At 43.0% G+C, this 72,089-nt stretch overlaps 5 protein-coding genes across 5 annotated transcripts; 4 read left to right on the forward strand and 1 right to left on the reverse strand.

Moving 5' to 3' along the window:
- The first annotated feature begins 21,552 nt into the window (after positions 1–21,552).
- Positions 21,553–22,972, forward strand: LOC120601079 (olfactory receptor 10AC1-like). The gene has a single exon (XM_039860708.1). It carries the CDS (start codon positions 21,715–21,717, stop codon positions 22,690–22,692), a length of 978 nt encoding a protein of 325 aa, XP_039716642.1. The 5' UTR covers positions 21,553–21,714; the 3' UTR covers positions 22,693–22,972.
- A 9,620-nt stretch (positions 22,973–32,592) lies between these two features.
- Positions 32,593–33,712, forward strand: LOC120601084 (olfactory receptor 2F1-like). The gene has a single exon (XM_039860714.1). The coding sequence runs from the start codon at positions 32,664–32,666 to the stop codon at positions 33,603–33,605; it is 942 nt and encodes a 313-aa protein (XP_039716648.1). The 5' UTR covers positions 32,593–32,663; the 3' UTR covers positions 33,606–33,712.
- A 6,314-nt stretch (positions 33,713–40,026) lies between these two features.
- On the forward strand, positions 40,027–41,043 carry LOC120601085 (olfactory receptor 2F1-like). The gene is given in 2 exon segments (XM_039860716.1): positions 40,027–40,342; positions 40,345–41,043. Coding segments are annotated over 2 exon segments (939 nt in total). The 3' UTR covers positions 40,968–41,043.
- Positions 41,044–47,371: 6,328 nt separating this feature from the next.
- Positions 47,372–48,324, forward strand: LOC120601083 (olfactory receptor 2F1-like). Its single transcript, XM_039860713.1, has one exon. It carries the CDS (start codon positions 47,383–47,385, stop codon positions 48,322–48,324), a length of 942 nt encoding a protein of 313 aa, XP_039716647.1. The 5' UTR covers positions 47,372–47,382.
- A 103-nt stretch (positions 48,325–48,427) lies between these two features.
- LOC120601094 (taste receptor type 2 member 41-like) lies at positions 48,428–55,324 on the reverse strand. Its single transcript, XM_039860736.1, has one exon. The coding sequence runs from the start codon at positions 54,139–54,141 to the stop codon at positions 53,215–53,217; it is 927 nt and encodes a 308-aa protein (XP_039716670.1). The 5' UTR covers positions 54,142–55,324; the 3' UTR covers positions 48,428–53,214.
- Between the last annotated feature and the right edge of the window lie 16,765 nt (positions 55,325–72,089).

The following is a 72,089-nucleotide window of genomic DNA, read 5'->3' on the forward strand; positions in this document are numbered from 1 at the left end:
AAGAATGGAAATGTAATAATTGGTGATAATAGTATATTCTGTGGCTCATCTGTGAATAATATTAGCATAATCACAATCACATACATAGTGAATCTCATTCTATACCAGAACTATGATGTCGTTATTACATGGAGAAGAGATGTATGTGTTTGTCTTATATGTGTTTGTGTTGGGGAAAAGGAGTGTAACAAAGCCAAATTTTCGTCTTCCATAGTAGAAAGTTGAGAAATCATATATAAAACTAAAAAAAAAAAAAAAAAGGTTAGATTTTTTTAAAGTACCTTGCCAGACCAAGTAATTAAAAGAGTTGACATTGAGGAGAAGTCAGAGGCAACAGAATTAAAAAAGCAAGCCATCATCTGTTGTAGGATTAACACGCACAGTGATTGTGAATAGACTGGTCGGCTGGTCAGCGGAATAAAAGGGTACGAAGAGCACAGGGGTGTAATAAAGTAAGAATGGCCGACCCCTGGGAATGTGGGTGGGGCGGGGGTTACTGCCCTCTAGAGAACCCTCACTTTCCTTCTAACGCCAGCGGCACAGGTAGAGGCAGGACTCGAAGGCCAGTCGCACAGCACACGAATCCCGACTCTACTACTTCCTAGCCACGTGCACGTGGGCAAGTCGCTTCACTCCTGAGGGCCTCAGTTTCCTCATCTGCAAAATGCTGATAATAATGGGATTGTCTGAGGATGAAGTGATGCAGTCTAAGTGAAGAGCTCGTGATAGTGCCTGGCCCACAGTAAGTAGTGGCGTCTCGATGATTGTTATTGTACTTTTATTAATTAAGGACCTCCTCGAGGCTCTGCTCCCAACTCTGAGACTAACTCTTGCTGTTTCTTACCTGCTTGGCATTGCCAGACTTGCTTTGTTTCTGTTCTGCTCTTGGCTTTCCGAGGAGCTGGCATCCTTACCTTCTGCTCTAGGCCTGCTGCTTGGATTTCTTCCATCATTTAGAGCACCCTGTGGCCTGCCCGCTCCTGCCTCAGATTCCCAATGAGGAGATCTCTAACAAGCGCTATGAGAACTGCCTGTTACAACCAATTTGGCCCCTTGCCTCCTCCATACCAGTTCCGTTCCATATATCCTGGCATTTGTGCAGACATGAACATACTGGTTTTTACTCAGTGCCCACTTACTCTGGGACAGATCTCTAGATCCAGGGTTGATATTTCAGGTTCCTGCTTCCCTAGACTTATCGCTCACAGTAGTAACTAAAATTGGTACAGCCCTTTACAGTTTATGCTACACAAATATTACCTAATTAAACCTTCGCAACGAGCCTTTGAGATAGGCATTTTTAGTACATAATAGATAGATAGATAGATAGATAGATAGATAGATAGATAGATAGATAGATAGATAGATAGATAGATATTCAGGCAAGATAAATAAATTGTCCAAAGCTGCAAAGAATTAGTGGCGGAAATAGAACTAGAAGCCAGGTTTCCTGTCTCCAGATACTGTATTCTTTGCAGAATAGCACACCACCTATAACGTCTGCATAGACCTACACCACTCAGAACCCAGCCGTAAACATGGCCAAGCCTCCACGTCCAGCCCATCCTCTCTCCCCTGGACTTCCACGCTCACGTCGGCAGCTGTTATGCAGCATCTCCTGAAGGGTCACACACAGTTCAGAGCGCACGGTTCTGACCTCAGCATCCTTTCCAGCTCACTAGCTCTGTGCTTACGCCTCTGCTTCTGTCAACGGCCTCAATTTTTTCCTACACAGAAAACCTGGGAATAACACTGGACTTATCCCTCACCCTCACCTGTCCCATTGGGTTATCTTTTGAAAGTGAACGTTCTTTCTTTGCGTCATCTCCTGTATGGGAACTGTCCTGCCCATTCGTACACCCGCTGCTGGAATCCAGGCCCTCAGCATTCCCCTTTCAGCTACACTATAATCTCTTCGCTTCTCATTTGTTCCTAAAACCACACCGGATTAATCTTGGTTCCATGTCACACTGTCTCCTGCAGAAAAGCGTTCGGTGGCTCTCTATATCTTTTAAGATAAGTTTCTTAACGCGGTGTTTCCTAAACCACGAGTTGAGAAAATCCATGTTCTTTGGTATTCATAGATGCTTCATTTAGAAAAGGAAGGAGAAATGTTACCCTCTATCACCTCTTCTCCATGTACATGCCCATTGGTTCAGAGCTTGAATATGTGATCGAGAGACCTAAAACTTTCTTTTCAAACTAGTATTTTCAAAATGCACTTCATCCCAGAGTTTTTCATGAAAACAGTAACATCTGATTGGCACTGATGTTCCAAGAAACACAGTTTAGGGCATTCGCCACCTCACCTCCATGTCCCTTTTTGAAATTACCTTCTACCACTACCCTATGCAAATCCTTCCTGGTCTTCAACTTGGCTCCTGACCAAGTCAAACCAAGTCCCGCCTTTGAGTCTGACACCATCCTCTCTGACCACCCGAGGCCTGTCGAGTGCTCCAGACCCAGCTCATTGCACTGCGAATCACAGTCTCAGGTTTTCTACATGGCCCTAGTTTTGTATGATTTATCCTTCTTAACAAACATAATTCAAATACAGTATGAGATGTGATTATTTGAGGGATTCTTATTATAAGTAAATTCGCATTCAAAAAAATATTAAATTACATATCCTAACTTCCGATTTCTACAGTTGGTTCACTATAATTATTAAGCACATCTATTTTTGTAGTTTATCAGAAGCACTGTATACACTTCTGTATTGTTAATTATGCTTTTAACCCTTCATACCTCTCCAACAAGGTTGGTCTATTTATTTACAGTACTTATTTATCTCCCAGAATGAGATGCTCAAAAACTCAGGTTGATTATAATGATAATTCTAAGGCTGTCTATCAGACTAGCTCAGGGGCTTTCAAATGCAAAGTCTTTTTTACCCGAAATACAGATCTGGGCTTTAAAGACCAAGCCGACTGCCCATACGCTGCTTTAATTCATGGAATAAGGTCTGGCCCTCAGCGGGGCCTCTTAAAGCCACAAAACTTAAGGAAGCAGAAGGCACTAGTATTGGAGTCTTTATGACATCCATCTGCAGAAGGAGCTGAGTTTTTAGGCTACTGATCTTTTTTAAGACTCGCCTGGTACTCAAACATCATAACTGAGGAACCAAATGAAGAACTGTACAAAAGCAGAAAATGAGCCAGTGTAGACAGGTGCTTAGGCACAAAACAAGTGAATGCACTAAGTTATCTGTGGGTGAAATAATAGGATGTTTTGGATTTGCATTAAAATGTTGCAACAAAAAGAAATAAGCCAAAGAGTGTGGGGGAAGATAGATTCGACAAGATTGGCAAAATGTTGAGAATTGCTAAATTGGATAACAGATGCATGAGGGCTCATTATACTGCTCTGTTTTATGTATATATGAGAATTCCTATTATAAAAAGCTACAAAATGTGTGAATCTGTACCTCTACCAGGTTCTACTCATTTTACTCGCCTCTCTCTCCCAATCACCCAGCCTGTTGCCATCATTACCTCCGGCCTCTGAGCAAGGCCAACCCGGAATTAACTTCCATCACTAGGACATAAGCAAATGGAGCCCAGACTCCTCTTTTTCCATCTTTTCTTCTGCCCACCGACTGACCTACTTACCTATTATCCTGCCCAACTGCCACCTACACACCTCTGCCCTTTCTTGCTCCAGCTCCATCAGTTTTCTATAAACACTTTGACCAAGTGTGCCCAGACATTCACAATTTTTCACCTACATCTGAAGCTACGTCAGCTGTCAACTGATGCCAGGTATATGCCTTTCTCTGCTTTTGGTGTCCTCGTGCTTTCTCTGTGACAACGTGAATGCTGACCCTACTACTGCCCCAACCCTGACCTTCTGTGCATGCTCTGCTTCCAAGTTCCCCTAGATGGTGCCTTCACATGATGCTCACCATCCGGCCTTAAAGAGGCACAAAAAGGCAGAGGATTGTATGTAGAAAGTTGCAAGAGAATCAAGATGTGCCCTATCATAAAAACCAAAGAAGAAAGAGTTTCAAGGATACAGTGGTTATGGCAGCAAAATGCACTAGAAAAATCTATGGAGATTTTAGTTAGAAGAGGGTTTTGGTAACTAAGAAATCAGGACCGAATGTGATTATTTCAGAATCAATAGAGATGGATTCCAGGAACATAGAATTCAGGCAAGAAAAAGGCAGAAGATAGACTGAAAACTTACCTGAGAATATGTACAATGATGAGAAGGAGGAAAATATAGAATCTTATGCAGAAAGAAGTTCAAACCTGGGAGTTTTCAAGACAAGTTAGGCAGACCTGGGCATGCTTTGAAGGCCAGGAAAGGAGCCAGTGGAAAGAGGAAGACTGAAGAACTGAGGGAATCAAGGACCAAGCACACATGGTCTTGGACGTGACAGAAAGGATTGAAGATGAAAATACGTATTGAACTGCTGGCCTTGGAGAGGAAGAACACACCTCCTTTCTGACATTAGAAAGATAAGTGGAATACATTGATCAATGGAACAGAATAGAGAGCCCAGAAATAAATCTACGTCTATACACTCACTTAATATGTGACAAAGGAGGCAAGAATATACAATGGGGTAAAGACGGTCTCTTCAATAAATGGTGTTGGGAAAATTGGACAGATACATGCAAAAAAAAAGAACCTCGACCACCTTCTTATACCATATACAAGAACAGACTCAAAATGGATTAAAGACTTAAATGGAAGACCTGAAACCATAAAACTTCGAGAAGAAAACATAGGCAGTAAACAATCTGATATTGCTAACAGCAATTTCCTTTCAGACATAACTCCTCGGGCAAGGGAAACAAAAGAAAAAATAAATGGGACTACATCAAACTAAAATTTTTTGCACAGCAAAGGAAACCATCAACAAAACGAAAAGACAACCAACTGAATGGGAAAAGATATTCGCTTATGATACATCTGATAAGAGGTTAATATCCAAAATATGTAAGGAACTCATATAACTCAACAACAGCAACAACAATAACAACAACACAAAACAATTCTATTAAAAAATGGGCAGAAGACCTCAATAGATATTTCTCCAAAGAGGAAATACAGATGGTCAATAGACATATGAAAAGATGCTCAAGGTCACTAATCATCAGAGAAACGCAAACTAAAACCACAATGAGGTATCACCTCACACCTGTCAGAATGGCTCTCATCAATAAATCAAAGAACAACAAGTGTTGGGGAGGATGTGGAAAGAAGGGAACCCTCATACACTGTTGGTGGGATTGCAAATTGGTACAGCCACTATGGAACACAGTCTGGAGATTCCTCAAAAAATTAAAAATGGATCTATCTTTTGACACAGCAATTGCACTTCTAGGTATTTATCCAAAGAAAACCAAAACAATAATCCATAAAGATCCATGTACCCCTATGTTTATGGCGGCACAATTTATAATAGCCAAGATATGGAAGCAACCTAAATGCCCATCAACAGACGACTGGATAAAGAAGTCATGGTTCATACATACAATGGACTATTACTCAGCCATTAAAAAAATGAAATCCTACCATTTGCAACAAGGATGGACCTAGAGGTTATTATGCTGAGTGAAATAAGTCAGACAGAGAAAGATAAATACCATATGATTTCATTAATATGTGGAATCTAAGGAACAAAAATAACAAACTAATCAAAACAGACTCACAATGATAGAGGACAATCTGGTGACGGCCAGAGGGAGGAGGGTTGAGGGCTGGGAGAATGGGGTGAAGGCTTAAAGAAGTACAAATTAGTAGTTGATAGTTGGTCAGGGGGATGGGGAACACGGCATAGGGAATTCAGTCGGCATTAATGCAATGGCTAGGTGGGGAGCCAGAGGAGAGAAAGAGCAAATAGGGGGATCATTTTACAAACTATATAAATGTCTAACCAATGTACTGTATACTTGAAACTGATAATAAAATTTTAAAAAAAAGAAAGGTCAGTGGAGAGGTCGAATTTTAAAGAAATCGATTTTGAAAAACCTAAAGGCTTTTCTTGAGTGGTTTCAACATACTCAGTAAAAGCACATTAAATTAAATGAGGTAAGATATGTAAAATACTTGGCACAAGGCTTAACACACAATTGTTGGACATATGATGGTCCTAGGAGACCTAGCAGTACAGGTCTGTTCAGGAACCTTTCTAAGCTGTTGTAGAGGTAGTGGTGGAATCAGAAGAAACATGAACAGCAATAATCGATAAATATCTGTTTAAGAATAAAGTGAGCAAAAGTAAGCTTGAGAAAAACAGAAGCAGGTTGGTTGGCAGAGATGCTTCGGCAATTTTACCAGCAAATGAACAAAGTATGTGTAGGAATCCACTTGAAGTTTGCTCAGGCATTGATCAGGAAATGTCGGTAGCTGTCTGGTCAGGAAGGGAGCTAGTGGAAGGCGTGAAACCGGAATAAGCAGTCATGCTACACACACAAGGGTGCGACTAGCTAAAAGGTTTAGTAGATGACATCTTAGAGGAGGGTTGACACTGAGTCATGAAGCTTAAGCGTCTCCTTGCTCCTAGCCGAGCAAAGGGGTGGAAACAGTCAAGAATGAGAAGTTCAGTTAGTATATCAGAACATAAGGGGTGACGTCACTGGACACGCAGAAGATAAACGGACAGGAAACTCAGGATCGTGACTCTGCGGTGTTGCTTCACTTAAGCAGCTAATCACGTGACTGCAAGGAGGTTGAAAACACCCTCATCTTCACATCGCTCAGTCTATTATGAGAAATCCTCAGAGGTGGTGAAAGTGATCTTAGGAATGTGTTAACAATGGCAGCAAGAATTTCCTATATGAACTGGCGAGACCATAGTGCTCACATGAGAAGCCTGGATAAAGAGGGAAGGATCAATCATTATTTGATATTAATCGGCTTTTACTAACTATATTCTTTCCCATTCCTACTGATTTCGGAGGAGAATGGGAAAAACTAAGTCTCAGGGAGTCAGGCAAAATAACTAATGTGACCGTAATCACTTTGTAGCACAAGAACATTATCACTCATGCAGGCTTCCTCTTTCCATATTCTTATATTTAATAACAGTATGTTAATATTATATTAAGGTGCTCACTCTTGTGTGATTCATTAACATACCCGAAATTATGCTATGTGTTTTTTTACTTTTCCTTATTCATCATTACATTTTGAGATTTATTAATACAGACATACTTAAATCTAGTTCATCACTTCTCACCCCTCCATTATCTGCATATATCACATTCTCCTACCCATTTCTCTACATTCAGTTATTTCCAACTCTTTGCTGGTTCAAACTACACCACAGTAAATTTCTGGAACTCATCTTCCCTGTATCTCCAGTAGAGTATCTGAGGGGCATATATTCAGGAGTGAAACTTCAAAGACACAGAATATGAACATGATACAATTCCACTAATATTCATTAAGTTGTCTCTATAATAAGCGCACTAATTTATACTTCCACTCAAAGACAGGAGGGTTCCTGTTTCTCCGCAAACTCACCAGCACTTTGTATTATCTGTCATTTAAATTTTTGCCATCCTGATGGTTATAAATGGGTTTCTCATTTGCTCTTGCCTTTTTTGTTGTTGTTGGTTATTTCACTGAACAGTTGTTTAGCATCTTGTAAGTGTTATGCTCAATGTGCTAAACCACCTGGCTGAGGTTGAAGGTGTAGCCTCAAAGTCACATTTGGGAACTATGTTGCTTCACAAACTGAGGACTAACAATGGTTAAAAAGGTGTCACATGTCTTTAATATTGAACTTCAGAAAACTGAGAACGAAAACCTCGTTGGGTATGTATTCCAATAAATTCCAGGCAGTTACCATGAGAGGTACTTGACTCAGGAAGGCATGGTAGAGATCATGGAACCAATGCAAGATAAATATGTGAGCCAACACACGCTATCTTCATGTAAGCCCATGTCTTTTCTTGGAGTCATAATTGATCTGATTAGTGGTTTGTTTGTTTGTTTGTTTGTTTTAAATCTCTTAAGAAGTAGGACACTTTTGCCTTTGCTTCTGACAAAAGATAAATGGTTCCTAAAAGGCGAATGCAAAGACATGGTTGAAATAAAGGCTAAGTATCAATGTCACAACGGTGACATTGAAGAAGGGAAAAAGGGAGATTTTATAGTTGCTTAAAGGTTATTATTTCTGACTAAAAATGATGCTGAGAATCTCTTCAATGACTTATTAGCTATTCAAATTCCTCTTCTTGAACAGCTTAAAAACTTTGTTTATATTTCTTCTTGTTGATTTTTTTAATTAGTGGCAGTTCCTTATATAACTAGATATTTTTGTTATTAACCATGCAAGTATCATTTCCTGGACTATTAGTTCTACTTATGTTCTTTGTTAACCAAATATTTATTTTTTAATGTAGTGAAATCTATCCATTTTTCTCTTAAAGGTGTTGTATTTTGCATCTTTAGGCCTATCTGGAGCAACTAATTGATTTCCCCCCAAGTAATGAGCCTACTTTCCTTGAAACATTTACTTTTAAATTATTTTTCACTGATTTATGATGCCATCACCACCATTTACCAAGTTCACATAAAGATGCGGATCTGTTTCTAGACAGTCAATTCTGTACCATATGCCCATTTTTCTTATACAAATGTCAACGTAGTTTACGAATTATTGATTTGCAGTGTATCTTAATATCTAGGAGGGTTACTCGACCTCCTCTCTACCTTAAACCAAAAATTTTTTATTTTCATTAGCTATTTTAGGGCCTTTATTTTCCCATATCTATTTTTAAACCGATATGCCAATTTGCCTCATAATTCTTGTTGTAGTTATTATTGAAAATGCATTTAATATATCTCGAAAATAAAAAAATGACATTTTCGCAAAGAAAAGTCATTTGTGAACACAGTATATTTTTAACATTTATTTGAATTTTCATTCTTGTCCTTTACTAGAGTTTAATAATTTTTTAATAAAGCTCTTATGCATTTTGTTAAGTTAATTGCATGTATTATGGCATGTAACGGTATCTTATTTTTTATTATATTTTCTAACTGGTTATTACTGGTATGCAGGAATCTTATTACTTTTATATGTTAACATATATTGGGAAATCTTGCTGACTAATTTGCTTATTAATTCTCTTGGATTTTTAAATGTAAATGATACTATCACCAGCAAGTAATTACAATACATTCTCCTCCATATCAATTTTTATTTTCTTTCTTTTTATACTGGCTAGACTAGTAAGAACTGTACTTATAAGTATCATTTATACAAAGCATATGTATTTTGTTTCTGACTTTAAAAGAAGTACCTCAGATCTATCCATTAAATATGTGATTTGTTGTAGACCTTTTTTTATATAGGTTTTATTAGGTTACGAAATTCTTCTCAATTTCTAGCTCTCTAAGAATTTTCATTATATTCTCTATATGTATTGAAATGACTCTATTTTCCTTCAGTCGACCAATGTGATAGTGAATTCATAGGTTTTCTGAAATCTCTATATTCCTGGGGAAACTGTCACTTGGTAAAAATCAGATGTTTTTAAAATATATATATATTGAATTTCCTTGGATAACATAAAAAGATGCTTTCATCTATAAAATTAGTGTATACTTCTCTCATAACATGCTTAGGAGAATACCCGACGTTATGTGAACCTCGTAAAATGAGTTGGGCAATTTTTCCTTCTTTTATTTTCTGAAAAAAACACAAAAACTTATTAACATATGGAGATTATGTGTCCCTTGAAACTTTGATAAAATCCACTTGTAAAATTATTTTCCATGGATATGATGAGAAGGTCAGAGAGGTTATCTTTTTAAAAGCAATTCAATGTCACTAATGATTATAATTCTATCCAAGTCTTTTGTTTCTTCTTAGGCCAATTAAACTTTTATTTTTCAGATATGTGTGTCTATGATATCCATAAGAACTTTTTAATAATATTCTTTTATTATTTCTAATCTCTACTGTATCTATTTTAATTTCTACTTTCTCATTTTTTAGTTCATTTGTATCTTTTTCTCATTTTTCCTTGGTGGGAATTCCAGAAATGTACCTATCTCCTTAAAATTTTCAGAGAATCAACTTAATGTTTTGGTTATACTCTGTTTTATTTCTTTTCTACACCCTTGATTTTCTTACATATCATTAGAATTTCATTTATTTTTGATACTTTAGATTTACTCTATTGTTCTTTTCCTATCATCTATATTTCTATGAATTTACCCCCCCAAAAAAACAGGCCAAGCCCCCAAAGAAATTAACTTTTCCTCTTTAGGGCCATAGGTATTCATTAAACTCAATCACTTAACTGAACTCTTCTCTGCTGAAGTCAGAGAGCATCGTTATCTCGCTCCCCTGGAGGCAGGCATTCCACCAGGCCATGTGCAAATGGTTGAGGAATGTGGAGATGATGTAAAAATTTCCAGTCTATGTCCAAACACAGACCCCACAGGATTCCGCATCTGAAAAAACTCACAGCAACCCTCCAAGAGGAGACAGAGGCACCGCCAACATGAGGAATCCCTAAGCCTAAGCAGAGAATTCCCTGCGTTGACACAACTCATCAAATAAAGCTAGACACCAGCCAAGGAAAACATTATGCATAAAACTCCCAACTCCTGTCACTGGTGAATTTTGCTTTAGGTCAGGGCTTATACATCCTGAAATTATGTCCAAGATCCTCTAGGCGCCGTTGCCAAAATTCCGAACCATGACGACACTGCTGTTGTGTGTGGTTATCATCACGTCCGGGAGTCCTGATCACTAGGGAGGCCTGTCCAGACTGAGTGCCCACCTGACTGCTTCTTCCCTTCCAGGAAAACTGTGTGCGTGAAAGGAGCGGGTACTCTATATTCAGGAAGCTCAGAGGCAGGGGAAGCGGGGATAGGGTTCCATATCGGGAAATACGTTGATCATGGCTCTTCAATATAATGACAATTATAAGTGATATTTATTTTGCGCTTTAAAATTTTCGAAATGTTTTCATAAGTAAGAGCTCGTTTAAAATCTCAAAACAGCATTTTACATGTCAATTGTATCTCAATAACGTGAGGAGAGAATAAGAGGAAAGGAAATATAGAAACTACAGACAACTCACTTGAGTTTTTCCGACTGCACGAAAGTAGGAGCTAGATGAAAATATGAGATCAAGAAAGCTTTCCTTTAAGATGGAAGAAACACCTTTGATTTAATTCCACATATATGAGGAATCAAAAATGGTCTACCTCATAGAAGAAGAGAATATAGTCATGGTTGCCAGGGGCTGGGTGGTGGGGGGTTGGGGAGCTTCATTTATGATCGATGAATAAATTCTAGAGATCTGCTGTACGACTTTGTGTCTACAGATAACAATACTGCGTTGTGCACTTCGAAATTTATTAAAGTAGCTCTCATGCTAAGAAAAAATAAGAACGAGAGATCCAAGGAAACTCTGGGAGGCACTGGATAGGGCCATTCCCTTAATGATGGCGACTGCATCATGCGTGTTTGCATATGTCCAAATTAATCGAATCGTGCACATTAAGTGCGTGCAGTTCTTCGATTTCAATTATACCTCAATGAAGCTGTTAACAATAAAATGTTAAAACAAAATCTGCTAATTAAACACAGGTTGTATTATGATTCTTACATTTCAGTCATGTGAACTAGGCTCAGACAAGGTAAATTACTTCCTAAAGTATGCAGAGAGAGAGAGAGAGAGAGAAAGAGGAGAGAGAGAGAGAGAGACAGAGACAGAGACAGAGACAGAGAGAGAAACTTAGCATAAGAACCTAGAATTTTAGAGCCCAGAGTGTTGTTTCCTTCTCCATGGGGATTGGCTTCTGCCCTCACCTCCAGCCTCTGGTGTAGCTCCTGGCACTTTGGAAGAAGGAGACATGGGAAGGATTCCTCTGCTTCCCATATGACCACCATTCAACGCCTTATATTATCTTTAATGGAAGACTTGTATAGGATTAAAATTATTGTTTATTATCAATAGGAGAAATCATCCAACCATGTCATGGAATCATGTTCCTTATAAATATTCTATGATGGTGGACATGTGCAAATTGAGTGGTGGAACACACTATGTGGTTTACTCAGCTGGAAAATGGAGACTGTAGACTCCCCCGCATCCCCGCTTCCCAGACTTCCTTTCTGGTTTCTTCTTATAAATTGAAGTCCTAACTGTGGATACCACTGGGTTCAGTTTGGGGACCCTTATTTTCTCTAACTATATTCATTTCCATAATGACCTCACCATTAATTTCATGACTTTAAACATCACCTATAACTGATAACTTCAAATTACTGCTAACTTGGACATCTCCTGTGAACTGCAGATCATATGCCCAACTGTCAATTAGACAGATCCACCTGGACATCTAACAGAAATCTCAAACTTAATATGCCCCACCCTGAACTTCTGACAACTTCTCCTCCTCAAACTTGCTCTATTTAATGCCTTCTTCACCTCAGGTAATGACACCTCTCTCCTTCCTGTTGCTCAGGCAAAAAAATAAATAAATAAAGTCATTCTAACCCCTCTCTTTCACCCCGTGTACCCAGTCCAACAGGAAATTCTGCTGGCTCTACGTTTAACACATTTTCAGAATCCAAATACATCTCACTTCTACTGCTAACCTCATTCAAGTCGTATTTTCCCTCACTTAGATTATTGTAATGCACCCCGTTCCCCTACAGTCTATTCTCAACACAGCAGGTGGTGATCCTTTTTAGCATTCCAGTCCTCCAAGGAAGGTTCCAGTGGCTCCCCATCTCACAGAGTGCAAGCCAAGTTCTCACAATCACCTGAGCGCCCCCTACTGGCCACACCTACTTTTCTGACCTCATCTGTTGCTATTCTGTCCTCACTCATTCTACCCCAGACACTGGCCTCCTCACTGTCCCTCAAATACCTGAGGCCTGCTCCCCGCTCAGGGTCTCTGGCTGGCTAATTCTTCTGCCTGGAATGTTCGTCCCCCAGATATCCATGACTGACTTCTTTACCTTCTTCAAGTTTTGGATCAAATGTCTTCCTCAAACATCCTATTTCGATGTACATGTCACCCCCTCCCCTGTCCTGTCTGCCTTTATTTTTCTCCACTGGACTTATCCACTTCCAAATATACTATAAAGTTTACCTAATTCAGCTACTGCCTCTCTTTTCTCTCTAGAATGTAAGCTCCATGAGGACAGGCAGTTTTGTCTGTTCTGCTCCCCGATCTATACCCCAGTACCTAGATCCAAGCCTGGCGCATATAATGTACTCAATAAACATGTGCTGAATTGTTGAATCAATGAATAAATAAACAAGCAAATGAATTAGAACAGAATGACCTCGTAGAGTCCTACGATGCTGACACACATATACTCATGGATGTGCAGAATAATAACCGAAAAACCAAAAGCAGGCCCTCAGTTCCCAAACCTGGAAGGACCTGCCAGAGTTGTCTAGTTCATACTTCAAGGTCAGGAGTATCCACGGATGGAGGCTTCCTAGTGCAGTTTCCTGGGTCCTTGCACACATGTGAGAGTTAGAAAGAGGATTGATTCATCCATGCACCTGAACGGCAAGCTCCTGCTCTCACCATTGGACAAACTAACACATCGTAGACCTATCAGGCACCTGACACTTCACTACGGGTTCTGGAGCTGCCACCTGGTCCAGCACACAGAAATGGGAATTGTTACAATGAGAGAGGAGCAAGGAACACTCTAGGGAAAGAGCGTTGCCCCAATGGGACAGGCAGCACCTTGGACAGGTGGGCCACGTGACATAGGAAGAGCTGTTTCTCTTTGGACAGTTGCAGAATCATTGTATGCGTGCCAAGCCCCTCCTGACTCCAGCCTCGAGGAGGGTTTCGCAGTGCATGCTTTAATCACAGAAGCTTTGCCCTTGCCCTCCCTCCCTCTGGAAAGGATGCGTACTCCTCTCCTCTCTCCCCACCTCTCCAGGGATAAATAGCAAGCTAAGGTTAAAGTACCAGCCAGACGCGGCTAACCAGACACTACCGTGGAGATCCCTCCGGGTGCTCTCCACTCCTGCAGCCTCTCCCTCTCTTATTCTTCTATTTCGAGCCCTCCTTCCCCTCTACAGCCGCTCACTGCAACTCTGTAACCTGCTGGTTTTCACTTTCCTGTGATCTCTCTAACCTCCAGTCACCATGGTCTGAGCCTCCTCTCCACTCATCTCCCAGTCATCTCTCTCCGCGTCCAGGTAAGGAGAAGCCCGGCATTTGCAGGGTAGGCACAGGACGGCGTACGGAAACAAGGAAACCCAAACGCTTCCCCAAAGAGGAAACTACTTGCGAGAGAAGCATTTCTTCCCACGCCACGTAGTTCAGACCCCATTCCCCACATCAGTAAATCTTGGGGCACACAGTGCTCAGTGTGCTCTACCTTGTGGAACCCCTCAGTTTTGCAGGTTCTGAAGTGGGGTGGGGTGTGAGGAACAGGAGCTACAGATGCCAGGGTTTTTAGGTTCTGAATATATTTTTATTCAATATCTTTGCCCAAATGCACCTCTTCTGCCTCAGCTTTCCTATCTAAACATGGGAGAGCCCTGTCTTCTTCTCAAGGGAACAGAGGTTCTCATGGTGAGAGGCATTCAACGATATGTTGTTTCTATAGAGCAAGGTGTAAGACTAGAATTGAGGAAAATATTATCTCTTCAACTCTTAGAGGCAGAATAGAGAGTATTCATGAAGGTGATCCATGATTTTTAGCTCCATAGACACAAAGATTTAACCATACAAAAACTTCCTGTCACGGCATCTTCAGTGGCTCCACTTATTCCTTGCTTCCCAGCCAAAGAACTGAACCCCCTAGGCCCCAAATCGCACCAACCATAGTGACCCATCCCCCTTGAAGGAGACCTGGTCCCCCATCAGAGTCCACCCCTGGGCTGTCTGAATCCTGTGCATTCCATCTCATTTCATCTAGGCCTCTGTTGCTTTTTCTCAGCAACCTCAGGAGTCTATCCTGGAAATGTGGGGGTGGGCAGTAGGAGGGCAGGAAGAACGCCACACCCCGTGCATGTAACCTCACAGGCGAAGGGTTCCTGAGGGGCCCGTGGCTTTCCGACAGTGTTCCAAAGACAGCAGCAGTGCTCTCTCCTGGATGGTGGCTTTGTTTCCCTCACCAATGTTTTGTTTTGTTTTTTCATTTTAGTAAATTATGAAAATACCCCGGCCCCATTGAGGTAGCCCTGACTTCCTCATCCAAACAGCTGCCTCACCCTGTTCCTTAGTTCTAGCTGTCAGTCTGTGGCCAACAAGAAACAGAAGGGCATCTTCCAGAAGGAAGATCTTCTTGGATTTTGAGGGAGCCCTCTTGCTGTTTTGTGGCACGAGATGCAGTTTAGAAATTAAAAGTATTTTCAATTAAAACCAACTTCAGGGAAAATGATAGCTGATTTTAAAAATAAATTTAGAAAACAAACTAGTGTCCCTATAGAGCAAAGATGCTAATATTTTTCCAGGTAGGTAAAATAACTGACCCTCAGGCCTAGAATACTTTTCAAAATGTCACAGTACGATGATCACACATTTGTGTGCAATAAAGATGACCTTCACGGAATTGGGACAGTCTCTTAGTCAGACAATTTTGATGCTGAACATTAAAGTGCTCATTTCTGAAGCATAGCCCTCTTCCTCCGGCAGAAGCCTGGGTCAGAGATATCAATTTAAATGGATGCTGCTTTGTTCAAGCAGAGAGTTTCTTTAAAAGCATCAAAGGCAGAGAACAAGCTCTAAAACCAGTAGGACTCCTAGGTTTGTATGGTTCAAAGCTCCTCTTCAGATGAAAATAAAAGAGAGCATGAAGCCTGAAATGACACCTTGCTCAAAGCCCTCTTCCTACAATTGATTTAAGAAAAGAGAACTATGCCAACTGTAATTTTAAACAAAAATTTTTTTAATTATTAAAAAAAGAGAGAGAACAAACAGTAGTAACTGTTTAGGGTGCTCTAAACGCAAGTGCACACGTTGCTATAATTCTGAATTGTCAGGAAACTTGAAGAATAAGTGTTGGACAAAATGCAAAACCCAAGGTAAGGTATTGACCCAGAGCCAGAGAACTAACAGAGTGCCCTGTAACCATCAATTTAAGTAGAGCTCCAGAGGAGACACAGGAAATATCAAAGGCATCTCACTTTTATGACATGTGGGATCACTAAATACTTCAGAAAACACTATTGGAGGGGAAAAAGCAAGGATGTTTTTCTAAGGAAAACATATCCTATTAGATCTATTTAAATGCTTTTAGGGGATAAAGATGCCAACAAGAAAGTAACAATGACTTTCTTTTATTTAGATTTTCAAAAAGGCTTTGACAACCTGTCTTACCAAATTTAGTCATCAAGGACTCAGTAGACTGCTTTATCATGTAAAAGGAACTGGCTCATAAGACAGAAACACCATGCCAGAAAAGAGAAGGGGCATATATCCTGGGAAGAGGGATGGGGTTGAGGCTGAGACCATAAATGGTTGGAAGATGGAGCACGCAGTAAAATTTCTGCCTCCAGAGATGATATTTAGCTCTTCTGAGTAAAAGAATTACCAAACCAATGAAAGAAAAAAAACACAAAAAGATGTTAAGTGTGCATGACAGAGAGAGAAAATAGTGAATGAGTGTTAATTCAGGGATTTTTATTTCAGAAAACAAATCTAAATTTAAAATACATAATAATGAAAATGTATGTAAGTTAATGAGTTTCAAGTTACAACCAAGACAAAGGTTGATGACATAAGGAAAGGAGTCATCCCAGAAGTTATAGTTGTCAGGCTTCCATGATTCTGCAATTGTCAAAGGAGCTCAGAAAGAGTCTGGAGGATTTGGCTAGAAATAAGTGATAAAGATTTATTCAAGATTTATTAGAGTTTGCAAACTAGGCACATGGCTGTGCAAAAACAAAACAAAACAAAACAAAACAAAAGTGTTTCAAAGAAGAAAGAAACGTAGAATTCTTATAGTAAAAAGGGTATTCTTAAGAATTATCAGTCCTATATTTTCAGTCCTAGGATTGGTCCAGGATAGTTATTAGATGCCAGGAGGTCTAGAGGAAGGTGCCAGGCAGTCTAAAGGATGCACGCCAGGTGGTCTAGAGGATGGTGCCAGGTGGTCTAGAGGATGGTGCCAGGTGGTCTAGAGGATGGTGCCAGGTGGTCTAGAGTAAGGTGCCAGGAGGCCCGGTCACGTCCAGTGGTCTAGATAATGGATATGAGGTGGATGTCAAGAGGTCTGGATATGTGAGTCCTTCAGTGGGGAACTCAGAGGGTTATCTGGAGGTCTGCTGTATGCTGTAGGCATTGACCAAGGACTAGAAAGTTCAAAAAGTTTAAGTTCCCAGACTAGTCAGAACAAAAACAGAGTCTTTCCTCAATGCTTCAAACTTCATAATGTTAATCATTTTAGCAGCTCGATTAAAGTGACTCCATTTTGTATATTCCCCATCTTTACTCTTTCCTCACGCAATACGGTTAATAACCACCGACCTTCTGCCTGGTACTGTGTTGTAGGCTCCCTTTGTTGGGTGCCCACTTCTCACAACAACCCTAGGAATTAGAGACCATTATCCCCATTTAGATGTAAGGAGACTGAGGATCAGGGAAATTGAGCGCGTCCATCAAAGATAATGTAAGTAAGCGGTCGAGCCAGGGTTTGAACCCACAGATGTCTTCTTCCAGAGTCCAGAGTCTCACAAAGACAATAGGAGAGCTAGGAGAAAAATAGAAAGACAGAAAGAAAAAGAGAGAGAGAGCTGAGGAGGAGGAGGAGGAGGAAGAGGAGGAGGAGGAGAGGATTATGATGATGACCTTCATAATTATCAAAGAAAGGAAATAAGGAAGGAAAAGGAAGAAAGGAGGAGGAGGGAGGAGAGAGGAGAAAGAGAGAGCGAGAGAGAAAGAGAGAGCGAGAGAGAGAGAGAGAGAGAGAGAGAGAAGTAGGTAGATTTATCTACATCTTTGTCTACTTATCTCTCCCTGAGTTTCCTAAATCCAGAATATTATATATACTTCTGCTTCTTGGACCCTGGAAAGACAGAAATAACACCAGGAAAGCATCTGAAAAGACAATTAAGTGAGAATATTTTCACAGTGGAAAAATAAATACTCAGAGGAAATACAACATAAGCCTGTCAAATCATGGAGGATAAAGCTAAGATGAGAATGCTTTTCAGCCTTTTGCGTGCTTGCTCACTATACATGGGGTCCTGAGCTAGTTTTTGCATGTTTTCTCATGGACTTTTCACAAGTCCCTCCTTTGTTACCCCCACTCAACAGTGAGGAAGCAAGGTTTTTGAAGTGTTAACTAACTTGTTCCCACCTCAAAGCAAGGATCCAGCAAATAACAAAGCAAAAATTTAGACTTCAGGATTCTTTCTACTTCACCAAGGGTAAAGGATAAGAAAAAACCATCTTTTGAATGTACAATGTGTGTTTTCCCTTAAAAAAAAAAAAGCCCCGGATGAAAATAAATTCCAGAACAACTTGTATAAATTCATAGACCAGAGGTCCATGACAGATTATTAAGTCAAGTTAGGGGAATTTAGGCATATTTATCTTTTAAATTTAGCGTCCTGTGGGACAATGATCTGATTTTTCTGTGAGCTCACCGTTGGCGCTTTCGTAAATAATAACACTAATCAATATGCTCAGGAAAACAAAATCTTGTAGAAATGGAACCATCAGCCAGGAGCTGTGAGACCCGGGCCCTTGTTGAGCTCTGCTGCCAACAGGCTGGTCACGTGACCTCTCCGGGCCTTACTAGTTATAACATGAGGGTCTGGACCATTTGACCTTTAAGCTCCATCCCAGTTCAGCATTCAGCGGAATCCTCAAGACCCAGAGAGGCCTGACCTGTCTGCCTCTCGTATCTTTCATTTCATCACCTCTCCCTACAAGTGCTTCCACTGACTATTAAAACAACCAATTAAAAGACATCATTTCAGATAATTTCAATTATTTTACGCAGTGAAAAGCGAACCCCAGCTCTGCAGCCCCTGCCCAGCAAGGCTTCCAGCCATATCCAGATGTCCTGGGCCACCAGCCAGCCATTTCTCTGTGGGTGCTCCATGGAGCCTTACGCAATTAGGAAAGCAGATCTGCCAGAACAATCACAATAGCAGCAATGAATGTCAAAGCTAAAGAGAAATTATTTTTAGATTGGCTATCTTAGATTATCTGTATTTCTGCTCACATCCACATGTCCTCAAGAGAAATGTCATCAAAGGGAAATCTGAGGACAGAAATGCCTAGGAGAGTGTACCTAATTTCTGGGCGGCGGGTAGGTGGGCAGGATGGGGGCAGGCTGTGTCTAACATGGGAAGGATATGGGGGAGAGGTATAAGGAAGACTGAATAGTGGGTGGGACCACAGACTGTCAAGGATGGGTTGCCTGATTTTGCCACTAACTAGCTCACGATATATAATTTCTTTAGGCCTCAATTTCCTCACCTGTAAGATGAGTATTAAGAATCTGCCTACCTCATCGGGTTGTCGCTAGGGTTTATTGAGTTAACTATGCAAAGGCCTTATGAGCATTTGCCTGCCCCTCTCTTAAGCATAGCTATTATCGTTGATGTTATTAACCACCTGGAAGAGTGAGAATATCTGCCCCCCCTGGGGGTCTCAGGCAGGCCTTGTGGCCATTCCCCTTCCCCCTGCAGCTTCTCCCAGGAGGATGGGGCGGGGTTTTGAATAGACGAAACCACTGAAGTTTTGAAAGTGTCTGTACCCCTAACCATCCCAAAGGAAAGACCTGTCTAGCACACATCCTGAGAGCTTACAACAAATCCTCCTAAAACGCTCCTCAAGTAGAAACACTCTTCAGTCTCCCTTTGGTTTAATTGACCTGTCTGGCTGGCTTTGCATAGCAGAGTTTATAAAACATGACGTTCCTTCCGTGTACAGTCATCGGTGCCCCCACCTGGCCGTTCTTGTCACCTCCATTTCTGTGCAGTACGAACATGAGGGCAAAAAACCTGGATCGTTTCTGTGTCTTGGCCCCCCAGCCCCTGCACCTCCAAGGGGACAAAAAGGAAGAAGTAAAGGGGGAGTGAGCGGGGGCTGAGTGAAGAGAGCTGCCAGGGGTCCTCCAGCGGTGTCCCCCTGCCCCAGCCTCCAGGACAGCCAGGCTTCTCTTATTCACACCTGCAGCTTACAACACCTGGCAAGGAAGGGGGCCACTCAGCAAAAAGAGCTTTGTTAAATTTGTTCAATAGACTGAGTATCGGCCAAAAAAAAAAAAAAAGCAAGAATTGTAAAAGAGATATGAAATAACTGTACCTCCCTCAGACCTACCCTCCCCAAAAAAACTCACCTTAGTCATCCTCCTTGAGACTGCAAGCATCTATTTGAAGATGCTCCCCTCGGGTGACAAGAAAAAGCACTGGGTGACACCGATATATATAAATCCTCAGAATTCTCTTCTCAAGAAGGAGCATTAGCCAAGCTCCCAGCATTCCTTTCAGTTCTTTCATCCGATTCTACCTGGTGCCCTTGACCCAGCTTGATCGCTATCGAGCTCTATGGTATACCAACAACTACGCACAAAATCAGCTTCCAACGTCACTTGTAAACCGTGACTCAGAGTCACGAGGAAATAATAGTCAAGTTTACAATTAAAATTAATAAAAAGAGGTAAGGAAAGAAAAGATACCATGAATAACTACTTGGAAACTCACACATCCTCCGGTTTTCATGACCTTGAATTTCTTACCAGCTCATGTTCCTTCACTCCAGAGGCTGATAACAAGCACAGTCGACCTACGCGCTATCAATGTTTTCCAAATGTTGGCTGCAAATGAGTCACAATAATGCTTAGAAAGAAACCGTGTTCAGTCAGCAATTTTGGAGTGTACTGCTAACTGGGAAAGGCGAGTTAGAACAGATACACATCTTTTCTCATGCCGAGGGCGCTAATAAAAACGTGAGGGACCTACTGGTCCTGATGTGCCCAGCGAGCCCCTCCCACTAACATCCCCAGCTGCCTAAGTACCCGCCTCAGCACCTGGCACAAACCAGGGTCTCCATTTAAAGCTCAATCAAAATGGGTTCACTGATCCCAGTGACCTTTTTATTTTACAACTTCGCTTGTCACAGGAAGTTCCGGATTCAGCCTCAGGAATGCGGATCCTGTTTATAATTTTCTATGGGCAGTTAAGTCCTTCACCACCCTCTAGCTTTATTTTTCTCTTTAAAATTATGAGGTTGTAGGAGGTGATCTCCAAGGTCTTCATCTACATTATGTTTTTCTGATCCTGTGACACACCACAGAAAGCAGCTCAGACGTAACAGAGGAGGGCAGGGAGGAGGAAACAGAAGCAGAGACTAAAGACACATTTCCTCCTTGGGGAGCTAAGGCTGAAGCGACAAAAACCTTGTGGCTAGACAGGCCCTTCAGAATAGTAACTGGAGTCTGAGGGCAGGGAATTCTTGGTAGGTGGTCAGGATGATGCATTATAAGGAAAGGGCCCAAATTCCAGGCTTCCTTGGGAAAAGCATGTTGAAAAAGCTTCTACGGGAATTCTAGTCCAGCAGGGAGGAAAACCTGCACCACTTTTCTGAACAAGTTAATGAAACGTCCTTCATGGGGAGCGGGGCTGGGAATGGACTGGGCGAACACTCCACCCGTCTCTGCAGCCCTTACTCCCTCCCACCCTCTAACTTCTGCCAGCACTTTCTCCGCCAGCACTGCTGGATGGTGGTACCCACAAGCTGGCCCTTCCCTCATTTCTGTCCCACAGGAGCCTCTGAGTGGGCCCGCGCATGGACAGCCTCAGCAATGCCACCATGCCCTGGGGCTTTCTCCTTCAGGGATTCTCTGAGTTCCCGCACCTGAGGCCCGCTCTCTTCCTGCTGTTGCTGGCAGTGCACCTGGCCACCTTAAGCGGGAACCTGCTCATCCTGGTGGCGGTGGCCTCGGTGCCCAGCCGGCCGCCCATGCTGCTTTTCCTGTGCCAGCTGTCATCCATTGAGCTCTGCTACACACTAGTGGTGGTGCCCCGCTCCCTGGCCGACCTGGCCTCTCCCAGCCTCGGCAGGGGCAGCCCCATCTCTTTCCTGGGCTGCGCCGTCCAGATGCAGCTGTTCGTGGCACTGGGCGGAGCCGAGTGCTTCCTGCTGGCCGCCATGGCTTATGACCGCTATGTGGCCATCTGCCACCCCCTGCGCTATGCGGCCGTGGTGACCCCCGGGCTGTGCGCGCGACTGGCCCTGGCCTGCTGCCTCGGAGGCCTGATGGTGTCTGTGGGGCTCACGGTGGCGGTCTTCCACCTGCCTTTCTGCGGCTCCCGCCTGCTGGTGCATTTCTTTTGCGACATCACGGCTCTACTGCACCTGGCCTGCACGCGGAGCTACACGGACGAGCTGCCGCTGCTGGGCGCCTGCCTGGTGCTGCTGCTGCTGCCCTCGATGCTCATCTTGGCCTCCTACGGGGCCATCGCTGCCGTCCTACGCCGCCTGCGCTCCCCCGAGGGCCGACGCAAGGCCGCCTCCACCTGCGCCTCGCACCTGGTCGTCACCTTCCTGCACTATGGCTGCGCCACCTTCATGTACGTGCGGCCCAAAGCCAGCTACTCCCCGCTGCGTGATCGAACGCTGGCACTCGTCTACACCAACATCACCCCGCTGCTCTACCCACTCATCTACAGTCTGCGCAACCGTGAGATCACTGCCGCCATCCGCAGGGTGCTGGGGCGGTGGCGGCCTAGCCACCCCCAGGGTCAGAGTCTGTGTGAACACTGACAGCAGGCCAGAGTGGGCAGCTCTGCCACCTAAAGTTTCATCTCTCAGGAGGTGTCTGCATCGGGAGCGCCACCAGGGGGGACTCAAGGACCAGATTCAGGAAAGAGAACCTCGAAGTGGTCACATAGGGCCCCGACCCAACAGTCGCCCCCTCCTCCACCGCTCCCTGGCTGCTTCCATCACCTCCTTCTCCACATGGGATGCCTACTTCTTCACACCGCTCTGTCTTGAAAAAAAATCATGCACAGGCACCTGACTGAGGAAGTCTAGGTTACCAGGAAAGAGGCAGCTGTGGCTGGAAAAGGGATTTCAGGGGAAGGTCAAAGCCGCATGTGATTTTCAGGAAGGCCTGCTGTGTGCTGTGGGAGGTAGCCCTCCTTCCCTCAACCCATCCAGCTCCACGGTGACATCAGTTACCTGTCAGGGCTTCGGGATTTGTGGTTTCTGTGGAAGGTGCAGTTCCGTCCTGGCCATGGGCAAGGGAAGGGGCTCCAAGGAGGTTCAGGATGGCGTGGTCACGTTAGCAAATATGAGCCTATTTCAGCTTTGTCCAGTGTCACTACTGAACCCAAAAGTGGCTTATCACTGACAAAATATTTTGCTGCATGAGTAGTCGAAATGAGAAAATTCAGCAGAAGAAATTCACTCCTATTTTTTTAAGACCATTTTACCCACAATATTCTTGGAAATTTACTTTTAAAAAGTATGACATGATAGAAATCATATTTTCCTATAAGAACAATACTGTGACTATAGTTAATACAGTACTGCAGATTAGAAAGTAGCTAGGATCTTGAATATTATTATCATCATGAGAAAGAAAATTTATAACTACGTATGGTGATGGGAATTAGCTGAGCTTATAGTGGTGATCATTTTGCAATATATACAAATATCAAATCATTACATTATACACCTGCCTGAAATTAATATAATGTTAGGTCAATTATACCTCGATAGAAAAAATATAAAAAAGAACAATATTATAAATAAAGGGCTAGTTCTCCAAACTAAAAACTGTTATTAAATTAATCCTCTACCTGGCCAAAATGCATCATAAAATAAAAGTATTATAAACTTTTAAATTAATTTAAAATAGTGAAATAAATACTCGATTTCCTTATAAAATGTGCAAAAGCAGTACCTATTTTTAATGCACAGGTCCCAACCATAAAAGGCGCATGTAGATCATAACAAATATAACTTCATATTATAAACTTAATTTTTTAAAAGTAATATGCTAGTTTTACTAATATTTAATAATTCATTGTTTTCCTTAGAACTTTAGAGTAAATATTTGGACAATCTAGACATCTTAAAGTCATTTTTCAAGGATATGTGAAACAGATATTTTTTTTCTCTGAATAAACATCTCTTTTATAAGCAGAAGCCTTCAAAATTATTCTACTGATCTTATTGCTACCTCAAATTGGTGGAGTAGGATTCTAAATATATATTTGCTGGTTGTGATATCGGTAAAGATTATAGTGCTTCCTTCACTAGAATTTTTAAAAGTAAAAGAGCCGACCTACTCTGCGCCTTGGCGTCAGACCGCCTGGAATCGGTTTTGGGGAATACGTGAGATCACGCAAACCTTATGGAACCTAACCCAGCCTCAATGTTCTCCTTTCTAAAATGAGATAGTGACTATGAAATTCCCTGAAAGAAGAACGAAGTTGGAGGTATCACACTACCTGATATCGAATTATACTACAAAGGTACAGTAATCAAAACAGCACGGTGCTAGCATAAAAACAGATACTTTGATCAATGGAACAGAATAGAGAACCCAGATATAAATCCACACATATTCACTCACTTAATATATGACAAAGGAGGCAAGAATATACAGTAGAGGAAACACGGTCTTTTCCATAAATGATGTTGGGAAAATTGGACAGATACGTGCAAAAAAGAAAAAAGAAACTGGACCACCTAAAAAAAAAGAAAAGAAAAGAAAACTAAGGAAATTCCCTGAAAGTAATTCAGCACAATAAGAATGCAAAAGGGTTTTTTTTTTCCCCCTTTCTCAGGATAAGGAGAAGTGGAACCCTCATCTAGCAAGGTCTGAACTGGAGAGTCATCTTTCTTATGGGAGCCGGGGAATTTCTTTGGGTTTTTTTCCACTGGGCTTAGAGACAGATGGAGAGAGGGGGGACGGCTGCGCAGCGGTTCCTCAGGGCAGCACCCGTCTTCCCCCGCTCCCACTTTTCAGGAGACTGGCAGCAAGCTCACTGTTCACGGGGACGCAGGCAAGACGAGAAAGGGTTCTGGCTGCCTCAGTGAATAGCTTCTGGACCCAGATTTGCACTTAGGTGACCAATCCCAGCCCTAACACTCACTTTCCTTTTTGGCCTCCCTTCTAGCTTCAGTGTCCCTATGCCCACCCTACTGGCCAGAGGAAGGCTTCCTGGGGCGGGGGGAATCTATCCTCTGCATCGGGGTGACCCCCAGCTGCCTCCTACATCTCCACAGCCTGGGAGCTCTGAAGCTTTCTATACTTAACTCAAAGTTTGAGGAGCAATCTCAACCAGTGAAGCTTCTAAAAAGATATTTCCAAAACATCTCTCACAAAATCCCAAGGGTGACATAAAGCGCTTTGGGTTTGATGCAGAGAACTGTTGGAACAGCTTGTATTTTGCAAAAGAGAAAAAAAAAAAAAACCAAGAAAATGTTGCGTTTACAAGTCTCGACAGAAGTAAAAGTGTGAGGGGGAAAAATTAGTTTCTATTTGTAGATAGGTTTGTCTAATTCCTTTCTTCTAAAGTGTTGAAAGTATTTCAAACATAAAAATCCCTAAATTCATTAAGGGTTCACCAAAGATTGGACACCCAGCTAAGTGCTTTCCATGGATTATCCCATTTCTTCTTCACAAGAGCCTCATGTGACGAATATCATCATTCTCCCCATTTTACAATTGAAGAAACTGAGGCAACAGAGACTTTAACTTGCCCAGTGTCAAAACTGTGCAGAGTGGGAGCCAAGATTCAGATGCAGGCATTTAGCTTCCCTTAGCTACCAGGCCTTGCTGCTTCCAGCCAGGCCGTGGTCTGCTAGGTGGATGAAACAGCTTCTGCTACACAGAGTGCATCTGAGACTGGAAAAGGCTTGACAGTCTGGGGGATAGGTCACAGCCAGGATGGGATTTCCAGGCTCCAGGCCACCAGATCTCAATTCTACCATGTTCTGGAAACTAAGAGGAACTGGCTCATTGGACATGCTGAATTCTCAGAGTATAAGTGGAAAATGACTTTATTCCTCTGACCATCATACCCTCAAACCTGCTCGGTGGGGACAGTCCTTCCCTGAGCCTTGGATTAAACCCATAACACGTAGCAAAATGTCCAGGCTCCTGTGGAAATAAAAAGGTTTCCAGCCACTTTCAGTCCCCAAAACATTCTCCTTTCAATAGTAAAAGGAGCCAGCCCAATGTAAAATAAAACTCCTAAACCTCGCTCTCCTTCCTCTCTCCTCCGCTGACCACACGCAGTTTCCCCCTCACCTTCTGGGTACCTGTGGGTCCACTCCCTCTGTTAGAGTCACATTTCCCCTCCAAGTCATCTCTTGGGAGAGAGTTGAAGTGACATTGGCCAGCTCACTTCCATGGAACCCACCTCTGTTCTATAAGAAACCCTTGAGCATCTCGGCTGTACCATCAAGACAAATGCCACCTGCTGCCTATGCGGCACTTTTCCTGCTCTCTGCTCTGCCCTCTCAAGCCCTTTGAGCCACAGCTCTTCTCCCAGTCCTCAGGCCCCCTAAACTTCAAAGGATGCATCTTAACTAATGCGAGAGAACGGAAGACTGAAGGTGGAGGGAACCCCTCTCATCCTTCACGCATGTAGGTAAAGGAAGACAAACACCAAAGAACACCAACTCTCTCCCCAAAATTTTTCTCTCCAATCCCAACCCTTTCATACTAGGCTGAGGGAATGGGACAAGAGTCACCGATTGATGTTAGAAACCTTCTCTGAAAACTCTGCGGAAGTAAGCAAGCACTTTACTTAGAAGATTTGGGGATGAGGCATGGATCTGATTGTTCTCACGCAAAGACAAAACTGAGATGGAAGCCATTTTAATATCTTTTTATCAAGTTGTAGAACCTTTGGAGAAACAGAAGAGAGCAATTAGGGGTAACGATCTGGTATCCAGTGACAGATATTTAAGTAGCCATCGTGATGCAGAATGCCACTGGGACCTGGACAGTGAGCAAGTCATAGGGCTGTTGTGACTTGTGTCCTGAGACAGCGCAGGCTGTGGTCAAGGGAGTCAAGAGACTCAGACACAGATAGTCCCACACCCACCACATGAGCGGCCCCTCTAAACCGAGCTGGCAAGAGGCATCCCTCATCATGGAACTCAAGGCTGGCAGAGGAATCACCTACTCCTAGAAAAGGTAGGGTTTCTCATTCACACGCATGACTGGGAGAACTGATGATCAGGCAATTTCAAAAACAGAGTCCACGGGCGGAGGGACAGAGATGGAGAGGGAGAAGGGGGTCAGATGCAAGAAGACGAGGCAAGGTACGGAGAAGAAAGCAGGAGCATCACTAATTGCAGACAGTGCCCAGGGAACCTGGGGATGGAGAGTAAGGGCAGAGATCAGAGTCTGTATCAGCATCCTATTGCTGCTGTAACAAATTATCGCAGATGTGGTGGCTTAAAACAACACGCATTTATATTCATATAATTCTGGAGGCCAGAAGTCCAAAATCAATTGTACCAGGCTCAGGTCAAGGTGTTGGCAGCGCTCGTTCCTTCTGGAGGCTTCAGAGGTGAACCCTTTCCTTGCCTTTTCAGTTTTTAGAGGTCACCTGCATTCCTTGGCTTGTGACCCCCTTCCTCACATCACTCCATACACTTGCTTCTGTCATCCCATTTCCTTTTCGACTCTGATCTTGTCTCCCTCTAACAAGGATCCATGTGACTACATTGGGTTTACCTGAATCATCCAAGATAATCTCCCCATTCCAAAATCCTTAATGGAATCACATCGGCAAAGTCTCTTTGTCCTACAAGGTGAAATTCACAGATTCCAGGCATTAGGATGTGGACATGTGGAGGAGAGGATTATTCGGCCTGCCAGAGATCTAAAATATTAGGGCAGAACTGAGGCAAATGTGTAGGCCTGGAAGTGAGCCAGAGGACTCTAGGGAGAAAAGCAAGTCAGCTTCCTTATCTGAAGGCCAGGAAGCCAGTTGTATCTAAAAGCAGCAGGAAACACCCGGCCAGAACTCTTTTTCTCTGCTTTTTTGAAGGTATTAAGAAACATCGTTTTGCCTAATTGGGGCAGGGAAAAGATCCTGAAGCAGAGAGATACTGCTTCTCCTTCTGCCAAGAAAATTTCAGAACGTCAGAGCATGAAGAGACCTCCACATCAGACATATCTCCATTTTCATCGCAGCTGGCTCTTTACCAATCATCTAGCTCTGGCCAAGTCTGTGCCTACCTCACAGCATTGTTCCGAGTTTGACAAATAATGTTTTCCCCTTCTCACTCCCTGGGACATGGCACGCACCCAGGTCCTAGCTCACACCAAGCTAGAGGAACTGCGAAGGGCCTCTCAAAAAGAATCAAACAGGCTCTCTTAGCAAAATATTTCACGTGCCTTATGCTTAGTGATCACAGTCTCATCACCAGGTGGCAACTCGGTCTTATGGTCAGGTCTATCGTGGCCACACTCCTTCATTTCCTTTCTTTCCATGAAAGAAAGGAATGGAACAGAATGACGAGCAACCCGGGCCAAAACCCAAGAAGAAGAAGCTGAATGCATTTGTATCAGATGATCACACACTGCGTTGTCTGGGAAATGGCATCCAACAGCTCTTTTCCCTTCCCTTTGACTCGCCTACATCAGTTCATACTAACTCGACCTTATTTGCATCTGGAATCCCACCTCGTGGGTGCCACTTCCTCTCTCTTCTCCCTCACGGTGCCTTCGGATTTCTTTATACCCCTACTGTGTCCCCTCAGCTCTGGGCTCCAACTCTCGGTCTGAAGGTTCCATCGGTTTTTGCTTTTAAGGGACTTGAGGTTGGAAGAGCTCCAGGCCCTTTGGGTTCTGGGCTTAACTGGATGGTGGACGGAGCAGAGGTAAACCTGAAATCCTACATGTCCTGCGCGAAAAGAAGACCATAAACTGAAATTGCCATCCCCCAACCTATTGTCTCAAAGGGAGACAAATCTTCAAGGTAATTAAACCTGTATCTTGCTAATACTGGACAGTTATTAGCAAAAATATTCTAGAGAGTTAGTGGCTAATGACGTGTCTGTTTTTTTTTCTTCTCATATTATCAAAGATCCATGTTCTATTACATAGAAACAGATAGGTAAATATTGGGAGTAAATCCTCATCCTGACTCATTGTTTTCTCTGTTCCTTCAAGTGATTCCAGTGAAGACATTAAAACTTTGTGGAAGAGGATCAAAAACTGGGAGATCAAGCTTAGTGAAAGCTAGAAATCTTCTGGTGGTAGGAGAATATGCCAAACACATACACACACACACACACACACACACACACACACACACACACACACACACAAACTCAACAGCAATGTGATATGGAGGACCGCCAAGGGGCCTGTAGAAATGTTTTAATGACTGTGAACTTGGGACTTCTCGATAGCTTCCAGGCCATGGACAGGATGACTCTACCATGAGATGCTTACTCACCGCTCCCTGGTTACTGAAACTCGATACGTGGAAGGAAGGGAGAAGATGCATCCATCTTCTTCCCTGAGGAAGGAGATCAGGCTCTGAGACTTTCTTCCTGCCTCCTGACACCTGCCAAAAGTCCCCAGCAATGCCATAGGCTTGAAGGGCAGTGAGATACCCCAAAGAGTCATGGAAGGGCTCAGAGCCTGGTAACTAAAAGAACAATTAAAAGTTGAAATAAAACATTTCCAGAATGTTTATCCCATCGGGAACTTATAAGAGCAAGGAGGTGTGTTTGCCTGGGGTGGGGTGGGAGGGTGAGAAAGAAACACACCAAGAGCAAGTAATTGCCCTCTGGGGATTCTCAGGTTCTGAAAAGTTATCAGCTAAGGCCGACAAAGTAAAACCTCCCTTCCCAGGAAGAGGACAGACAGCTGCTTCAAGGACTTCCTGAGAGATGGGCTTCCTCCCCACCCCAAATGAGCTCCGTGCACAAGAGGAGCCCTGAGCCTCGTGAGTCTGCCACGGGGAAGGTCGGGAGGGGCGGCCACGTTGCCCTGAGGTCCTCCACTGCGCTTTCCTCACCTCTGGCTTTCGAGTCAGCCTGGTCTCGTTTGTTGACACCTCCCCAAACAGCTTTGTGTGATATGAATGCTCTGATTCCCAAACCTGGTGACCCATAACATGTTAATGCCTCTAGTCCCACTAGCTATACATACTTAGAGGGATCAAAGACTGAAGAATTTCTTTTTCTCTCTTTATACTGCTTGAAACTATAGTTTATGCACATTTATTTCTTACAGACCTTTAGAGCTGAGAGAAATCCTGGTGTTTACCTAACTTGCTCATTGTGCAGATGAAGAAACTATGGTTCAGAAAGGTAGGAGTTTATAGTGATACCTAGATGGTTTATTGATACAAGTTGGAACGCAGGTCTCCTAATTACCGATCCGTATACACCTTAAACCTCATCTACTTTTTTTAAGAAGCAAATGGACTAGTTGTTCCTTTACTTTTACTTTATTGTTTACTGTCTGGCTATTTACATATTCTAACTCTATGTCTCTATATTTACACACTCTAACTCTTTGTCTCCAGTTACCAGACTTGATACTTCAGCTACCTCTGAAAACTCTGATAAGATCATAGCTCATTCTCTCTGTCCTCCTACTAGGCTGAGTTCCTGGACGGAGAGACGAGGCTCTATTGATCCCTGGTATCCCAGTGCCTGCCACTGGACCAGGCACTACTCAGTGCCCAGTAATATTCATTAAGTCAGGCAAAGTGGAATGAAATTTGCTAATCACCTCCAAAATCGGAGGACACGGCTACTTATTAATAAAAATAGTTTATCATCATCTAAAAACAGCATCAAAAGTTTATTGAGAAAAAAGGTACCGGGACAAAAAGTCCTTGGTTTCTTCAGCTATAAAATGAAATGGATGGGAAACATGATCTCTATGACTCCTTTCATTTCTAACACGTTTTAAATTTTCTGTATAGTACCAGAGCTCTTCTGGAGGGACCCTTGACCCATAACAGTGACTCTGAAGGTGAAATCTCTGCACGCTGTAGCAGCAGTATCTGGGCCATAGCAGATCAGAGCTGAATTACTTCCTATGCCGAGACAAGGACCAGGCTCTGTGGGCAACCACAGGCTCTCTGGGGCCGTGCTCAGAACCCCAGCCATCCACCAGCTACCACACTCTGGCCCTAGAACCCAGTCTCCAACCCTGAGAACACAAAGCCAGTTTCTAGTGTTAGCAGTTTTTATGGTGACACCTTCCAGCTACTGCAAGGCCAGGGCTGAATAGAAGGCAAGAGATGCCTGCTCCATCCAGCTTCTCTGCTCCTTCCTTCCACTAAGAGTCCAGGCCACCCCTCGCACCAGAAGAAATCTGCCTTGGAGTATGCTTTTCAACTCTATTGTGTTTGATTCTGGGGCTCCCCTCTGGTTTTCTGATGCACTGCATGCATCCTCTGTATGGCTGTCTCATTTCATTCTCAAATATTTCACAAAGATCCAATTAAAAATTTTTTAAATTTAATTCTGTGGCACTGCCGATTTCCTTAACACAAATTCCTAGTGTCAAAAGCCAGCATTTCCTAGACCCTGGTTGAAAACACAGTGCCTCATATACTCGATAATATTTTTAATAAATGAGTTAATTAATTTACTAATTATTTTCAGAGCAGGAACTACGCCTTGAGCTTCCATTTGTATTAAGAAAAACTGATGGCTGGTTGACACTTTGGAATGGAGATCATCACCCAGAGCAATCTTAACTGAGAAAGGAGAATTCACTCCCTCTGAAAAAAATTCAGTGGATTTCAATTACTTCACACTCAGTAGTAATATGTGAGTATCGTTGGCTTCCAAATGCTCTCATTACATTATTTTGTTAATCGTTTATTTAAACACCAAAATAAATGCCTGCAACTTACTATATACATTGAACATTATTAAGAGAGAAGGCACAACTTCAGTGGTAATGTAATTACAGCTGCAAATTTAACTAACTACTAACCTGTTCTTCATAGCACTTAGCACGATTATATTTAATTAATTTTGTCATTATTAATTTAATCTCCGTGTTTCTGATTAAATCATGAGAATCAAGAAAGCGGGATTGTGCTTTCTTCCTCTCTTGTTCACCGTCAGGTGTCTACCACAGTGCCTGGCACATGCAGGGTCTGAACAGGTATTGGTTTTAAGGACTTAAACTTCGTCTGGACCGATGGACCCAATGAGAATGATATGAGGGGATCCCTTTCCGGGCAGTAACCTAGACTGGACCCTAGAAGAAACACGAAGAGCAACTGAATCCAGCCTTTTAGGAACACCTCACCCACTGCGCCCCCACACTGAAGAATCCTTTCTTTCTTTCCTGTCTTCCACTTTCCTTCCCTCCTTATCCACTTCCTATCTCCCTTCCGTCATTTCTCCTTCTCTTTTACTTTTTCCCCTTCTGTCTATCGCTCTTTCTGTCTTTCCTCCAGCACTGTTTTTCCCTATCTTCCCTCCTGCGCTGACAGAGTATCTCCTATATAACCAGCTGTGCTGGATCCTAGAACTACGAAGATGACCGGGACGGGGACTTTATCCTTGAGAATCTCACGGTTTAGTGTGAGGACCCAGCTGCCCCTTTCTCCAGCACCTTCCTTGCCATCTCCCCTACGCACCTAGGTTAAGGGACTTGCGAGAAGGCAGCCAGGTTCCAGCTACAGTCCGCCTAATCCAAACTTCGAAAGTGCGACCTGTTCTTGCCCGTCTCTGACTCTGCTCCTCCCCCTGCAGCCTGGTCCACCTGCCCCATGGGGAGGGACAACCTGACCTGGGTGGATGAGTTTGTCCTACTGGGGCTCTCCAATGACAGGCAGACCCAGGCGGGACTCTTCGTCCTGTTTGGGGCCGCGTATCTGCTGATTCTGCTGGGCAACGGGCTCATCATCGTCCTGATCCGACTGGACACTCGCCTGCACCTGCCCATGTACTTCTTCCTCTGCAACCTGTCGGTGGTGGACATCTGCTACACCTCCAGCGGGGTCCCGCAGATGCTGGTGCACTTCCTCTTGGAGAAGAAGACCATCTCCTTTGCCCGGTGTGGGACCCAGCATTTCTTCTCGCTGGCCCTGGGGGGGATCGAGTTCCTGCTGCTGGCCGCTATGGCTTATGACCGCTACGTGGCAGTCTGTGACCCCTTACGCTACGTGGCAGTCATGGGCCCAAGGCGCTGTGCGGTGCTGGCAGCGGTCTCTTGGTTCGTGGGCATAGCTAATTCTGCAGTGGAGACAGCGGTCACCATACGCCTGCCCACCTGCGGGCACAACGTGCTGAACCATGTGGCCTGTGAGACACTGGCACTCGTCAGGTTGGCCTGCGTGGACATCACTCTCAACCAGGCAGCCATCGTGGCCTCCAGCGTGGTGGTGCTGCTCGTGCCCTGCTGCCTGGTCTCACTGTCCTACGCCCGCATCGTGGCCGCCATCCTGCAGATCCGCTCCACGGGGGGACGCCGCAAAGCCTTCGGGACCTGCGCCTCCCACCTCACCGTGGTCTCCATGTCTTACGGGATGGCCCTGGTTACCTACATACAGCCCCGCTCCACAGCCTCCGCCAACCAGGACAAGGTGGTGGTGCTCTTTTATACCGTGGTGACCCCCATGTTGAATCCGCTCATCTACAGTCTGCGGAACAAGGAGATGCAGGCTGCTCTGAGCCGGGTTCTGACGGGCAGCTCTGAATCAAAGCGTTAGAATGTGACTTTGTCAACAGAGGGTCTCACTCTGAAGACAGTGGGCACTGGGGCGTGCCTTCCATATAGTGTGTGTGTGTGTGTGTGTGTGTGTGTGTGTGTGTGTGTGAGTGATATTGGAAAACCCTGAAGTGGGACAATTTCAACAAAAAGACCCTGATGAAGCCAAGACAATGAGTCCTGCAGCCACAGATGTCATCCGTGGATGCTATAGCTAGATCTAGATCAATGGCACCTCGGTAGGAACCAGCCATGTGCACACACACAGATGCGAGTAGTTGCCCACTGCAGAGACCAGCACCAGCACCGGCACCAGAGGAAGTAAGAGCAACTCAACACCCTCACCCCAAGCTCCGCAGTATCCCAGTAACATTAGGTGTTCTCATACACCCAGAAGCCACCTTGAGAAAGGAGAGAAATAAACCATTCTGATCAAAGGTTGAACTTTGACTTGATTAAATATTTAACTAGTATTTAATTAAAGATTAAAAAGAAAGATTTAAGTCAAAGAGACTGTTTATACTGTAGAAAACTATTTTTAATTGGCACATTATATCATTTGCTTTTGTTTTTCCCTCTTTCCATACAACCCATCAGGATGTAGACTCCGAAAGATAAGATCAAGTGTATTTTAATTTGTTACTCCAACCTATAGGCAAGGTGACCTTGAAGTAAATGTTGCTCTGACTCCATGTGTGCCAGTAATCTATTATGGAAAGACTTCTTTTCAAAAAATGAGTTGTACTGTGCCTGTCCAAGGTTAATGCATAATAAGGAAGCCACCTCAAATTTCAAGGTGATTTTTTCAAAGCATTCAGTACTCATTAAATATTAGTTGTCAAGTCTTTCTCGTCCCCGCCACCATCCCAAGTCACACGGAGAAGACCAGAGCCATTTTCAAACGGCTCCTAGTGTGCAGAGGCAGGAAGCAGAGCGGCATGCAGGCCTCTCATGACAGAGCTCATCAGTGATGAGCTGCGCCCAAGACTCCTGAAGCTGTCGTGAGTGAAGCGCGACAGTCAAACCTGCTTCCTACAAAGTCGCTCTTGACATTTCATTGGGAAAAGGTAGGGAAATGCTAATTCTGGTTAGAAAAAGAAGCAGAAAGAACTGAAAGGGGAACCAGATGCAGGAGAACCAGATGTAGTACTAGTTCCCTGGAAGTGAAGCAAACTCCCCTTGCAACGCAAAGCCTTGGGGCAAGCGGACGCTTGGGTGAAGGTGGAGCTCAGGAAGCGAGCAGGGGTGGGGCAGTTGCAAAGGCGCAATGAGAAAGACTCAGCCAGACAGCAGGTCTGGGCTGCACCATCACTGCAGGAAGGGGATTTTCTCCAAGAGCGAGGGGTCTCAACAGCGCATAAAGTGTTGGTTCTGTCGGGGAATCGGACTTAAAGGAGAGAATGATTCCTATCTCCTCAGACAGCGGTTGGGAACCCATGACGATCTGACTCCAGGCTCGAACCCCAGTACCCAGGGTGAAAGGACAGTACCATACCATCCGCACCGGAAGACATCGGCTTCCAGGGCTGCGGGGATCTTTAGTGGTCTAATCAAACCTGTTTCACAGACGAAGACAGTGAGACTCAGGGAGATTCAATGACATGCCAAAAGTCACGGAGCCATTTATACCAAAGCCAGAGCAAACACCGATTATCCTGTCCCTAGCCCAGAGTGTATGCACAGTACAATATCTGCAGATTTACCTTTCCTGGTACAAATGATTCGAAATCTGTGGTCTCGGCTACTTCACTGAAGAGGAATTATAATGTTACCTCCTCTCCATCCCTTAACACTCACACGCGCTGTCCAAAGCCCACTCAGCAGTGTTGGACATTAGGCCAGGGAATTGATTTCTGAGCACCCTATCTCAATATGACATATCTATATAAAATTTTAAATTTTCATTTGGATTCATATTAGAAAAATGTTTATTGTAGACCCTTTTCAAAATACAGAGGAGCAAAAAGGAGAAAAGAAAAATAGCTATACATCTGTAACAGGGATAACCCACTGATATTTTGATGATCATCCTTTTAATGAACAGTTCTTTCTCTACGTTCCTGCCATTATATACATCCAAATACCTGTATATTATTCTTTGCAGTTCAGGATCATACCGAACCTACTATTTTCTGACCCTTTTTTCATCCAGTTACATACCTTCTGTAACCGTAGCATTTGGAAAAGGAGGAAAGACGCATTTTTGTTTGACCAGCAAAGAAACATTTGTATCAGATGATCACACACTGCGTTGTCTGGGAAATGGCATCCAACAGCTCTTTTCCCTTCCCTTTGACTCGCCTCCATCAGTTCATACTAACTCGACCTTATTTGCATCTGGAATCCCACCTCGTGGGTGCCACTTCCTTTCTCTTCTCCCTCACGGTGCCTTCGGATTTCTTTATACCCCTACTGTGTCCCCTCAGCTCTGGGCTCCAACTCTCGGTCTGAAGGTTCCATCAGTTTTTGCTTTTAAGGGACTTTGAGGTTGGAAGAGCTCCAGGTCCTTTGGGTTCTGGGCTTAACTGGATGGTGGACGGAGCAGAGGTAAACCTGAAATCCTACATGTCCTGCGCGAAAAGAAGACCATAAACTGAAATTGCCATCCCCCAACCTATTGTCCCAAAGGGTGACAAATCTTCAAGGTAATTAAACCTGTATCTTGCTAATACTGGACAGTTATTAGCAAAAATATTCTAGAGAGTTAGTGGCTAATGACGTGTCTGTTTTTTTTTCTTCTCATATTATCAAAGATCCATGTTCTATTACATAGAAACAGATAGGTAAATATTGGGAGTAAATCCTCATCCTGACTCATTGTTTTCTCTGTTCCTTCAAGTGATTCCAGTGAAGACATTAAAACTTTGTGGAAGAGGATCAAAAACTGGGAGATCAAGCTTAGTGAAAGCTAGAAATCTTCTGGTGGTAGGAGAATATGCCAAACACATACACACACACACACACACACACACACACACACACACACACACAACAACTCAACAGCAATGTGATATGGAGGACCGCCAAGGGGCCTGTAGAAATGTTTTAATGACTGTGAACTTGGGACTTCTCGATAGCTTCCAGGCCATGGACAGGATGACTCTACCATGAGATGCTTACTCACCGCTCCCTGGTTACTGAAACTCGATACGTGGAAGGAAGGGAGAAGATGCATCCATCTTCTTCCCTGAGGAAGGAGATCAGGCTCTGAGACTTTCTTCCTGCCTCCTGACACCTGCCAAAAGTCCCCAGCAATGCCATAGGCTTGAAGGGCAGTGAGATACCCCAAAGAGTCATGGAAGGGCTCAGAGCCTGGTAACTAAAAGAACAATTAAAAGTTGAAATAAAACATTTCCAGAATGTTTATCCCATCGGGAACTTATAAGAGCAAGGAGGTGTGTTTGCCTGGGGTGGGGTGGGAGGGTGAGAAAGAAACACACCAAGAGCAAGTAATTGCCCTCTGGGGATTCTCAGGTTCTGAAAAGTTATCAGCTAAGGCCGACAAAGTAAAACCTCCCTTCCCAGGAAGAGGACAGACAGCTGCTTCAAGGACTTCCTGAGAGATGGGCTTCCTCCCCACCCCAAATGAGCTCCGTGCACAAGAGGAGCCCTGAGCCTCGTGAGTCTGCCACGGGGAAGGTCGGGAGGGGCGGCCACGTTGCCCTGAGGTCCTCCACTGCGCTTTCCTCACCTCTGGCTTTCGAGTCAGCCTGGTCTCGTTTGTTGACACCTCCCCAAACAGCTTTGTGTGATATGAATGCTCTGATTCCCAAACCTGGTGACCCATAACATGTTAATGCCTCTAGTCCCACTAGCTATACATACTTAGAGGGATCAAAGACTGAAGAATTTCTTTTTCTCTCTTTATACTGCTTGAAACTATAGTTTATGCACATTTATTTCTTACAGACCTTTAGAGCTGAGAGAAATCCTGGTGTTTACCTAACTTGCTCATTGTGCAGATGAAGAAACTATGGTTCAGAAAGGTAGGAGTTTATAGTGATACCTAGATGGTTTATTGATACAAGTTGGAACGCAGGTCTCCTAATTACCGATCCGTATACACCTTAAACCTCATCTACTTTTTTTAAGAAGCAAATGGACTAGTTGTTCCTTTACTTTTACTTTATTGTTTACTGTCTGGCTATTTACATATTCTAACTCTATGTCTCTATATTTACACACTCTAACTCTTTGTCTCCAGTTACCAGACTTGATACTTGAGCTTCCTCTGAAAACACTGATAAGACCATAGCTCATTCTCTCTGTCCTCCTACTAGGCTGAGTTCCTGGACGGAGAGACGAGGCTGTATTGATCCCTGGTATCCCAGTGCCTGCCACTGGACCAGGCACTACTCAGTGCCCAGTAAATATTCATTAAGTCACGCAAAGTGGAATGAAATTTGCTAATCACCTCCAAAATCCGAGGACAAGGCTACTTATTAATAAAAATAGTTTATCATCATCTAAAAACAGCATCAAAAGTTTATTGAGAAAAAAGGTACCGGGACAAAAAGTCCTTGGTTTCTTCAGCTATAAAATGAAATGGATGGGAAACATGATCTCTATGACTCCTTTCATTTCTAACACGTTTTAAATTTTCTATATGGTACCAGAGCTCTTCTGGAGGGACCCTTGACCCATAACAGTGACTCTGAAGGTGAAATCTCTGCACGCTGTAGCAGCAGTATCTGGGCCATAGCAGATCGGAGCTGAATTACTTCCTATGCCGAGACAAGGACCAGGCTCTGTGGGCAACCACTGGCTCTCTGGGGCCATGTTCAGAACCCCAGCCATCCACTAGCTACCACACTCTGGCCCTAGAACCCAGTCTCCAACCCTGAGAACACAAAGCCAGTTTCTAGTGTTAGCAGTTTTTATGGTGACACCTTCCAGCTACTGCAAGGCCAGGGCTTAAATGAAGGCAAGAGATGCCTGCTCCATCCAGGTTCTCTGCTCCTTCCTTCCACTAAGAGTCCAGGCCACCCCTCGCACCAGAAGAAATCTGCCTTGGAGTATGCTTTTCAACTCCATTGTGTTTGATTCTGGGGCTCCCCTCTGGTTTTCTGATGCACTGCATGCATCCTCTGTATGGCTGTCTCATTTCATTCTCAAATATTTCACCAAGATCCAATTAAAAATTTTTTAAATTTAATTCTGTGGCACTGCCGATTTCCTTAACACAAATTCCTAGTGTCAAAAGCCAGCATTTCCTAGACCCTGGTTGAAAACACAGTGCCTCATATACTCGATAATATTTTTAATAAGTGAGTTAATTAATTTATTAATTATTTTCAGAGCAGGAACTACGCCTTGAGCTTCCATTTGTATTAAGAAAAACTGATGGCTGGTTGACACTTTGGAATGGAGATCATCACCCAGAGCAATCTTAACTGAGAAAGGAGAATTCACTCCCTCTGAAAACAATTCAGTGGATTTCAATTACTTCACACTCAGTAGTATTATGTGAGTATCATTGGCTTCCAAATGCTCTCATTACATTATTTTGTTAATCGTTTATTTAAACACCAAAATAAATGCCTGCAACTTACTATATACATTGAACATTATTAAGAGAGAAGGCACAACTTCAGTGGTAATGTAATTACAGCTGCAAATTTAACTAACTACTAACCTGTTCTTCATAGCACTTAGCACGATTATATTTAATTAATTTTGTCATTATTAATTTAATCTCCGTGTTTCTGATTAAATCATGAGAATCAAGAAAGCGGGATTGTGCTTTCTTCCTCTCTTGTTCACCGTCAGGTGTCTACCACAGTGCCTGGCACATGCAGGGTCTGAACAGGTATTGGTTTTAAGGACTTAAACTTCGTCTGGACCGATGGACCCAATGAGAATGATATGAGGGGATCCCTTTCCGGGCAGTAACCTAGACTGGACCCTAGAAGAAACACGAAGAGCAACTGAATCCAGCCTTTTAGGAACACCTCACCCACTGCGCCCCCACACTGAAGAATCCTTTCTTTCTTTCCTGTCTTCCACTTTCCTTCCCTCCTTATCCACTTCCTATCTCCCTTCCGTCATTTCTCCTTCTCTTTTACTTTTTCCCCTTCTGTCTATCGCTCTTTCTGTCTTTCCTCCAGCACTGTTTTTCCCTATCTTCCCTCCTGCGCTGACAGAGTATCTCCTATATAACCAGCTGTGCTGGATCCTAGAACTACGAAGATGACCGGGACGGGGACTTTATCCTTGAGAATCTCACGGTTTAGTGTGAGGACCCAGCTGCCCCTTTCTCCAGCACCTTCCTTGCCATCTCCCCTACGCACCTAGGTTAAGGGACTTGCGAGAAGGCAGCCAGGTTCCAGCTACAGTCCGCCTAATCCAAACTTCGAAAGTGCGACCTGTTCTTGCCCGTCTCTGACTCTGCTCCTCCCCCTGCAGCCTGGTCCACCTGCCCCATGGGGAGGGACAACCTGACCTGGGTGGATGAGTTTGTCCTACTGGGGCTCTCCAATGACAGGCAGACCCAGGCGGGACTCTTCGTCCTGTTTGGGGCCGCGTATCTGCTGACCCTGCTGGGCAACGGGCTCATCATCGTCCTGATCCGACTGGACACCCGCCTGCACCTGCCCATGTACTTCTTCCTCTGCAACCTGTCGGTGGTGGACATCTGCTACACCTCCAGCGGGGTCCCGCAGATGCTGGTGCACTTCCTCTTGGAGAAGAAGACCATCTCCTTTGCCCGGTGTGGGACCCAGCATTTCTTCTCGCTGGCCCTGGGGGGATCGAGTTCCTGCTGCTGGCCGCTATGGCTTATGACCGCTACGTGGCGGTCTGTGACCCCTTACGCTACGTGGCAGTCATGGGCCCAAGGCGCTGTGCGGTGCTGGCAGCGGTCTCTTGGTTCGTGGGCATAGCTAATTCTGCAGTGGAGACAGCGGTCACCATACGCCTGCCCACCTGCGGGCACAACGTGCTGAACCATGTGGCCTGTGAGACACTGGCACTCGTCAAGTTGGCCTGTGTGGACATCACTCTCAACCAGGCAGCCATCGTGGCCTCCAGCGTGGTGGTGCTGCTCGTGCCCTGCTGCCTGGTCTCACTGTCCTACGCCCGCATCGTGGCCGCCATCCTGCAGATCCGCTCCACGGGGGGACGCCGCAAAGCCTTCGGGACCTGCGCCTCCCACCTCACCGTGGTCTCCATGTCTTACGGGATGGCCCTGGTTACCCACATTCAGCCCCGCTCCACAGGCTCAGCCAGCCAGGACAAGGTGGTGGTGCTCTTTTATGCCGTAGTGACCCCCATGTTGAACCCGCTCATCTACAGTCTGCGGAACAAGGAGATGCAGGCTGCTCTGAGCCGGGTTCTGACGGGCAGCTCTGAATCAAAGCGTTAGAATGTGACTTTGTCAATAGAGGGTCTCACTCTGAAGACAGTGGGCACTGGGGCGTGCCTTCCATATAGAGTGTGTGTGTGTGTGTGTGTGTGTGTGTGTGAGTGATATTGGAAAACCCTGAAGTGGGACAATTTCAACAAAAAGACCCTGATGAAGCCAAGACAATGAGTCCTGCAGCCACAGACGTCATCTGTGGATGCTACAGCTAGATCTAGATCAATGGCACCTCCGTAGGAACCAGCCATGTGCACACACACAGATGCGAGTAGTTGCCCACTGCAGAGACCAGCACCAGCACCGGCACCAGCACCAGAGGAAGTAAGAGCAACTCGACACCCTCACCCCAAGCTCCGCAGTATCCCAGTAACATTAGGTGTTCTCATACACCCAGAAGCCACCTTGAGAAAGGAGAGAAATAAACCATTCTGATCAAAGGTTGAATTTTGACTTGATTAAATATTTAACTAGTATTTAATTAAAGATTAAAAAGAAAGATTTAAGTCAAAGGGACTGTTTATACTGTAGAAAACTAGGATATTTTTAATTGGCACATTATATCATTTGCTTTTGTTTTTCCCTCTTTCCATACAACCCATCAGGATGTAGACTCCGAAAGATAAGATCAAGTGTATTTTAATTTGTTACTCCAACCTATAGGCAAGGTGACCTTGAAGTAAATGTTGCTCTGACTCCATGTGTGCCAGTAATCTATTATGGAAAGACTTCTTTTCAAAACATGAGTTGTACTGTGCCTGTCCAAGGTTAATGCATAATAAGGAAGCCACCTCAAATTTCAAGGTGATTTTTTCAAAGCATTCAGTACTCATTAAATATTAGTTGTCAAGTCTTTCTCGTCCCCGCCACCATCCCAAGTCACACGGAGAAGACCAGAGCCATTTTCAAACGGCTCCTAGTGTGCAGAGGCAGGAAGCAGAGCGGCATGCAGGCCTCTCATGACAGAGCTCATCAGTGATGAGCTGCGCCCAAGACTCCTGAAGCTGTCGTGAGTGAAGCGCGACAGTCAAACCTGCTTCCTACAAAGTCGCTCTTGACATTTCATTGGGAAAAGGTAGGGAAATGCTAATTCTGGTTAGAAAAAGAAGCAGAAAGAACTGAAAGGGGAACCAGATGCAGGAGAACCAGATGTAGTACTAGTTCCCTGGAAGTGAAGCAAACTCCCCTTGCAACGCAAAGCCTTGGGGCAAGCGGACGCTTGGGTGAAGGTGGAGCTCAGGAAGCGAGCAGGGGTGGGGCAGTTGCAAAGGCGCAATGAGAAAGACTCAGCCAGACAGCAGGTCTGGGCTGCACCATCACTGCAGGAAGGGGATTTTCTCCAAGAGCGAGGGGTCTCAACAGCGCATAAAGTGTTGGTTCTGTCGGGGAATCGGACTTAAAGGAGAGAATGATTCCTATCTCCTCAGACAGCGGTTGGGAACCCATGACGATCTGACTCCAGGCTCGAACCCCAGTACCCAGGGTAAGAGGACAGTACCATACCATCCGCACCGGAAGACGTCGGCTTCCAGGTCTGCAGGGATCTTTAGTGGTCTAATCAAACCTGTTTCACAGATGAAGACAGTGAGACTCAGGGAGATTAAACGACATGCCAAAAGTCACGGAGCCATTTATACCAAAGCCAGAGCAAACACCGATTATCCTGTCCCTAGCCCAGAGTGTATGCACAGTACAATATCTGCAGATTTACCTTTCCTGGTACAAATGATTCGAAACCTGTGGTCTCGGCTACTTCACTGAAGAGGAATTATAATGTTACCTCCTCTCCATCCCTTAACACTCACACGCGCTGTCCAAAGCCCACTCAGCAGTGTTGGACATTAGGCCAGGGAGTTGATTTCTGAGCATCCCTATCTCAATGACATATCTATATAAAATTTTAAATTTTCATTTGGATTCATATTAGAAAAATGTTTATTGTAGACCCTTTTCAAAATACAGAGGAGCAAAAAGGAGAAAAGAAAAATAGCTATACATCTGTACCAGGGATAACCCACTGATATTTTGATGATCATCCTTTTAATGAACAGTTCTTTCTCTACGTTCCTGCCATTATATACATCCAAATGCCTGTATATTATTCTTTGCAATTCAGGATCATACCGAACCTACTATTTTCTAACCCTTTTTCATCCAGTTACATACCTTCTGTAACCTTAGCATTTGGAAAAGGAGGAAAGACACATTTTTGTTTGACCAGCAAAGAAACATTTGTATCAGATGATCACACACTGCGTTGTCTGGGAAATGGCATCCAACAGCTCTTTTCCCTTCCCTTTGACTCGCCTACATCAGTTCATACTAACTCGACCTTATTTGCATCTGGAATCCCACCTCGTGGGTGCCACTTCCTCTCCCTTCTCCCTCACGGTGCCTTCGGATTTCTTTATACCCCTACTGTGTCCCCTCAGCTCTGGGCTCCAACTCTCGGTCTGAAAAGTTCCATCGGTTTTTGCTTTTAAGGGACTTTGAGGTTGGAAGAGCTCCAGGTCCTTTGGGTTCTGGGCTTAACTGGATGGTGGACGGAGCAGAAGTAAACCTGAAATCCTACATGTCCTGCACGAAAAGAAGACCATAAACTGAAATTGCCATCCCCCAACCTATTGTCCCAAAGGGTGACAAATCTTCAAGGTAATTAAACCTGTATCTTGCTAATACTGGACAGTTATTAGCAAAAATATTCTAGAGAGTTAGTGGCTAATGACGTGTCTGTTTTTTTTTCTTCTCATATTATCAAAGATCCATGTTCTATTACATAGAAACAGATAGGTCAATATTGGGAGTAAATCCTCATCCTGACTCATTGTTTTCTCTGTTCCTTCAAGTGATTCCAGTGAAGACATTAAAACTTTGTGGAAGAGGATCAAAAACTGGGAGATCAAGCTTAGTGAAAGCTAGAAATCTTCTGGTGGTAGGAGAATATGCCAAACACACACACACACACACACACACACACACACACACACACACAACTCAACAGCAATGTGATATGGAGGACCGCCAAGGGGCCTGTAGAAATGTTTTAATGACTGTGAACTTGGGACTTCTCGATAGCTTCCAGGCCATGGACAGGATGACTCTACCATGAGATGCTTACTCACCGCTCCCTGGTTACTGAAACTCGATACGTGGAAGGAAGGGAGAAGATGCATCCATCTTCTTCCCTGAGGAAGGAGATCAGGCTCTGAGACTTTCTTCCTGCCTCCTGACACCTGCCAAAAGTCCCCAGCAATGCCATAGGCTTGAAGGGCAGTGAGATACCCCAAAGAGTCATGGAAGGGCTCAGAGCCTGGTAACTAAAAGAACAATTAAAAGTTGAAATAAAACATTTCCAGAATGTTTATCCCATCGGGAACTTATAAGAGCAAGGAGGTGTGTTTGCCTGGGGTGGGGTGGGAGGGTGAGAAAGAAACACACCAAGAGCAAGTAATTGCCCTCTGGGGATTCTCAGGTTCTGAAAAGTTATCAGCTAAGGCCGACAAAGTAAAACCTCCCTTCCCAGGAAGAGGACAGACAGCTGCTTCAAGGACTTCCTGAGAGATGGGCTTCCTCCCCACCCCAAATGAGCTCCGTGCACAAGAGGAGCCCTGAGCCTCGTGAGTCTGCCACGGGGAAGGTCGGGAGGGGCGGCCACGTTGCCCTGAGGTCCTCCACTGCGCTTTCCTCACCTCTGGCTTTCGAGTCAGCCTGGTCTCGTTTGTTGACACCTCCCCAAACAGCTTTGTGTGATATGAATGCTCTGATTCCCAAACCCGGTGACCCATAACATGTTAATGCCTCTAGTCCCACTAGCTATACATACTTAGAGAGATCAAAGACTGAAGAATTTCTTTTTCTCTCTTTATACTGCTTGAAACTATAGTTTATGCACATTTATTTCTTACAGACCTTTAGAGCTGGGAGAAATCCTGGTGTTTACCTAACTTGCTCATTGTGCAGATGAAGAAACTATGGTTCAGAAAGGTAGGAGTTTATAGTGATACCTAGATGGTTTATTGATACAAGTTGGAACGCAGGTCTCCTAATTACCGATCTGTATACACCTTAAACCTCATCTACTTTTTTTAAGAAGCAAATGGACTAGTTGTTCCTTTACTTTTACTTTATTGTTTACTGTCTGACTATTTACATATTCTAACTCTATGTCTCTATATTTACACACTCTAACTCTTCGTCTCCAGTTACCAGACTTGATACTTGAGCTTCCTCTGAAAACTCTGATAAGACCATAGCTCATTCTCTCTGTCCTCCTACTAGGCTGAGTTCCTGGATGGAGAGACGAGGCTGTATTGATCCCTGGTATCCCAGTGCCTGCCACTGGACCAGGCACTACTCAGTGCCCAGTAAATATTCATTAAGTCAGGCAAAGTGGAATGAAATTTGCTAATCACCACCAAAATCGGAGGACAAGGTTACTTATTAATAAAAATAGTTTATCATCATCTAAAAACAGCATCAAAAATTTATTGAGAAAAAAGGTACCGGGACAAAAAGTCCTTGGTTTCTTCAGCTATAAAATGAAATGGATGGGAAACATGATCTCTATGACTCCTTTCATTTCTAACACGTTTTAAATTTTCTATATGGTACCAGAGCTCTTCTGGAGGGACCCTTGACCCATAACAGTGACTCTGAAGGTGAAATCTCTGCACGCTGTAGCAGCAGTATCTGGGCCATAGCAGATCAGAGCTGAATTACTTCCTATGCCGAGACAAGGACCAGGCTCTGTGGGCAACCACTGGCTCTCTGGGGCCGTGCTCAGAACCCCAGCCATCCACCAGCTACCACACTCTGGCCCTAGAACCCAGTCTCCAACCCTGAGAACACAAAGCCAGTTTCTAGTGTTAGCAGTTTTTATGGTAACACCTTCCAGCTACTGCAAGGCCAGGGCTGAATAGAAGGCAAGAGATGCCTGCTCTATCCAGGTTCTCTGCTCCTTCCTTCCACTAAGAGTCCAGGCCACCACTCCCACCAGAAGAAATCTGCCTCGGAGTATGCTTTTCAACTCTATTGTGTTTGATTCTGGGGCTCCCCTCTGGTTTTCTGATGCACTGCATGCGTCCTCTGTATGGCTGTCTCATTTCATTCTCAAATATTTCACCAAGATCCAATTAAAAATTTTTTAAATTTAATTCTGTGGCACTGCCGATTTCCTTAACACAAATTCCTAGTGTCAAAAGCCAGCATTTCCTAGACCCTGGTTGAAAACACAGTGCCTCATATACTCGATAATATTTTTAATAAATGAGTTAATTAATTTATTAATTATTTTCAGAGCAGGAACTACGCCTTGAGCTTCCATTTGTATTAAGAAAAACTGATGGCTGGTTGACACTTTGGAATGGAGATCATCACCCAGAGCAATCTTAACTGAGAAAGGAGAATTCACTCCCTCTGAAAACAATTCAGTGGATTTCAATTACTTCACACTCAGTAGTAATATGTGAGTATCATTGGCTTCCAAATGCTCTCATTACATTATTTTGTTAATCGTTTATTTAAACACCAAAATAAATGCCTGCAACTTACTATATACATTGAACATTATTAAGAGAGAAGGCACAACTTCAGTGGTAATGTAATTACAGCTGCAAATTTAACTAACTACTAACCTGTTCTTCATAGCACTTAGCACGATTATATTTAATTAATTTTTGTCATTATTAATTTAATCTCTGTGTTTCTGATTAAATCATAAGAATCAAGAAAGCAGGATCATGCTTTCTTCCTCTCTTGTTCACACTCAGGTGTCTAGCACAGTGCCTGGCACATGCAGGGTCTGAACAGGTATTGGTTTAAAGGACTTAAACTTCGTCTGGACCGATGGACCCAATGAGAATGATATGAGGGGATCCCTTTCCGGGCAGTAACCTAGACTGGACCCTAGAAGAAACACGAAGAGCAACTGAATCCAGCCTTTTAGGAACACCTCACCCACTGCGCCCCCACACTGAAGAATCCTTTCTTTCTTTCCTGTCTTCCACTTTCCTTCCCTCCTTATCCACTTCCTATCTCCCTTCCTTCATTTCTCCTTCTCTTTTACTTTTTCCCCTTCTGTCTATCGCTCTTTCTGTCTTTCCTCCAGCACTGTTTTTCCCTATCTTCCCTCCTGCGCTGACAGAGTATCTCCTATATAACCAGCTGTGCTGGATCCTAGAACTACGAAGATGACCGGGACGGGGACTTTATCCTTGAGAATCTCACGGTTTAGTGTGAGGACCCAGCTGCCCCTTTCTCCAGCACCTTCCTTGCCATCTCCCCTACGCACCTAGGTTAAGGGACTTGCGAGAAGGCAGCCAGGTTCCAGCTACAGTCCGCCTAATCCAAACTTCGAAAGTGCGACCTGTTCTTGTCCGTCTCTGACTCTGCTCCTCCCCCTGCAGCCTGGTCCACCTGCCCCATGGGGAGGGACAACCTGACCTGGGTGGATGAGTTTGTCCTACTGGGGCTCTCCAATGACAGGCAGACCCAGGCGGGACTCTTTGTCCTGTTTGGGGCCGCGTATCTGCTGACCCTGCTGGGCAACGGGCTCATCATCGTCCTGATCCGACTGGACGCCCGCCTGCACCTGCCCATGTACTTCTTCCTCTGCAACCTGTCGGTGGTGGACATCTGCTACACCTCCAGCGGGGTCCCGCAGATGCTGGTGCACTTCCTCTTGGAGAAGAAGACCATCTCCTTTGCCCGGTGTGGGACCCAGCATTTCTTCTCGCTGGCCCTGGGGGGGATCGAGTTCCTGCTGCTGGCTGCTATGGCTTATGACCGCTACGTGGCGGTCTGTGACCCCTTACGCTACGTGGCAGTCATGGGCCCAAGGCGCTGTGCGGTGCTGGCAGCGGTCTCTTGGTTCGTGGGCATAGCTAATTCTGCAGTGGAGACAGCGGTCACCATACGCCTGCCCACCTGCGGGCACAACGTGCTGAACCATGTGGCCTGTGAGACACTGGCACTCGTCAGGTTGGCCTGCGTGGACATCACTCTCAACCAGGCAGCCATCGTGGCCTCCAGCGTGGTGGTGCTGCTCGTGCCCTGCTGCCTGGTCTCACTGTCCTACGCCCGCATCGTGGCCGCCATCCTGCAGATCCGCTCCACGGGGGGACGCCGCAAAGCCTTCGGGACCTGCGCCTCCCACCTCACCGTGGTCTCCATGTCTTACGGGATGGCCCTGGTTACCCACATTCAGCCCCGCTCCACAGGCTCAGCCAGCCAGGACAAGGTGGTGGTGCTCTTTTATGCCGTAGTGACCCCCATGTTGAATCCGCTCATCTACAGTCTGCGGAACAAGGAGATGCAGGCTGCTCTGAGCCGGGTTCTGACGGGCACCTCTGAATCAAAGCGTTAGAATGTGACTTTGTCAACAGAGGGTCTCACTCTGAAGACAGTGGGCACTGGGGCGTGCCTTCCATATAGTGTGCGTGTGTGTGTGTACACGTGTGTAAGGGAGCACGTGGGAGGACCACAATTGGCATTACTATCCTTTGAGGTAACAGAGAAATGGAATTTTGTCTCTGAACTCTATTTCTGGTCTCTGACTTACATCTAAAAACAATGTGAATAACAACAACAATAGAAATACACACATCCTACCGTAAATTAAATTAAATGGAACTTAAATGGAAATGTATATATATTTATATACTGGCATATATGAATTAGAAAGAAAGATTAAGTCAGAAGTCAGGGCAGTACACAAAACTTATGCCAAGCAAATCAATTTCCTTGCTAAAATTTACAACTACATGTCTAAGCTTTTCTGCAATCAGCGAGAAGGGAGAGGAAGCTATAAGCTACAAAATTCACTGTGCCCATGGGATCAAACCGGCCTTAAGCCAGAGGTGCAAAGGCCACCCGTGCGACTCGCACAGCTCGGCAGGGTGGAGGATTCACACAGGGACTTGGAGCCACCGTGCAGCACGGAGCCCACAGACCTGATGAGCAGGACTGGACCGTGTGTGAGTCACATGCACGTCACTCTGCATGCTTCCCGCTCAGACTTGCAGCGGTGGCAGATGGCTGGCCAAAAAGTCAAATGTTCAGGACAAGAAAAATATTTTCAAGAACAACATTAAAACATCAGAATAAGGCATCTCTTACCTAAATATTACTGATATAGTTGGGACGGTGATCTATTGACACCTTCTAATGATGATAATTAAAATATATATTTTGTATATGTTTTATGTACATAATTCTTATATTCTATTCTCCACAGCAGGAGTACATACATCTAGTTTATCCAATGAAGGCATCAATTCATTAAATTACAGGTTAGAAAAAGTGGGGAGGAGTCCAAAATACTTTTCTACCTCCCCATTGTTTGAGTTTTAGAATGTAGATTGGGGGTGGGGAGGAGAGGGCAGGGTAGGTCTTGTCTCTTTAAAGAGACATTCAACATATTTAAAGGACACTCACTAATCGGGGTGGGGGGTGCGGGGAACGACTAGTCCCTTAATGGACCCTTCTGCGTGGTGTCATTCTTGAGGCGGCATCACAGAGCGGACTCTGAAACCACCCAGCCACTGGGTATTGCACCGAAGCCTGTTTCTACTTTTCGCATTTTCTACAGTGACGCCTTCTGCCACAGAAGGACTAGAAGGAAGGAAAGGGTAGGTTCCAACTATCCAGGAGAGACAGAGGACAGCATCGATCTGCTCTGCCCTCTTCACTCCCATCCAACCTCGAGCTCTATCTTCAAACCCTGATAGAAAGGCTTGGGTTGAATTGTTTTCATTTCTATTTCACTAGATTCTGTGTCCCATCTCTCATGTCCTTAATTCAAATCCTTTTCATTTAGAGAATGCTCTGAAACTTGTGAAGGGCTTTCTCATACATTACCCCCATTTGATACTAACTAGTACTTCCCTGGATCTAAGATATTCTAAAATGTTGTTTTTGGACCAGACCTCAGGAAGCGAAGGCTAAGGGAAGACCCAGCACACCAAAGCCAAGATAATCTGGATCACATTTTCACTGATTCACAGTGAGATTTGAGGCAAACCGTTCAAACTCTCTTGGCCTCAACTTCTTCCAACAAAGAATAACAACGTTAGCCCAAAAGATCTTTCCTTCACAAAGACTCTTCTAGGTTTATCACAAAACACAACCCTCTCTCAAAAACCATGTCTTGAATCTTCGAAAATAAGCTGAACGATTCCCTCTACCGTGGTAGTTCTCAGACTTAACCTAACATTTTAATTACCTAGGAAACATTAAAAGTGACTATTATGCTAATGTCTGGGTTCTACCCACCTGAGATTCTAATTTAATTACTCTGGAGTGTGGTCTGGGCTTCTGGAGGAGTCAAAACATCCCAGGTGACTCTAACGTGTCGCCCAATGTGGAAAGCACTGCTCTGGGAGCCATCAAAATTCTGTGGGCTTTTCGTAGGAGAATCTTATCACCCGGAGTTTTTCTCTTCCCTCTCCAGCTTCCCCAATGGGCATTCAGGTGGGCTTTTCCAACACTTGGACCCTTGCTGTCCCTGTGGTCTCTCCCTACACTCACACTAGCCAGTGACTTTACTTTCTCCCACCCTGTCACGAAGGCACACAGGGCGAATACTGAAATGGGGCTACGGGGACTTGCTGCTAATAAACAGAGAAATGAAGACTATAACGTTGCTTAGTACATTCATACTAACAAAAAAATAAATGGCATCTTTATCCTCTGATAGAGGCGAAAGACCAGCAAAATACACAGGGAGGTGTTCCAAGGGCAAGCACGTCTTTGCTTTGACAGAAGGGTTTATACATAACAAAGCTCAAAGGGTTTTAGAGGCACTCCCTCACTGACTTCATCCACGGGCACTGTCAGTTTCCAAATGTTGTCACTGCAAGTTAAGAGATGTGTGCATTCATCTTTTATTAATCACTTACTTTAACATTCAAATAAATGCCAGCAATTCGCCAAGGAAATAGCGTAATCGCAAGAAGCTGGGACATAATTATAGTTGGTATAATGTTCTACAGTGAGACCTTGATCTTATCAACCTAAGACTAAGCTTCATGAATCAGTGCGCTGAGAACCAAGTGAGCAGTTTTCTCTATCACTGACCCCGCCTGGCTTATGGGAGAAGCAGAAAGAAACGCTGGCTCAAGTCTGAGGAATAAGAACAAAGGGGAATCCCAGCCCTACATCTTGGGAGCAGAGAACAAGACTCAAGACCTTTTAACTCTTTTTTATTCATGCACCTAACAAAAATGTTTTATTGTAAAACATTTGTTAGGAATCTCTCCATTAAAAGAAAAATCAGAAAAGACCCCTGACTTTAAGAAGCTCAGAATCTAATGGAGAAAACACACAAGTCCTTGCACTCCCATTTAAAGTCCTTTGTTCAGTACCAGACTGTGGATTCTGATTCTGACCTCTCCAACCACTGCCTCCTGCAACAGCCTGACCCAACTGCCCCATGGGGAGGCCAGCCGGGTGGGTGAGTTTGTCCTACTGGGGTTCTCCAGTGACAGGCAGACCCAGGCTGGACTCTTCATCCTGTTTGGGGCCACGTATCTGCTGACCCTGCTGGGCAACCGGCTCATCATCGTCCTGATCCGACTGGACGCCCGCCTGCACCTGCCATATACTTCTTCCTCCACGGCCTCTCAGGGGTGGACATCTGCTACACCTCCAGCGGGGTTCCGCAGACGCTCGCAGACAATCTCCTTGCTCAACATGGGACCCTGTTCTACTTCTTGCTGGCCCTGTAAGGGACCGAGCTCCTGCTGCTGGCTGCTGGCCGCTATGGCCTATGACTGCTGTGTGGCCACCTGTGACCCACAGAATAGCATGTATATTATGCAACTATTTGTGTAGAAAAACATGGGTAAAACAGTTGATAAATTAGTTGGTTAGTTAGCTACTGGTGTATATCTAAATTAGTTGACTGGTTTGTTAGTTAGGTATTAGTGGCTTTCTGCTATAAAGTATCTCCAACACAGACAAATAAATAAATAAATAAGAATGTCTCAGAAGTAAAAAAAAGTAAGAGGGATATTTTTATATTATACTCCTTAGTACATTTTGAATTTTTCACCTATTAAAAAATAAATGTTTAAAATAAAAATGTAGAATAACTTGCCCCAAAAATGTAGTTTATGAGTATGGATCCACCAAGCAGCATACACCCTAATTGGTAGGGAAATTGTTTTCCCTCTCAGAGGAGATTGAAATTTCTCCCTATCAAGAAGCCATTTGCAAATTAGTATGTGAAATTTGCACATTGATGCCCTTTAGCGAAAACTTTTAAGCCTGCCTTAAAGACACCCAGCTCTAATTAGTATTTTCTACAAATTATTTCTAAAAACATTTGCACAGTAATTGGAGCAAGCTATTTTAAAACAACATTTAAATGTAAGATTTAACAAGGTGATTCTTTTTTTTTTTTAAGAGGTTAAATAGTTTTTGGACACAAACTAAGTGAAATTCTTGAGTCTTTGTTTTTCAGAACAAAAAAATACATGTTTATTCAATTCACATGTGACTTTGTGACATTTACTTGAGGGGAAAAAAGAAAGTTCCAGAGACAATTTGACAAAGGAGAAAATCACAATGTGTGATTCTAATGGAAGAATAAACATGGAAAGAGTCTGGCTGCCACTCAGACTTCAGAGAGGAGAAAATCAAAGGCAGAACAATGGAAATACTAATGAGAAAAGAGATGGGACAGTATAAATAAACTTTGCAGTTGTTTTAATAAAATTAAAATGAAATTATCCACGTTTGACAAGAAGAAGAAATCTCTATAGAAGGAAGGGCTACTAGACCTCACAGCTCTGGCCACCGGCCACCACAACTACTATTCCCTGGAAGTAAGCATGACACTGTCCCCATCCACACCCTCGTCCAGTCGAAGACACATGTTCTCTTCATTCCCCAGCAGGCTGTCAAGATAGTACGCAGATAGTACAAGGTAGTACACCGGCTCCAGACTCTGTAACTGAAGGCTTCTACGCAACAGAGAGGACACAGAGACAGTAGCGCAAAATGTTATATTCTGACCTTCTGGACAATACTGGCTTTCTGGGACCCATGGAGCCCCATTTTAATATGGGACCCGAAGGAAGGTATGATGCTCAGAGTTCCCAGATTTGACTCTCTCCCTCCTTCCCAAAGGAGGGACCCCAGAGCACGATCCAGTACACATCCACCTATGATGGTGTCTCCAGGTAAGCAGCCCGTGGTTCTATCATCCTCACCCAAGTCCCTTCCGGGGGTCTGGATAGGGAGACCATGCCACCTAGGCCACCCAGAAGCCCCTGACCAATAGAAGTAGCTGCCTGAACACCCCTCGAAGCCTGAGGTTGCTGTGGATGAGGATAAAGGGATGGACGGATGTACACAGGTACATTAAAATTTGCCACGGCCAGTACCAGTCACTGTCTGAGGAGAAGAAGCCTGCAGCATCGATGACTATGGACACAAAGGACAGAGCATAGAGAACAAGGAAGGAGATGAGTGACTTCAGAGCCCTGGTGTGAGCCTGGGTGCTGGGGTCCTGCAGGCTGTGGGCATTGTGCCGCATCGTCCGAGTGTGTCTCCTTAGGGAATTAATCAACAGTGCCGTCGAGACCAGGAAGACAGAGCAAGGGACCGACAACGTGACAAATTTCAGGGGCAGGAAATAGTGAATTTCCAGCCACCTGCTCCACTCCTTGTAGGTCATGTTTCCAGAACACCTTCCAATGAAGAAACCGAGGTACACGGCGCGGTTGCCCCAGAAGAAGAGCATGGTGACGATGGAGGACACCAGGAGGGAACCCAGCAGCAGCCAGGGCACAGACCCTGGGAACCTCCACTTCAGCCAGAGGAAGGTGGGGTGGGAGAGGTTAGCGATCTTCACGCAGAAGAGGACACTGAGCCAGGTGCCAAACCAGAAGGTGGCCGAGTTCAGGAAGTCCCAGTGCAGACCGAAGAGTTGCTGCGCTGGGCCCCTGGAATAGTCCACCAGGCGCAGGAAGTAGTAGAAGTTGTGCACCAGTCCAACCCACTGCAGGCAGAAGCGGGAGGCGCCCAGGCTAATGAGGATCAGGTCCGAGGGGGGCAGCCGTCCACGCTGCCTCCACTCTCTGCTCAGCACCAGCACGATGAACCCATTGGCCAGGATTCCCAGGAGACACAGCAGGAAAAAGAGCAGCATGAACAGGGACGTGAGTGCTGGCTGCATTGCAGTCTTTCCTCGGGTCCCCACCCGGTGCCTTGGTCCCTGGCCACCTCCCTACCCTCGCCCACAGCCCCTTTTATGATCTTTCCTGGGGGCGTGAGAAGAAGGCTCGGGCTGTGCATCTGAGCCAGAGCTCACTTTGAAGGAGGATGCTCCGGCTTTGGTGGAAAGGCGAGCTTGGCTCGGCGAGAATGCAAATTTCCCCTGGGCTCAGTTACCACTCGGCCTGCCAACTGCCCCTGATTTGCCTCCCCGAGTTTTTCCCACATGCTGCCATGGTTAATTTAATACCAACGTAGAGGGCTTCTTAGGGAATCTGTGACTGAGTTCCATCTTTATTATTCCACCTCTGGACCTTGTAAATACACCTCTCCCCATCAGATCATTCTCGAGATGTTTAGTATATAGGCAACAAGTATAGAAAGAGGAATCAAAGATGGATCCTAAATATTTCACTTCAGTAACTTAGAGAATTTTATGGAGCTATTTACTTAGCTGAGAAAGACTGAGAGAAAAATATGTTTGTGGGAGAAACTCTGTTTGGGTTATGTTAAGTGTGAGATGCCTGTTACATATTTAAGATAAGACATGAGGCAGACTATTGAAATTCAAGTCCGGACCTCAGTGAAGAGTGAGGGCTGGAGTAACAGGTTTGGGAGTCATCAAACGAACATGGCATTTAAAGTCATTAAACTGGATGAGATCATGTGGGGAAAAGAACGTAGACAGAGACTGTTAAGGGGTGGGGAGTAAGTCGTGCACCTTTAACTTCTAGGGATCGAAAGCCCAAGGATGCGGCAAAGAAGATTTGGCTGAGACTGATATTAGAGAGCGATCCCATTCCATGAGCTCATGCTCAGGGTCAAGGGAAGGAAGAAGCAAACAGGTGGGGAGGGAGACATGGGAGTGAAAAATGTACTGAGGAGATTCTAATTCTCCAAGGTGATCTGCAGCCTGGGGTTGTATGCTGTGCTCTCTGTGGAGATGCCCGAGGGCCGACACTGTTAACATGTTCTAACTTTGAGAGGCCCTTTGGTTGGGACCCAAATCTAGCACAATAGATTGTCAGTCTTGAAACTGGCACCTGTCCCGTGCTTTACCCACTAATTGCCTGAACAGAGAAGCCTTATTTATAAGTCATCCATTTAACAAAATCTATTCAGCATGTACTGTTTGGTGGGTACTGGGCCAGGGACATAGGTACAAAGATTAAGAGAGTCTCTTGGGAGAGAAAGATAAGTGGACATATAATGACAATTTAGTATAATACATGATAAAATAATAAAACTAATATTTACTCAAGGCTGCTATGCATCCCCATGTACTATTCTAAGTGCTTTGAATATGTTAATTTTTTTTGATACTCCTAAAAACTCAATGAGTTTCAAAAATGGTACTGGGACAGCTAGATATCCACATACAAAAAAATAAAGTTGGACTCTTTCCTCACACCACACATAAAAAATGAACTCAAAGTGGATCATAAATCCAAATATAAGAGCTAAAACTATAAAACTCTTAGAGGAAAATCTAACAGTAAATCTTCATGATCTTGGGTTAGACAAAGCCTTCTAAGAGATTACATTAAACGCACGTGACTAAAGAAAAAATAGACACATTGGATTTAATCATAATTTTAAAACTTTTGTAAAACAAAAACTTTTGTGCTTCAAAAGATACCATCATAAAAGTGAAAAGATAACCACGCAATGGGAGGAAATATTTGCAAATTGTATATCTTATAAGGAATTCACATCCAGAATAAAGAACACTTATTACTCAACAATTAAAAAACAAGTAACATAATTTTAAAATGAGCAAAAGTGCTTGAATAGACATTTCTCCAAAGACAATATGCCAATGGCCAGTAAGCACACAAAAAGATGTTCCATATTATTAATTATTACAAAAATGCAAATAAAAACCACGAGGTACCACTTCACACCCATTAGGGTAGCTAAAAACAAAAAAAAAAACAAACAGAAAACAGATAATGACAAATGTTGACAGGACAGTAGAAAATGGAACCCCTCATTCGTTGCTAATGGGACTGCAAAAAATCGTGCCTCTGCTTCGGAAGGTGCTCGGGTGCAGTTCCTTAAAATGTCAGACACTGTTCCCACATGATCCGGAAATCCCATTCCTAGGTATGTGCTCCCCTCAAAATGAAAATATACTTATACATACATGTCATAGCAGCATTATTCGCAATCACCCCAAAATGAAAACAACCCGAATGTACATCAACTGATGAATGCATAAAGAAAAAGTGATATATTAATTAAGCAGAAGATTATTTACCAGTAAAAAAATAATAATAAGATACTGATGGGTGAATTGTATGGTATATAAATTATGTCTCGATAAAGCTTTTTTTTTTTTAATTAATGAACATATTCAAAAGACACAGTCAGGAAGTTTGCCTCTAGAGGGTCTTATTGGTCTAATTTGGGAAAATTTGAGCTTTAAAATTAAAAATAATGCAAAAAAAAAAGAGAGAAATCCATTGAGATAAGTACAGTTGTTGTCCTCATTTTATAGGTAAGAAAATGCAGGTTCCTGAGAAGTAACTTCTCATAGTTATACCTATAAGTGGCAGAGCTAGGATTTAGGATTTTAATTCAGGCAGTCTAGCTATAAAGCCTGTATTCTTTACCATTACAGTATTCTGTCCATGTAGGACAAGTCCTCAGCTAACATCACACTCAACAGTAAAACACTGAAACCTTTCCTAAGATCAGGAACAAGACAGAGATGCCCACTCTTACGACTTTTATTCAACATAGTGCTGGATGTCCTAACCATATCATTGAGGAAAAAATAAAAGCCATCCAAACTGGGAAGGAAGAAGTAATATCGCCTCTGTTTGCAGATGACAGATTACACATAGAAAACCCTAAAGACTCCGCTAAAAATTGGTAAGAACTAAAAACAAATTCAGTAAAGTACAGGACAGAAAATCAATATACAAAAATCATTTGCATCTATACACTAACAATGAAATATCTGAAAGAAAAATTTAAAAAACGATTCCATTTACAGTAGCATTGAAGACAATAAAATACTTAGGAATAAATTTATCTAAGGAGGTAAAAGTTCTATACACTGAAAACTATAAAACATGAGTGAAAGAAATTAAAGACACAGATAAAAGATATTCTGTGTTTATGGACTGGATAAATCAATATTGTTCAAAATGATCTACACATTCAATGCAATCCCTATCAAAATTTTAATGGCGGTTTTCATAGAAATAGAAAGAATCCTAAAAATTCCTATGGAACCCCAAAAGACTCCGAATAGCCAAAGCAATCTTGAGAAAAAACAAAGTTGGAGGCATCACATTTCCTCATCGCATGCTATATTACAAAGCTATATTATTCAAAGCAGTATGGTATTGGCATAAAAATCAACAGATCAATGGGATGGAATTGGAAACCCAGAAATAAACCCATGCAATCATTTTTTGATGAAGGTGCCAAGAATATACGATAGGGAAAATAGTCTCTTCAAGAAATGATATTGTGAAAACTGGATATCCACATGCAAAAGAATTAAACTGGATCCCTATTTTACACTATACACAAAAATCAACTCAAAATAGATTAAAGACTTGAATGTAAGACCTGAAGCTGTAAAACTCCTAGAAGAAAACTTAGAAAACGCAAGCTCCTTTAGCTTGGTCTTAGCAATGACTTTTTGAATTTGATAGCAAAGCAAAGGCAACAGAGCAAAATAAACGATTAGGACTACATCAAACTAAAATCTTCTGTACAGCAAAGAATCCATCGCCAAATGAAAAAACAACATACGGAATGGGAGAAAATATTTGAAAATCACGTATTCCATAAGGGGTTAATACTTAAAATATACAAAGAATTCACAGAACTCAGAGGCAAAACAAAACAACAACAACAACAGAAAAACCCCACAAATAATCCCATTTAAAAATGGGCAAAGGACCTGAGTAGACATTTTTCCAAAGAAAACATACAAATGGCCAACAGGTATATGAAAAGGTGGTCAATATCACTAAACATCAGGGAAATACTAATCCAAACCACAATAAGATATCACCTCGCACCTATTAGAAATGCTACGAACAAAAAAACAAGAGATAATAAGTGTTGCTGAGGATGTAGAGAAAAGGAAATCCTTATACACTATCGGTGGGAGCTGGTGCAGCCGCTATGACAAACAGTACATAGGTTCCTCAAGAATTTAAAAAGAGAACTACCATATGACCCAGCAATTTCACTTCTGGGTAGATATCCATCCAAAGGAAATGAAATCATTATCTCGACGAGATATCTATATTCTCATGTTTGTAGCAGGCTACTGACAACAGCCAAGGTATGGAAACAACTGAAGTGTTTGTTGATAGATGAACTGATAAAGAAATGTGGTATATGTCCACTAAGGAATATTATTCAGCCTTTTAAAAAAAAAGAAATCCTGCCATTTGTGACAACGTGGAAGAAACTGGAGAGCATTATATTAAGTGAAATAAACCACACAGAGAAAGCTAAATACTGCATGGTATCACTTATATATGAAATCTACAAAAAAAAATTTTTTTTAAGTCAAATTCATAGAAATGGAGTAAAATGGTGGTTGCCAGTGGTTAATGGGTGGTTTAACTGGGAAGTGGCTGGTAAAAGTTTACAAACTTTCAGTTATAAGATTAATAAGATTTGAAGATCTAATGTATAACATGGTGATTCTAGTTGATAATACTGTATTGTATAATTAAATTTGCTAAGAGAGTAGAACTTAAGTGTTCACACACACACACAAAAAGATAAGTACATGGGATAATGGGTGTTACTTGATCGTGTTATGCATATACCAAATCATCACATTGTACACTTTATATATGTTACTACTTTGTTTGTCAATATTACCTGAATAAAACTGAAAAAAGCCTGGAGTCTATCAAAAAATAATTATAAATGTAAACTTAGAAATGTAGAACATAATATGTTTGTTAATTATTATATTAGTGTTCAAATATTTATGTCCATGACAGAATAAATTGATAAAAGAATAAATAAACACATAATTTGTGGAGAGACAGACAGACAGAGACAGAGGGAGAGAACCACTGATACTTTTGATGCAAAAAAAAAAAATAGTCATAATACATATCCCCAAAGTGGAAATGTCAGCAAATATGGCCTCTGGGATAGTCTTAAATAATATAACATTTGTCTATAGTGGTCAAAAATAGTAAATGTAAAGTCAACATACATGAAAGCATGCTCCTTGGGACATAATGTTAGAATGCAGAATAACATTGGCTGAGAACCTGGGGTGGGACTGGCCCATGATTCCTTCTTTGAAGAGAGGAAATGGAATGTTTAAAATGACAGTCATCAAAATGTGGATTGCGAAACAATGAGCCAAGATAAAAATATTGCCTGCAAAAAAATGTTCAGACTCTGTCCCTTCCCAGACTGTCCTGCTGGGTGCTGGCGGGGAGAGCCCACCGAGGTGGAAGAATTCTGAAATGACATCACCAAGTGTATTGCATGCTGGTTCCATTTAAAATTACTATGGAAGATTTATAATAAAATCCTGCTTATTCAGCAAAGTTATTGAATCAAATATTTTTACTCTTAAGTTTTGTTTTTTTCATGTTCTATGCCCTAGTTTCTACAAAATATTTGGGTGTCCTACAAAACTGCCATCTATGGAAACAAATGAAGTTTCCCTATGTGAAATTAAGAGTTATCTTGCTCATTATTTTTATCACTTTATATTTTTCATGCTTTTTCACTTACATACTTCGAAGTCTCTTTTGATACTTATTGAAAGGCTTTTTAGTGTCTGTTATTGCAGAAGAGGGAAATATTCATAATACATAAATATGTATGTTTATTATCCTAATTTTATAAAAACTGTTTAAATATCTAAATCATCAGCATTATTTATTTTGTGCATGCATATATGTAAATACAATTCTATGTGAGAAAAATATCTGGAAGGAATAATGAAGGTTAACGGTGATTACCTTTGGACAATGAAAGTTTGAGTGATTATTAAACTTTACAACATTCTATATTTTCCAAGTTTCCTGGGATAATCATGTATTATCAAAAAAAATAAAGTTTTAAAACAAATATATCATTTATGATATAGTTAAGGGAGACTAAATAACCCTACTTTATCTCCAGTATTAACCTTAGCCTGAAAGACCCTAAGATTTGAGACTAGTAAGAAGTAACAGATCTGGCATAGGGCAGGGGAAGGTAGGGCAGAACACAGCAGGACAGAACTAGGACCAGTATTTCATTTTCCACTATTATGCAAAGTTGTAGGTTAATCTTCCAAAGACCGACACACTGCTGCTTTCCTGCAAATCTTCTATGTAAATACTGAGCATTTAATTAATTGGTCAAACTAAATTTTCCAGCACATCTGCCCACCCCACCTGCAAACACATATAACCACCATCACTGCCATCTTACCAACTCTGTCTCAATCTGAGGACTTCGACCTCCACTCCTATGCTACAGACAAGAAAACTGAGACTCTGTAAGGGTAACTGGCTTTTCCCCAAGGCCGTAACATAAGTAAGAGGCAGGGGAAAAAATGAACTCTTAAACTCAGATCTTGACTCCAAGACAGTGTACCACATTGTCCAAGAGCCCTTATGTCATTTGGTTTAGTTCAACTTGTCATCAGCAGCAGTTTCACACCTGAGAAGTCCTTTGGTTTCCAAGATCATGACCGAAATTGGAACCCTAATATTCGCTATTCCCCAAACCCCTGCTACTGTATGAGGAAAAGAGAGTGTCTACAGCGTGTGGTGCATGAATGCGTATTGGCGTTAGCAGTAGTATTATTAGTAAGTTAGTTAGTATTAATATAAGGTCCTCACTTGTATGCTGAGACTTAGTGATGACAAGGGTAACTGGTTGTTGTCAAAACTCTTGACTAGCCTATTCCAAATTCTCAGGTTCTGGCCCCACAGAGTTCCCTAAGTTCATGAAAACCATTCACAAATTTCAAGTCAAAGCAAAACAAAACAAAACAAAACAAAACAAAAAACTGTCTTTGAGGCTTTGGCGATTTCTCTTCTCAGGGATGGATTCTGGTTGCTACAGGACTGAGCTGTCCAGGGAGACACTAAGATGGAAACCATGCTGTCCAAAGCAAGTTCAAGGCAAAAAGAGGCCAGTACTGTGAGTCAAACAGAGTGTCAAAGACAGCAACCACAGGAGGGAAGAGACCAGCAGAGTCATCCTTGGGAAACCAATTCCCTTTGTAGACGTGTCTATAAGACAGAAGAACCTAAGCAGAAGTCAGAGTCCAGAGTTTAAACTAAGCAAAGAATTATGAGTACAGAGCATAGTGAAGCAGAGGAAAACATCGCAAGGTTTAATTTCATTTCACTCCAGGTTTTCATGAACTTAGGGGATTCTGTTGGGCCAGGGAGTTTGCTGTTGATTTAGGAACAGACTGACTGTCCTGAGCTCTGCGGTTTTAAGGCCTTTCCTGACATGAGAAAACTAGAGCTTCCGGCATGTGTCACTCTGCAGAGCAGCAAGGCTCTGTGAGTTCCTGTGCCTGTCACTCAGCAAAGCATGTGGCTTCCTCTCTGGGGAGACTCCAGGGTTCTAAACTGTCATTCCACAAAGCAACTGCCGAGCTGCCCCAGACAAGGACTTCACATTCTTGACAGCCAAGGGACTCTGCAATGTGTTTCTCTTTCATTGCTCTAGTAAAATAAAAATAATAACAATTTAAGACATTATAAAGTTTGATCCTTTCGCCCATCAGCACCTATAAATACTTTAATTCCCTGTACCTCATTGATTCTTCCTCACAGTGTTCATCCTCACTCATGTTCTGATTCGAAAAAGAATTTGCTCAATCTCGAACAGATATGCATACCCCTGAGCTCACAGCAGCATTATTCACAGAAGCTAAAAGGTGGAAGCAAGCCGGTGTCCATCAACAAATGAATGGACAAACAAAATGTGGTACATACATACAGCAGAATGTTATTCAGCTTAAATAAAAAAGGAAATTCTGACACATGCTGCAAGACGGATGAACACTGAAGACATTATAGTTACTGACATAAGCCAGTTACAGAAAGACAAATATTGTATGACTCTCCCTACATGAAGTACCCAGAGCAGTCCAATTCATGGAGACAGAAAGTAGAATGGTGGTTGCCAGGGGTGGGGAGGTGGGGGAGATGTGAGGAGCTGTTTAATGGACAGAGTTTTAGTTGGGGGGGATGAAACGTTCTGGAGATGGATGGTGGTGAAAACATAACAATGTGAATGTACTTAATGCCACAGACCTAGATGATTAAAAATGATTAAAATGATAACTTTATCTTGTGCGTGTTTTACCACAATTTAAAAAAGTATTTTCTCGAAGAATATTTTCTCGACATACTATAAAGTCTTAATCTTTTAATTACATGCTTCAATTTCAGACATTGTTCTCGGTCTACCAGAAAAGTATGTTTTTCTTTTGCAGAACAAAGACTGTGTCTTCTCCAGCCCCCGCATCTCCCACGTGGAGGGCACTCAGGAAATATTTGTTGAATGAATGAGCTTGGTTGCTTTTCCTTTTTAAAACAGTTTTTTATGTGTCACCCTACTACAAATTGCATTACTGACATATTTTGTTACAGATGCTTTCAATACTTGGTTATTTGAGGAGACTGGGTTAGCAATACTTTATATAAATGCTATGATAACAGAGGCAAGAATGTTTGTGTCTAGCTCAGAAATGCTGAGGAGAAGCAAGCATACTGTGCCTACGAAGATGTTCAGTCTTACTGGTTGGAAATTTGGTCTTTCTACTAAAGGTTGGTGGTGATTTCCCCCCACAAAGAACAGACTAGTGAAACCTCAACTATAACGATACGTGTAACAAAAAATTTCGAACACAAATAAAGTAAAATATAATGCTATTGACTCACATAATATAGTCACTGGCTTTAAACTGAGAAATGCAGCTTTCCCCCTGCTTCATAATGGACTTCCCTACTGTACTAGAGGAATCAGAATCTAAATGCTTTCCAATTCTCAGTCTTTGGACCAGTTGTTTTCCTTCTCCATTTGACACTTTCCAGCAATAAGGACAAGAGTCTCCTTGTACCTGATCTCTTCGGAATTGAATGGATCCTGCTTTTGGTGCTAATCCAAATTAGAGTACCTCCAAGGAGTTTGTCAGAAGAGTAAGAAGCCATTAACCTTAAAAGGTCAAGTCCTACTCCCTTATTTGATGAAAATGATAGTGCTCTCTGGAGGCAGAAATCCATATTGATCTCAAAAACTATAGCACTTCAGTTCTAATGAAAAGAAATACAATCTTGATGATACTAGAGTAATTTCATATTCAAAAAAACCCACCTTGAGAAAATAGAAAATGAATAGTATTATGTAAACATCATATCTTAAATAATTTATTCAACCTCTTGTTAAAAATGATGTCACTTTACTAAAATAAAACTGAAAGTCCTCAAAAAAAACTGCCATTGCCCAGCGTTCTCTGCCACCCCAGCCTTGGGTTTCCATTGCTATAGTGCAGGACAACAATTATTTACAGTTAAAAGACACATCAGTTAGCTCAGCTTACAAAAGTTCAAAATGTATTCAGCTGCCCACTGCTAAAGCCCAGTTTCGAAAGCATTTATCTGTTACCAAGGCCAACCATCCAAACGATTGGATTCATTACAAGTGTGTGACAGAGGCCAACCCCAAGAGCAGCCACCAGAAGCCACATCCTGGCTCACTCCCTGCTTCACAATTCTGATCTGATTTCAAAGGTTCCGTTCCCCTCACAAGTCTCCTCTCACAAGAGCCCTTGCCCTTAAGATTTTTTTTGATGTCAAGATTACCCTCCTTTCTATGAGTGAATCACATAAGAGTGGCCAGAGATACAGGCCAAAAATCAACAGGAATTCACAAAAGGAGGCAACTGATGACATTAAGAAATGTCAAAACCAAACAAACTGCTACGAAAGATAGATGGAAACTTCCTAATATCGCGTGTTTGAGACATATCAAAGTTGCAGCCAAGCATTATACATAAACAATGCTAGACAACGGTTTCTGATTAATTTCTATTTTAGAATTCTTTCAGTCCCAGGGTCAAATATGAACTATGAGTACTTGTTTAATGGTCACTTTAGCTTGTCGATGTTTTATATTACTCTAGCTGGTTTATGTAAGGCAGATTTCTTGAATGTTTAGATCCTACTTTCATATCCCATTGCAATTAGCAGGAAGATATGTACCTACGCCTCCATGTCTTGATGTTCAAGAAATTCTCGTTGAAATGTAAAAGAAGAATGGCAGCAATTCCCTCTAATAATGACTGTAGAAAATGTGAAGTGTGGGTGTCACATTAGTGAACCAGCCTAAGTCTCTGGAGCGTTTGAATTTATAAGAGACTGTCAATTGATAATCTGGCTTCTAGCAGCCATAGATACTTCTACCAGTACATAAATAATAAATTTTTGCTTTAATAAAGTAATCTAGTTCATTATAATAAATAATTCATTTATGTGTTCAACAAATATTTACTGAGTGTCTATGACTTGCCAGTAGGGAACAAAACAGACACAAATCCTTGAGACTTTGGCATTTACATTCGAGTGAAGGAAACAAACAATAAAAATATAAATAAGTAAAATGCATCATGGTAATGCTAAGGAGAAAAGCAGGACAGGGAATGATAATAGGAAGGATTGTAGCTTAGAGTGGCAATGACCACACCTAAATAAGGTGAGGCCATGAGTCATGCCAATATCTGGGGAAACAGCATTCCAACCAGAGAGACCACCGAATGCAAAGGCTCTGAGGAAGACATATGCCGGGCACGGTCGCGGGACATCGAGGAAGCCAAAGCGGCAGGAGCAGTGTGCGTGGAGCTGGCAACAACAGGAGGTGACTTCGGGGATGTGAAGTGGAGGACGAAATCACAGAGGACACTTTAGTTCAGTATGAAAACTTAGAATGTTACCTTAGATGGAAAAGCAAATGGAGATGTATGATAGACATGTGACATGCTATGACTTAACATTTTTAAAGGACCCTGCTAGATGCTGTGTTGAAAACAGACCCCAGGCAAACAAGAGTGGAAGCTGCAAAACCAGTTAAGAGGCCATGGCAACTAACCAAGCAGAGCTAATAGCGGCCTGAACAAAGGGCAGCAGCCATGGAGGTGGCGATGAGTGGTAGAATTATAGGTTCATTTTGAAAGTTAACAAGTCTAACCCTAATTTTTTTCAAACCCTTATATCAAGAGTTGACTTTCGATAGATTGCCATCAAGGAGATGGTTGCTACATATGAACCCCCAGCCCAGAAGGAGCTTATCTAAAAACGTGTTAGCACCAGCTTAAATGGTTTAGCATCAGAGTTGCTGAGTGACTGAACGTGGGTTGTAAAAAGTTTGGTCCAGAGCAACTGGAAATTGTGGTTGCTGCCACTGAAACAGGAAAAACGGTGATAGAAGCATGTTGGAGTAGGAAAATATCAGTTAAGTTTCGATATGAGTTTGCAATGCCTATAAGACAACCATGTGGGTATTTCAAGAAGGGGTGTATAAGTGTAGATCAGAGATACACAGTCTGAAGATCAGACCACTTAGCTCAAGCTCTCTAGAGGTAGAGCCTGTGATGGAAGTTCTTGTGCAAGTGATTTGTGAGGAACTGCTTTCAAGAAAAACCTGTAGGGAATTAAGAGACCCCCCAATAAGGTAGGGGGGAAAGCTAAACCAAAGGGAAAAAAAGATAAGGGGTTTAGGGGGTTAATCTAGATACAGTTTGATACTATAGGGAGATCTGGAGTATAGATTGCTGGAAACTTAAACTTCTAAATTCTGTCAAATCGTTACCAATAGAGGCAGCTCTTCTTGTTTTATCTGAGGAATCTGGTCACCCTTCTCTTTAGAGCCTGGAATGGACGGCCCTCTACGAGTTTGACTGCAAGGCACTGCTGGGCCTGCTAATGACCCACGTCACCTCCTCTCATTGCTTCTAGACCTATAACCAGACTCAAGTCCCAGCAGACCCAAGAGATAAGGACAGAGGTGTGACACACACTAAAGTCCTGGAGGGGGACAGCTGGAGCAAAGGGTGCATACGTTAGTAAAATCGATAGGTACTGCCCTCCGTAGAGATTGTATTCAATATATGCTCCCGTCAGCAACGTCTTTATAAAAGAACATGTTTCTCCAATAACTCGGCAAAAAAATGTTGTCAAAGTTTAGAAGTTTTGCCAAATGGATAGTTAAAAAATGGTATTACAGTATCATTTTAATGTTCATTTTTCTTATTATAAATTAGGTGGATTATCTTTTGTATGTTTAATAATCATTTATATTTCCTTTTCTGTAAATTATGTATTCTTATTACTTGTCTTTTTTCTTTTCTTTTTGGGTTATTGATCTTTTTCCTATCATTTCCCAGAGCTCTTCATAATTAGAGATTAAATTTTCATTATGAATGCAGATATTTTTCCAACTTGTTATTTTTTTTGTAAATTTTTATGAATTTTTACTGTGCATAATTTTTTTTATTTTAATTGATCAATCATTTATAAGAATAAAAGATTTTCTACACCCATTGTTTTTAAAAAATCTTAATCCTCCCATTTTTTTCCCCAGTAATTGTCTCTTTTATAACATTAAAATAATATATTTGATCCATTTAAACTTTATACTGATATATCATTCAAGGTATGGTAGTACCTTAATTTTTTTTCAGATGGCCATCCTGTCATTTCAACATGTTATTGAATGAGTTATGTCATATCGACATCAGTTTCTGATCTGAAATGTTACTTTTATCTATACTGCATTTATACTAAATTCTCATATTATATGAGATAATATGAGATAGTTCACTTTCTGAACTATCTATTCTGGGGTACAGCCATGCACACTTTTTAAATTTTGAGGTTCATACTATAGTTTAATGTATGATAGAGCTTGTCTATCATCATTGTCTTCTTTTTTGGCTTCTTTCAATTTCCATAATAAAGTTAGTCTTATTTTTATAGGTTTAAAATGAGGGGAGAAAATTGGCTATGAGTTTATGGTAAAGGTTGTTTTAAGCCACTAAGTGTCAGGATAATCTGTTATACAGCAGAAGATAACTAAACTAATACATGCGTACTAAGGGCTTCTGCATTTCAGGGTGAGTCTCTTTTTCTGCAGAAAATGTATTTTGCTGGAATTTTAGTTCTGCCCCCACTAGATTCTCTGACTTCTCTTCAAACTTTTCACTTTCTCTTTGGACTCTACCTGATTTCATCTGCGATTGGCAATGATTTCACATAATTTGAAATTCGTGGGTTATCTGTCTCTTAGCTTCACTGAAAATGGAGTTTTCAGACTCTTTTTCAACTTCCTTGTTGCTTTTACATGATTTCCAGGGAAAGAAGGGAGAAACCGCTGACTTATGCAGCTATGTTCACAGCAGAAGTCTTGTTATTTTAATTTGCATTTCCCCTATCAACAGTGATTATAAGCTTCTTTTCACATTTTACATGGCAATATATTTTTCTCATTTAACCATCACTCTATTAGTTCATTTGTGTTTTTCTTATTGATTTTAGAGCTCTTTGTATATTAGAGATACTAGATTTGTCCATTAAAAATGTTTATATTTTCTGACAGTTTATTGCTGTTCCTTTACAATTGAAAAAGACTTCAGTGATTTCTACATTAATAGTAGCTTTTTATTTTAAAAAAAAGTTTAAAGTTTTCTGTAGTCAAATTTGCCAACTATTTCCATTATGACTTGATATTTCAAGCCTTGCTTAAGAAGGTCTAAGAAAACAGGGCTTCTCTGGTTTGTGGGAGCTGAGAGGATGTCTGCAATGACATTCATAAGGTAGAGTGAGGACAGTCAACATTTCTGTAAAATTTAAAGGCAATATTTTATGATATAAAATATAGGAAAAATTGAATTATTCAAAAGGGGGGCCTTTTAAAAATTAAGTAACATTTAGATTAAAGATCATCTGTCTTTGGAATTTATCCCAAATACATCTATCTGGAATTTATAATGAATTGTTGGCTCTCACTTTATTTTTGTTTTCCAATTATAGTACCAATATGTACATATCTATTCCCACACTGTTTAAAATACTATAGCAGTAAAGTATCCCAGTTCTACCATTTCCTGGCCACAAGACCTCAGTAAACTTCGCTAAGCCTCAGCTGCCACTTTGCAGTATTGTTTTAAGAATTAAGTATATAAAGGATTTAAGTAAACAAATTGCTTAGCCCCATGCCTCACACAAAATGGGCATTCATACATGATTGTTATTAATGCCATCATAAAGTATGATGGAATTAGAGTACAGGCAAAAATTAACGATAATAAGTTAGTAAGTATTTTGAAAATACAATAAACCCTACTTCTCTTTTCTTTTTCTGTATGTTTGAGCTCTAAGAGGACTTGTCGCTATGGGGCGATCGTTCAGATTCAGCTCTGTTCGCCTGGGCTAATAATGATGTGAAGAGTGGAAGAAGCAGAGTAGCTTATAGAAGGTTCTTCGGGATGGGAGCCAGGGCCGGTAACAAAGAGGAAGAAGAGGCCATTCACTTAGAGTCCCACAGGAAGGAGCTAAAAGCTTGTTGTTCACAGTTGCTTAGCAACATGTAAATGCTCAAGAAGGAACGAGAGTCAAGGCAAGGCAAAATCGGACAAATTTTACTCTCACCCGTTTATTATTTCTACATTGTGCATAAATCAAAAAGAAACATAATATAAGTTTGACCTCCAAAAATAAGCTAGCCAGACAGCGAAGGGAATGTAAACCAAACATAAGTATAAATATGTAATAGGTAGGTAAATATACAGACAAAAACATGTGCTTACAGCTGGGTTAAAGGTGCAATAGCATCATTCTGTTCAATGTGGCAAGTATTTGCAAGTGCTTCGGGGGACACTTGGAAGACCATGAGGTGGCCCACGCCTTCAGAAGCTCTGAAATCCACTAGGGAGAATAAGAACACAGATGTATCACCCTAGGGCAGAATTCACGTCACAACTGAACAATGCCCCATTTGTATGTCCTAGAAGGTGGGAGAGATCAAAAGGGGGAGGGGACATCCAGAAAAGCTCCCTAAAGAGGAGCCATTTGAATTAACCCTGAAAAGTTAAATATGGGGAAAGAATTAAACAGGATTTTGACAGCTGTGGGTCTAAGAGTACATTTCGGCTCGTCAGGCAGGAAGCTCCAGCTATGTCCAGAACCATAATCATCCAAATTTCACTGCAAAATAAGGGTTGACCAGAATGGAAGCAGTGGAAGATATGATTACTGATTACTGCCGTAGTTTGCAGGTCCTTGAACGCCAAGTTTAGGGACCTGTGTTTCACTCGATAAGCACTGAGAGGTGATGAGGCTGTGGGCGAAATGGTCATAGACACGCCTTCAGGAGATTAATAGGGTAATGGGAGTTTTGGCGGGAGGTTGGGAGGGGACAGTGTAATGAAGCAAGGGGTGAACAAGAAATTTAAGCAGTCCCGGGAAGAGAGGAGGACAGTCTAATCTGAAACAGGATCCACAGGAACGAGAAGAAGAAAGGTGATGAAGACATTGCAAACACAGAAGTCGAAGACAAGTTGCTGGTTGGGAAGAAGGGCTCAGCAGAGAGCAGGGAGTGGAGCTAACTCAGAAGTTGTAAGCCTGATACTGGATATCAATAATAGAAAAAACAGGCTCAACGGAGCAGCAGAGGGGCTGGTGTGGGGAGGAAGAAGACAGCCGTGTCGAACTTGCTGAGCGCGCAGTGCTCATGGAACCATCAGGTGCAAACGCCCAGCAAGAAGAAGAAAATAGAGATTTAGAGTGTTGAAGAAGGCCGGGGTTTGGGTAATTATTCAAGTCATCTTTGAAGCTATGTGAGTAGATGGAAACACAAAGGGAAAGGAGCAGATTAATCTCAAAGAAAGAAGGGGGCTGACTGAGGAAAGAGCCAAGGGCAGGAGGGTGAGCTAGTATGAGGCAGACACAAAGGCACAGAGCAGGGAAGAGACGCCAGTGCAGCATCACGGGAGCCGAGAGAGGACGGCCTCTCAGGAAGACATGTGGACGGGCGAGTATGGTGGCATGTGCTGTAAAAAAAATCCTCTACCAAGATCAGGTATTATTTTTGTAAAAATATCTTTAATGAGTTTGTTTTTTGAGAAAAAAAATAATGTGTTATCAAGAGAGGCAAATATTAAGAGACATGAGAGGATGAGAGCTGAGGATAATAACACATTGAGATCTGGAACTCAGTTGTGTCCTTTAGAAACACATTTCAGCAGAATTGGGAGCAGAAGAAGATTGTTAGGGTTGCAGGGTGTGTGTGTGGAGGGGGGTGCCCTGGGCAAGTGACTAATCAGCAGGATGAATGCTTGAGGGGGTAAGAGAGTAAAGGAGATTGTTTTCAGGAAAGAAGTTAAAAGGCACATTGATTGAAGAAGGGAGGACCGGAAAGAGTGAGAAGCTGAGGATGCATGCAGAAGTGGGACTCCCTGACTGAGCAGGGCAGAGAGGAGGCAAGAGAGCGTGGAGCAAGGAGCACGCAATGCGAGCCTTGGAAAGTCACGAGCAAGGACGCGCCTTCTACGGCAGAGGCGTGGGGGAGGGAAAAAGAAAATGGGGCCGAGAGATTTTAAAGCAAACAGAGGGAAGTTTAGGGATCTCGGTTTGAATCGTTCAAGAGGTAACTCAGCTTAAGGAAGGTTTGAGAAGATCTGTGACAGGTAGAAAAGCTGTCTGTGGTCGTCACCTAACCAAGCTGGGGGTCTTTTTTCTTAAATCTCAAGGGTCCGACAGATGTAGAGGAAACCCTCCATGTCAAAATTTCAGTAGGTCCCAATATCAAGATAAATGAAGTCGCATCTGGGTTCCTGGACCTTAACATTTCAAAACTGACTCACAGACTGGGATATTGTGGAGAACATGAACAATATAGAAATCGTAAAGCCCCAGCATTCAGAAGGATCTCAAAAGGTCCTCTGCAAAGATCCAAGTCCCAGATAACGCACGCTGCCACACGCATGCACAAATGACGCCACGCTTTGCGAAGAGAAGTCTGACACCAGAAACTCTCCCACGAAAGGCCAGGAAGCTTCACTGCAGGAGATGGCCGAAAACAATTACGTGATAAAACGGGAAAGGTGGTTTCCAGGAGGAAGCCGGAGGACAGCTGAGGCTCCAAAATTCCTCTCCAGTCTGATTCAACAGATAAAAATTTCATGAGACTGCTCGCAGGGAGAGTAAAAGTTTCTTGACTCTTGGCCACATCGAGTCCCACAGGAAACACAGCTGTATCAGCTACACACTTGCCGAATGTAAATCAGTGACACCAGCCCCTGTTTCAGGACCTTCGATCTTGCCTTGAATCCCTATTTCATTGAAGTTGTTCTCCTCACCATGAAATGTGGCAGAGGAAAAGAGCATTAAGTGTGGCAAAGAGACTGAAAGAAGCAGTGTCCCACTGTGCCCGTGCCTCGTGCATTAGTCTCTGAGGATTTTCATCAATGGCAATTCAAGATGCCACACGCCTTAAGAAGCAGCCCTGCCCAGCACAGCTCTCAGCCTGGGGGTTGCTCACAGTAGGATGGGGTGGGCCGCTGTGCACAGATAAAACACTGCCTGCACACCCCGTCCTGAGATGGGGAACCACCTGCAGCGTTGAGCATCGGTGACAGGAAAGAGGAGGCAAAGGAGATGAGAGCCAGGAGAGCCCTGATGTGTGCCTGGGCGCCGGAGTGTGAGAGCCTGAGATGGACTGGAAGGCCTTCTTGGCGTGCCTTCCCAGAGATGTGACGAGCTAAACCATGCAAATGAGGATGATGATGGCAGAGACTGCCCAGGTAACCATTTTTAGAGGGAAAAAGTAGAATTTCTCATAAGTTCTCTGATAGTATTCCCAGTGACATTCCAAGATTGTGGACCTCTCCTTAAA

The sequence above is a fragment of the Pteropus medius genome, unplaced genomic scaffold (genome assembly GCF_902729225.1).
Source record: "Pteropus medius unplaced genomic scaffold, Ma_sr-lr_union100, whole genome shotgun sequence".
NCBI lineage: Eukaryota > Metazoa > Chordata > Mammalia > Chiroptera > Pteropodidae > Pteropus > Pteropus medius.

What these genes read in the sequence shown, in the direction of transcription:
- LOC120601094 (XM_039860736.1), bottom strand. Translation starts at nt 54,141, where the DNA reads ATGCAGCCAGCACTCACGTCCCTGTTCATGCTGCTCTTTTTCCTGCTG.
- LOC120601084 (XM_039860714.1), top strand. Translation starts at nt 32,664, where the DNA reads ATGGGGAGGGACAACCTGACCTGGGTGGATGAGTTTGTCCTACTGGGG.
- LOC120601079 (XM_039860708.1), top strand. Translation starts at nt 21,715, where the DNA reads ATGGACAGCCTCAGCAATGCCACCATGCCCTGGGGCTTTCTCCTTCAG.
- LOC120601083 (XM_039860713.1), top strand. Translation starts at nt 47,383, where the DNA reads ATGGGGAGGGACAACCTGACCTGGGTGGATGAGTTTGTCCTACTGGGG.